The 61568-nt window shown below is 36.3% G+C and overlaps 5 protein-coding genes and 2 long non-coding RNA genes across 10 annotated transcripts in view; 4 read left to right on the plus strand and 3 right to left on the minus strand.

Moving 5' to 3' along the window:
- Window positions 1–344: 344 nt before the first annotated feature.
- LOC140774932 (phosphatidylinositol 4-phosphate 5-kinase 1-like) lies at window positions 345–5453 on the minus strand. Of its 3 annotated transcripts, none has more exons than XR_012106668.1 (9): window positions 4369–5453; window positions 4119–4286; window positions 3866–4031; window positions 3236–3346; window positions 2921–3114; window positions 2704–2834; window positions 2516–2609; window positions 1321–1850; window positions 345–1200 (listed from the first exon to the last, which is right to left on the minus strand). XR_012106668.1 is itself a non-coding variant. In XM_073118121.1 (8 exons), exons 1-8 carry the CDS (start codon window positions 5280–5282, stop codon window positions 1547–1549), a joined length of 2082 nt encoding a protein of 693 aa, XP_072974222.1. In that variant the 5' UTR covers window positions 5283–5453; the 3' UTR covers window positions 345–1546. The 3 variants fall into 3 exon arrangements, 1 of the variants encoding a protein (XP_072974222.1); XR_012106667.1 differs by having other exon boundaries at window positions 345–1204; XM_073118121.1 differs by having other exon boundaries at window positions 345–1850.
- Window positions 5454–17220: 11767 nt separating this feature from the next.
- Window positions 17221–19078, plus strand: LOC140773642 (uncharacterized). The gene has a single exon (XM_073116306.1). It carries the CDS (start codon window positions 17457–17459, stop codon window positions 18699–18701), a length of 1245 nt encoding a protein of 414 aa, XP_072972407.1. The 5' UTR covers window positions 17221–17456; the 3' UTR covers window positions 18702–19078.
- A 3938-nt stretch (window positions 19079–23016) lies between these two features.
- LOC140775110 (uncharacterized) lies at window positions 23017–23557 on the plus strand. The gene is made up of 4 exons (XR_012106685.1): window positions 23017–23151; window positions 23231–23296; window positions 23387–23451; window positions 23524–23557. It is a non-coding gene; the product is annotated as an uncharacterized lncRNA (long non-coding RNA).
- Window positions 23558–23705: 148 nt separating this feature from the next.
- LOC140774753 (uncharacterized) lies at window positions 23706–24963 on the plus strand. The gene is made up of 5 exons (XM_073117855.1): window positions 23706–23901; window positions 23978–24104; window positions 24206–24270; window positions 24447–24520; window positions 24625–24963. Exons 2-5 carry the CDS (start codon window positions 24002–24004, stop codon window positions 24737–24739), a joined length of 357 nt encoding a protein of 118 aa, XP_072973956.1. The 5' UTR covers window positions 23706–23901; window positions 23978–24001; the 3' UTR covers window positions 24740–24963.
- Window positions 24964–37460: 12497 nt separating this feature from the next.
- LOC140774435 (transcription factor TEOSINTE BRANCHED 1-like) lies at window positions 37461–39643 on the plus strand. The gene has a single exon (XM_073117438.1). It carries the CDS (start codon window positions 37622–37624, stop codon window positions 38675–38677), a length of 1056 nt encoding a protein of 351 aa, XP_072973539.1. The 5' UTR covers window positions 37461–37621; the 3' UTR covers window positions 38678–39643.
- Window positions 39644–39646: 3 nt separating this feature from the next.
- Window positions 39647–55804, minus strand: LOC140774436 (uncharacterized). Its single transcript, XR_012106595.1, has 5 exons — window positions 55200–55804; window positions 55033–55090; window positions 51966–52447; window positions 40196–40285; window positions 39647–40074 (listed from the first exon to the last, which is right to left on the minus strand). It is a non-coding gene; the product is annotated as an uncharacterized lncRNA (long non-coding RNA).
- A 4089-nt stretch (window positions 55805–59893) lies between these two features.
- Window positions 59894–61568, minus strand: part of LOC140773018 (uncharacterized) — an 18198-nt gene continuing 16523 nt past the window's right edge. The window contains exons 13-14 of one of the 2 annotated variants that reach the window (XM_073115328.1): window positions 60491–60570; window positions 59894–60333 (exon numbers count right to left, since the gene is read on the minus strand). In XM_073115328.1, the coding sequence (XP_072971429.1) occupies window positions 60255–60333; window positions 60491–60570 (159 nt within the window). In that variant the 3' untranslated portion in view covers window positions 59894–60254. The remainder of the gene's footprint in view (window positions 60334–60490; window positions 60571–61568) is intronic. The other variant, XR_012106377.1, reaches the window with a different exon arrangement.

A 61568-nucleotide genomic window follows, 5' to 3' on the forward strand; every position in this document is an offset into this window, starting at 1 on the left:
TTGGTTTTCTTATTAGTGATTAATTCTTGGCCGCATTTAATCCTTCAAATATCATCTTAAGCAATAATAAATCATTCTGATCCATGTCCAATATAAGGGAAGGTCGTTAATCCATAATGATATGATTTTTCTTGATCAAACGATGGTGGAAATGTAAAATGGCAGGTAATATTTTATGTTTAATATAAGGGGGAAAAAATGAAATGGGAAAAAAGAGAAGAAGAGAGAACATCTTACAAGAGAGAATAAAGGTGGACTAATATAATAAGCGAGAGAGAATCTTTCTCTGGATGCACTAGATATAGAAAGATACACTTGTACAGCAGTTATAGATATTGGTGGCTTCTTCTATGTTAAAAACCATCTCTCTCTCTCTCTCTCTCTCTCTCTCTCAACCTCGTTCTCTGAAAACAAAAGATTTTCCATCTCTTCTTCTTGTACTCGATTCTGATCGTAGAACAGATATAGAGAGACTTAGAGGGGCGATGTTTTAATTCAGTTAATATATTAAGAGGTAGAAGGAAAGTAGAAAGATAAACAAATAGTACGAAAAGCTTAAGAGCCTGACATGGAGTTTGACCTCATAAGAGGGGGTGAGAGAAAGAGAAAGAGAAAGAGAAAGAGTGGTGGGGATGTTGGGAGGCACGGCTTCCAATGAGCATCGCACACCACCACCCTCTAAACCTTCTCTCTTTACTTTTTCTTTTTAACCAAAAGAGAAGGGGGATAAGAAAAGAATTAGCAGCTAATTAATTGGGTCAAAGTGAGAGGGAGAAAAAAAGAAGAGTAAAGGAGGCAAAGGAGAAGACCGGAAGAGAGCAACGGATCGGATCAGCATCGGCATCTCGGCTGTTATGGCTTTTCCCTCCTTTTGATGCTCTTCCTTCCTTTACTTTTCCCCACTTCCAATACTCCAATGCACAAGCCAAGGGGGAGGGAGAGGAGGGGAGAGAGGAACCTGTAGGGTCTCACTGCAAAAGCTTAAGCTCAGGACAAGTAAATACTGGAAAAGGAGAAAGCAACAGCACAGGAGAAAGAGAGCAAAGTGATGGTCCACACCCAAGAGGGGTAATTTAAATATAATTCACCCATTCTCCCATGCCTTTTGAATCAAAGTCTATCTCTGTACATGCCTTATTACATAACACCAACAGCTTTGAATATCCCTTCTTTGCTGATAACAAAAACTCTATTCCCTTCCTATCTTAAGTTAAGAGAAAAAAAAAAACAAAAAAAAGAAAAAGGGAAATGGTAAGAAACAAAGGAAATAAAAGAAAACAGAACCTTAAAAAAAAAAAAAAAGAAACAATTCTCCCTCACCAAATCAACATGTACAAATATTTTCCATGGCTGAGCTCCAAAATTCAGCCTCATCCACCAATGGTAGCAACTTCTGATTTGCCTCCTGTTGATCATTCTACACCCCCACCAAAGAGGTCTTGCAGCTGAGCTCTTGCTGAGAAAGCTGAGTAGGATAAAGCTCAGCCAACTGTCACCGGGCAGTCGCAGCTATCTGTTTCTTGTGCACACTCTTCTCAATTCCAAATTAATCTGCTTCCACAAAGATTCTGCTAATGAAATCTTGGAACCTTCTGGAGTAGAGCTTCGGGTCCACTGCGGAGATTGAATTGGGGTCAGCCTGCAAAGACTTGTAGGCGTGCTCCAGCTTCTTACTGATATCGTAGTCCTGAAGGATGTCAATTATCCCAAAGTAGAGGATCACATCATAGACTCCTCCAGTTTGGTTAGGTGATGAGAACCCTCTTCCGTTTAATGGATCAAAATCGCTCCTCCTTGATGCATACTCTGCCCTAGCTGGCATGTTTGCCCCCAATCGAATCAATGGTTTCCTGATTAAAATGCAGAGTTAAATAATGTTAAGACATTTATCAGACACCTTTGTAGATTGATAATGTTAGTTTGTATTAAAATATAAACAGCAATAATTATAGTGATATAATTAAGATGTCATATTCTCCTTTGTTTACACACAGCAAACAGCTAGGACCCCAGTGATGGTCGCCCATATTATGTTAGCCAAGAAGAGGGCAATGTAGCTGCATCATGATAACTACGATTTTTAATACAAATTGAAATGTGGGACCAATTGAGAAGAGAAGGCTGCTTCAAATTAGAGATACCTTTGTGGATCAATGACTTTTTTATGAGAATTGTCGGAGTAACAGCAAATTAGCAGAGATTTCAGATCTTAAAGCTATCATGGACATAACAGATTGTCTAATCAAAGTGCAGTGTCTGAATGAATGGAGTAAGCATATGGAAAGTCTTTTTATTCTAGAGCAGAAATGAAGCCAAATTGTGAGATTCTAGTGAAAAACTGTCTAAGAACTGAAAATTTTGTCATCCACATATCAATGTCATCATGCAGGGTTAGAATCTAACCGTAACAAGTCAAGATTGAAAAAAAGCAATTTATTACTTTCTCATGTGTCATGCCACAAAAGATCAGATCCACAAGCAACCGTTCACTAGAATGACATAGAAACAGACATACCTGCCATTAATGATCGGATCAATATCATGATTTGAAAAGTAAAACTCAGAGAATCCACATCCACCTTGAAATGATCCCCTCATGCCAGAAATTTCTGATCAAGAAATGTTGCTATGATTAGATCAAAATGGATTATCTTGTTGACTTGGTATACAGATAAACCCAGACAATAACAGTTTTCGACTTACTTGGAGAAGCACTAAAAGGAGACAGAGTCATCTTAGATGCAGAAATATTGTCACAAAAATGGACGCCCACCAAGAGACTGTAATCCATAATCCTCTCTGTTTCCAAGAATTCGCAATCCCTCTTAATTTGTCTGAAAGCAAATGGATATTTATTAATTACAACACAGAACTAGTGCATTTTATTTGACTTGTTTCAGAACTTAGAAGGTAAACTTACTCAAGAAGCTCTCTGTACCAACATCTTTGCAGACGAAATACAAAGTTGAGGTCCAGATCCTTAAGAGTGGTGGTCTCATCAATCTCCCCTTCAACCTTGTCAGTTGTTCGACCATGGGAGGAGCCTTTCAGATCAAAACGCCGATGGATTCGGTACTCTGAGCAAAACATGTTGCCCATTACGATGAACCGGACCTGGTTTTAGCAATAGAAAGCATCAGAAGACCAAAGGACTATGTAAATATCTATCACCTAAGATAGTACCATCAAAAATAACTAAATAGCAAGTAAACAAGGTCTGCTAAAAATTACATACCTTCTGCCCACCAATTGGTTTCACACAGTGAACACCATAGAACTTTGTCACTAGGGAGTTTGCATATTGACAGATATGCTGGTAGTAACTAGGCAACATTCTAATGAGTACCTGCACACAAAATATAAAAAGCAAATGAAGACAAACAAACAAACATATTCATGTATTTTGCACAGACAAATGCAGTTCCATAGAACTATGAATGACCATATTTAAGTTTGATCTGTAAGGTCTGTTTGCTAGTGTAAAAGGCAGGAAATCCCCCTAGTGTCTTAAACAAAAGCAACTCAAGGAATCAAATAGAGCCAATTACTAGATTTGAAACACACAGCACCCTTTCATTGGCAGAACAGATGCAGAAGGAGGCACTACGAAATAACCAAATCAAACAAGGAAAAGCTCAATATAGGAGGGCAATACCATAAAATCAGTCCATCAAAATTCATAACCAAAATTAACTATCCATCAGCTTCATGAAATTTTAATTAGAGTCATCTTGGTCAAATAACAAAAGGTCTGAAGAACAGATAAAGTCATTTAGTCAATGAATGAAAGCCAGCAAGAACTACAAAGACAGCAGCATGTGGATGATGAGAGGATATAAGTACTAAAAGAAATCAGTCAATTTACCTTTACTTCAGATTTCTTTACTGTCTTAATCATGAAACGGTCATCCTGGGTGAGATAGAAGAAACTTCCACTCTTTCCAGGTGATGATAACTCCCTCAAAGCATCATTTCCACAGATAGCCAGCATGTAATCCGCCGGATCCACTGAAAACAACTTCCTAAGATGCCTGAAAGCGAAGCCTCAAATCTGATTACTTTCACATTCAAATCGAACACTCTTGATTCAGCACCAATCAGATCGATCAATTTAATACCTGAACACCATCGGGCAGTAGTCCTTCCACCGGAACTCCACCGACTGATGCGGCGGAGTTAGCTTCGATCCCTCCGGTGGAAACCTCGTCCAGAACTTCTCCCTTGGGTCGAAGTCCGCCGGCACGAGCTCTCTCATCGGCATCGGAACCGGCTTTCCCACAGAGTACCTGAAACCAATACCAAACTATAACAAATGCACAACTGGAATTTTTTTCCCCAAAACAAGAATGCCTTGTTTTATAAAATTACCGGATACCCAATTGAAGGTTGAGCATAAGATCGTAGTTCTTGTGGCCCTTAAATATCGTTTGCCCCGGTTTCTTTGCCTCTGATGGCGGCGCGAACCAGCAGGGACTCCGCGGCCGCTGGGCCGTGCTGCTACGCTGGTAAAGCATCGACGCCTCGAGGGTATCGATGATATCACAAGTGATGTCCCCGGCCTCGCCATCCGACTCCCAGATGCAAATCCTTGGTAGATTCTTCTCGGCAGCGCTCCCCCTCGCCGCGTCCACCGATGACCGCTTCCTCGAATTGATCCATGTGAACACGGCGCCGCCTTTGGGGATTCCGTTCTCCCAGAGCCCCTCGTAACGGTTTCCGTTCGCCCAAATTAGGGTTCCACGACCGGAGATGACGCCGCCGCGCCACTCGCCGATGTACTGGTTGCCGTTGCGCCAGACGTACCGGCCCCGTCCTTCCTGCACGTTCCGGCGCCACGTTCCCTCGTAGTAGTCGCCATTGGCGTAGCGCTTGGCGCCGAATCCGTGCTTCCGGTCGGCGACCCACGCACCGCGGTACATACCGCCGTCGGGGCCGGTGAACGTGCCGAAACCCTCCATCCGACCGGATCGGAACTCGCCCTCGTAAGTCGCGCCAGACGGCCACGAGAACTTGCCCTTGCCCGCCGCCTTCCCGCGCCGCCACTCACCCTCGTACATGCACCCATCCGACCACACGTACTTCCCCGTCCCATGCGGGGCGCCGCATAGGAACCCTCCGCGGTAGACGTCCCCGTTCGCGAGGGACTTCTCCACCTCGCCCTCTTCTTCACCGGAGACGGCGATCGCCGGAGCTACTCTCCGATGGCCCCTTGCAGGAGCCGGGGAGGCCTCCCCGTCTGCGGGCCTGTCTTCGGCATCGTTGGCGAAGGCCAGGCGGCGCATTGCGATGAGGAGAATGCCCTAATCTCTCCGGAATGGGAATGGAGACGTCATTTAACTTTTAGGTCACAGATCTGGAATACAAACAGAGATCAGAGGTATAGATCAAGAGAAGGGTGTGAGTTGCTTTGAGCTGAGAAGCTTGCAGAGGAATGAGAGAGAGAGAGAGAGAGAGAGAGAGAGAGAAAGAAAGGGAGATAAAATTTATGGAGTAAGCTTCAGCAATGCTTGGTTTGATTTGGAATGACTAGATTGCCCTTGTTATTAAAGTAAACTCCATAGTGTGTCCTTGTTTAGGGATTTTGCTACATACATATCATGCTCTTCTGAGTTTGATGATACTTTGCATAGTTGCATATCCAATTTTCACGTCACTAACTCTCCGTATATTTATTTTATTACTTAGTATGTTTTTTAACTTTCAGGATCAGTAATTTATATGAAAATTTTAAATATAAATTGGACTTAATCAACAATTTTAAACACTTCCTCAATTAATCTAATTTTATATTTAAGTTTTGAAATGCACTCATTTCTTTTCCATCATTACCTCCGAATTACTTTTTGCAACTATATTTTTAAATCTATTAAAACTATTCTCTACTTTTGAAACATTTCGGACGTTTAAAATATAAGACAAGTAAAATGAACCAAAAAAAAAGAGGCATTTTTGATATAATTTTTTCTCATATTAAAATTAATTTATAGAGGAAAGTTGCACGTAGATTACTAGTACAAGGGACAAAAATTTAGAAACGCACTCTAAATTTTAGCGTAATCACGGGTATTAATTATATTTTATCTTTATATAATAAATAAATAATTTCTGAAGGGGTAGAATGCAACAAAACCGTCCTTGTTTATTCCAACCGTTTCCACCGGTGGGATCACCAAAACGGGACGGAGGAAAAGGAGGGTACGATTCCGAAAATACCCTTGACGCGTGTGGGCCCCACACTAAGCCAGTGGTGCTTTTGGTAATTTGGGCGATCATTACGTGGAAAGAAGGAAGCTTTAATCGGCGGCTCCATAACGGTGTTATAATACAAAACGAAGATTAGATTAGAAGACAGTATTACCGTTAATAAGTTTTGTTGGATTTGGTGGGAGGATACTGACTAGTATTATGGGGCTGGTGCCGGGTATTTAGGTTGGCATGATGATTAGTGGGTGCTTCGTGCATTTAAATATATATTTATATATACTTTCTTTAGTTGCTATTGATTTAAAATTGTTTGCTTAATATTAACTAACAGATAATAATATGCCATAACTTCTATAGAGAGTAGCCACGTACCCATGCTCATGATCTTTGATATATATATATATATATATATATATATATGTAGGCATATTCTGAAGTATTTTTGAGTGTTCACATAACACTGAGTCTTTGCTTTACAATGGGGAGAAGTCCGGATATTTTAGGCAATATATTTTGCACTTTGATGTCATCACCTCTCATGACTTGAGCATAATCTTATTTGGTCTGCGGCTAAGCATCAAACTCAATTGATTAATCGTATTTTTTAGTTTTAATTTTTTTAAGTATATTTAATTATATATAAAAGTGATAAAAATATGTTTTGTTAATGAACTAATTTAGTGTTCCTTAAATGAGTTCAAAATCTTATTTATAGTTATTTTATTTTCTTCTTTTTTTGTATAGATCAAGAGTCCTTAGACTATCGTAACAAACAGACTCAAATTATATGCATATAGATATTTAGTAAAAAATTACTAAATACTAATTCTAATGTTCATTGATAAATTGAGTCGTGAACTCTATCAAAGGTAGGGTTGTCAATATAAACGAGCGGCTCAATCTCGACTCAGCTCTAACTAAGTCGAGCCGAGCCTGAGTCGGGTTAGAATGCTCGAAAATGATTTCAAGCGAAGCTTGAGTTGGAGCCGACTTGCTTAACTCGATTTGATAGGCTCGATATAAAATGGATTTTTAATTCTCAAATCAAAACCATAGTTCCCAACTTTTCATCTCAACTCAGCAACTCTCTCAAGTCGTTTAAACCCTCGAATCCCTATCTCCTTAAATGAGCTCTCCCTCAATTGCCTTGTCCTTTTCCATCATGGCCTGCCTCCTCCTTCGGCAAGCCAGCTCCTCCTCCTCCTCCTTATCCTCAAGCTATCGCCCCATACTCATCTTCCTTCTCAAGCTACTACCTTGTCCTCCTCAAGCCGCCACCTCATTGTTGTCCTCCTCCTTTATCAAGTTGCCGCTTTGTCATTCTCCTCCATCAGCTTGGGCTTGATAATAGGCTCAATTCAGGCTTGAGCTCGGCTCAAGTTGAGTTAAGTCGAGCTTGAGTAAAATTATAAAGTTCGAAAGTAATTTCAGGCCAAGCCTGAGCCGAAGCCTGCTTAGCTTGTTTATACTCCTAATCAAAGGTTACAGCCTTATAGCGGTGATGTTATCTATTATTATTTACTTTAAGCAATTATGAAGCTACTATTTAAAAACATAGTTGCTTTGTACATTATGTTCTCATTTTCTTTAGGAATAAAGCTAATTCTAAATAAATGCTTCTCTTTGTTATTTTCAAATGAGATATTTATTTCATAAGAATTATTCTTATGTCAATTATATTTTAAAATAAAAGTATAATAATTACTTTTAATGTGATATAAAGTGAAAGAAAATATGAACTAAATATATTTTATTTTTTTTATAAAATTATCATGAACACTCTTTGATTTGATATAAATAAATTGATGAGATAGCTATCAAGAGTAAATTAGTAATTATGTTAGTATATAGTATATGATATAATTTTAATGAATAATATTTATATTTTAGAATAGAGTTATTATAATATTTAGCTGTTATTTTAAAATAAGGAGTTGTAATCCAGAGTAAGAAAAAAAAGTTAATCTTGAAGTGATTCGGGCATAATGACTCTAAAAAATAATAAAAATAGGAATTTTTACATAATTGCTGGTGAAAACGTATAAAGTAGCATAATTATCACTGCATTATCTAAAATATCATAATTAATAAAAAATATTGTACTATTTCAAACAATCTATTAGTTAAATCGAATTAACTACAATTAAAATTAGTATTAAATTAAAAAAAGACCAGTTTACCTTAGTATAAATTGTTTAAAATAATTAAAAAAAACTACCTAATATTTGAATTCAATATTATCGTACAAAGAAAAATATCTTTTTTAATCCAAGATTAAAAATTATTGATAAATATTTTACACTCTAACTTTAAAAAAGAACAATACTATATTTATTTACATACATCTGTTAAATTTTAACAACAATCTGATAAGAATTTGTTCAAAATCCTGTCTGCAGGGTTTACACGATCATGATCTTCCTTAGTGGGCCTCCCTCTTTGGCTGGTCGGTTTACATGTTCTGCTAGGAAGTACGCTAACTACTGGCTACTTAACAATGCAATGACCTTACTTTCAGAATTGAGGGGTTGTTTTTCTGAATAAATTTCTCTCATTCAATAAACTGATATGACTTTTATGTTCGAAGATCTATGATTATGTTAGGGGGATTCGGATTGGGGTCCGAACTGGATAGTGAGTTGGATAGTTCGGATCCAATCACACCCCAGCCGCCAAATTATCCGCCGTCAAATCTGTGAGCCTCCGTCTTCTTTTCCCCAAATGTTTTGATGCCTTGTTACAACGCAAGAATTTGGTTTCATCTTCAGATTTATTCACACATTTTGGCTCTGCAGCATAATTAGTTGAGCTCGTGAGTATATAACATTCTTTGAGCCATCGAATAATTAGGAGATTTAGAACAACCCGTGAATGCATATTCTATAAGGCTATAGGCTGATACATGACAATGCTTGATTTCATGTTAATTTATTTCCAAATTTACTGGTCAATGGTTGAGGGTTCTATAATTCTATGTGTTCCTTTTTATATTCGATGTTCTTTTCCTCTCAAAGTAATTGTTTTCGTTTTTTTTTCTTTTTGGTTGCTGCTAGGGTTTATCAGAAGCTCCCTTCAGTTTGCCCTTGGGATTTCCTGCTTTATGTATTCTACTGTTTGACATATGCTAGCTCTGAATGCTTATTGGGGATGAATGCTGCAACGTTGCTTCTTCTTTAGCATACTACTTGCCTCTGTTTTTCCTATTGGTTGATGTTTAAGTGGTGCAGAAGAAGATATTGTCATGACTGTTTTGGTCTTTTGAAAGAAGTATGAAGAAGATAGATTGCAACTCATATGTCTTATATTTTGTTTCCAGGCAAATTCGCTCGATGCCAACATATGAAAAAGAGGGATTTTGTCAATTCTTTTGGAGTTTTCGCATCTTCAATTTGTTCTTTAACTGACCCCATTTTTTTCCTAGTAAAAGTTAGGAGATAATCATGATGATGCAAGAGGATAATTAGTCATGATGTCAAAATGGCTTGTTTGATAACAATGTAAGCATATCATTGTTCTATTAAGCACAACTATGAATCAATAACTCATGGAAAATAAGATCTTTTCTTCCTATTGTCCCAAATTGTTGGCCTTAGCAAAACCAAACAATAGAAGGACTTAACAGAAAAGCTTCATAGCTAGTTGACAAGTAGACATCGATTAGTAGTCCTAAAGCAGTATTTGCCACTTGTACATAAATGAAATTGCTTACGAATGTTTTGTGCAACATTTTGTAACGGTCTTTACTGCTGTCATGTTGTAAAACATTTTCAGTGGCTGTCCCTTGTAATTTTCTAGTATTTCCATGCTCTTTTACTGTACGATGATGTACAGCATATTAATTTAGTTTTAATTTTAATCATTTCATATTTTGATTCTATTGGTTCTATTGTCTTAGTCTTCGTCTGTGTGTGTGTGTGTGTGTCACTCACTTCTTCTGTTTGTTGGTAAAAGCTATTGCTAGATTTTATTCTCAGTTCATTAATCCTACTATGGCAAAGCCTTGCTAATGGAGAGGGAGATGCTTCTCCCATGTGTTTAAAGAACTTATTAAATCTCAGGTTTGGTTCAAGCGACACTTTAGAAATTAATGTAACACTAGGTATCATGTCCAAAAATTTCAATAATTTTGATGACTTCGAAAGTAGAGAGTTCATAAATTGATCATACTTATTTTCGCAAGTCATATTTCCTTTACCTCCAGAAGTTCTGATCTATGGTGAAAAGCATTTTATTTCCTGAACTTTATATGATGACAAACATATGATGTGAGCTGCTGATTCAGTCTCATCGGGTTAGATTGCGGAAATATGCAACCTTGTACTTCTGTGCATTCTTAACTTCCCTGTAAGATCCATATGGAGAAATGAAGGTATAAAATTCTTACTGCAGTCATGTTAGACCTTTTGTCTCGTTAAATAGTCATACAATTTGCTCTGTCAGCATTCTGCTAGATGGGTGAGAGAGAGTGAAAAGATAGTCATATAATGCTCTGTTGTCTCTATAATTATTAGAAGAATAGAGTTAGCCTCTGCAAAGCATGTAGGAGTTATACATCATTCTAATAGAGGTTCCATTCTGACATATTTTAGCTTCCATAGCTAGCATTATCTGTTTACCTTTATGCTTGTTATTATTGATTCTGAGGACCATTTGAATAATCTGCTACACACTGTTCTAATATGACCATAGTTCAAACAGTTTCTTAGGATAACAACAATAAGAAAGAAACAATAACTGTGAACAGTAGATTTTTGAAGTTGGATTTCTATTCCACTCTATATAGATTATTGAATTCTCCTAGCCTAGTCCCTGTTCTGAATCAATTCTCCTAGCCTAGTCCCTGTTCTGAATCATTCTTAGTTCCACATTTTGCTTATTCCTTTTTTTTTTTCCAGTTTACTAGCTTGTCTGTAGATTATACTGATGCATTCAGTATTATGTACAACGAATAGTGTTTGAAACAATGTAATATAATTTCACATGTTGTCCCTTATTATCTGTTTGTTTTGTAGCAAGATAGCGTACCAACCCAATGGGGATCAACCTATATTACCTTAATCCAGAAGAAGGTATGATTCTAAGTGCTAATGATCTCTGGCCTATTTCTTTGTGTAATTCTTGTTATAAAGTCATAGCTGAAATTCTTATAAACAGTGATTCTACCTACTATAAAGATTACTAGACTTTGCATGGAGAAGGCCAAATGATTCTACCAAACATAAGGATTATCACTCTTCCCTAACTTTGCCTTCCTTATGAATGGTTCGCCATAAGAAGGGTGTCAACTAGGCAGGGAGACCACCTTTCAGGCTTTCACCTTATTGGTATGATGCTCCAAGATGCTATCTGCTGTATTTAGTAGTAAGGTCGAAGTGATGGGCTTTCCCTCTTGGTTACAATTTAGGCCCTGGGAGCAGAGGTATTATCTCAGATAGCATGCTTGGGACATATTTCTAAGGTTCATATCCTGTTGATTCTGAGTTCCGACACTGTCTGATTACACTGGAAGGAAAGGAACAAAGATGCGCTTAGTGGTAACAAAACTATTGCTATCATCGTAACCAGGGAACTTGTTAGCTATGCATTATATTATACCAAAGAGGCTTTGTGTAGCAGTGTCTCAAAGTACCCTAATGCTGAAACCGTGCAGATCATAGCAGGAGGGGATAAGATCACTCTAACAGTTCCTTTTTCCTCACAAAGGGGGTCGCAGTGACCAGGCCCGGGCGACTGTTTACCAAAAACACAGGTCTCCGCAAAGTCGTAAGACCATGTATGGGGGCTGACGCCTGCCCAGTGCCGGAAGGTCAAGGAAGTTGGTGACTGATGACAGGGTAGCCGGCGACCGAAGCCCCGGTGAACGGCGGCCGTAACTATAACGGTCCTAAGGTAGCGAAATTCCTTCTGCCTTTTTACTCTCTCCTGCTCGTACATTAACTATATAGGTACAAATGGAATGGAAATGAATTGATAAAACATTCCTGGAAAAAAATTATGTCACTTATACTTAATTCTGTCACTTATACTTATGGAGTCTTGTATAGATATAGAATATCAAAATAGCATATAAAAATTGATTCAATTTCTACCTATTATTATGATATTACGATCAGATTGAGTAGGTAGCGGATGAGTCCATCAGTTCCATCCTTCTTCTCGTCAAGGTGCTGAGCTTAATAGGATGGTAATTACAGCCTAATTGGCACTTGTCTGTCTATTCTGAGGATTCAACAACAAATAAAACATTCAATTAGAATGTGGAAAATGGACTAACAGAGAGTTTCTTATTTTGGGAAAGTGGGTCAATAAGCTTGATGAAAATTTGGATGGAGAAAAGGGACCATACAAACATGTCTATTCCGAACTATATGTCATAGCTGTAGGATCCTTTTGTAGTTTTTTTTTCTAATCATCTCTATCTTGTGTAAGATTTGTGAATCAGGAAGCTAAGCTGCCCTAGAAGATTAGAAAGATGAGAATTATAAAACTATATATTGCATATCAGCAACATAACTGCAATGCCATCTTGTGTTAGATTTGTCTAAACAGTGTGACCTTTGTGTACCTGAACTGCCCTAGAAAAGAGTCTCAAGTCTATTATTCTGTTTAGACATGATTTACTCGATGAGCCACTTTCTAACAGCTTAATCCCATCTTTATATTCATGTGACATATTATCTAAAACCTTGAGCTTTCCAAGAGATGTCGAGTTCAAACCTCTTCTATATCCTCAAAGCCCATATTTCTATTCACGTGCCATGTGGAGCACCGGGACATGTTTATTTTAATGTGCTTTACAGGAGGCAGTTGAGAAGTGCGCAGGTATGATATCTACGAAGCACATTTTCTAATTCACAGTACCGACAATCAAAGATTCCTCTTTCACTTCTACCAAATTACACTTTAGGCTGATGAAAGCCAATTTCAGTTTCAATGTATATAGTTAAATCAAAGATCCTCTATTTTGTTCCAACGTCATTTCAGACGGAGTGCCCGACAACATGAAGCAACTTGACATTTACAACTTTTGTTAGTCCAAAAGAACTCGCATCTGGACAGCATTGAAGAAGAAAAAAAGTTAATGGTAGCATCAGGAGTATCTGCTCAAGGATCTCCTCAAAGACTTTGTACCTGGTGATAGAAGAAAATAGAAGAGAAAGTAATGAAAATTTTAGACCAGAATAGAGGAGAAAGTTATAGAAAGGGAGAGAAAAAATAGCCTCTAAGGGATAGTTTTTCTTTCTTTCTCTCACTTTTCTCCTGTATTCAAACAAGAGGAGAGAAAATTCTCTTTTTCTATCTTTTACCTTTTTCTCTCAGTCTCCTGGTGGAGGTGGGAGGTTGGTCATATTTAGAGCGACAACGAATGAGAGTTAGTTTGTGGGAGGCCATAAAGCAAGAGTAAAGACTTGTTGGTGAATCCCTATCAATTTTAGTGTTTGTTGGGTATCCATTTAGTTGTATAAATGTTGTAGTGCTGCAGGCTAATGAAGGTGGCTTGTAGAGTGGAGCCACTGGTGGTGACTTCATGAAGCCTCCCTACTTTAAATGTATTGGCACATTTTTTGCATTCTATGATGTTGAATGACATATTTATAACTCAATTTAATGGATAATGATGATGTGCGACTGTGGAGTTAACTCTTGAAATTGATGTAACTCACATACCTAAATAATTATGGTAGGTGGACCAGATTCTGGAGACAAGTGGTGTTTCAGTGAGAATAACATGTAGTCATCAGTATATCTAGTAGTTGTTAAGATTTCCAAGTTGGATTACTTTCTTTAGCGCATGTAATTGTTTTCTATTTTCGAGAGTTTTGATCATGTTTATACTTTATTTTGAACAGCGAATTTGTCCTCGCCAATTTTATCTTCTTTCTTGTATTTACTTTTAATTATTCGCGGTTGATTTTGATTCGATTACTTAGAACAAGGTGACAGATCTTGTTTGATTATCAAAAATATTATGTACATGGGAGACCTAGAGATCATTGCTACAATTGTTGAAGTAGTAATTTGCTTGGAATTAACATCAGAGAATTTGTTAGTAACCAACAAGAATGATCCAACTGGAAAGAGGATAGCAAAAAAAAAAAAAAAAAAAAAGGTAAAAGAGAGAATAATTGGGACTATTTCAAGTGACATCGCAAGTAGAGGAGCAAGGGAAACAATTACTGTTAGCTGTTAGGTCCTTCTTCCCGGGACCAGAGAGTCTTAAAAGTAGAACCGACCACACTTTAGATTTGAGATCACATTAGATCTAAGATTAGATACACTTGGTCATAGCCCGTACTGGTCCATCAACTAGCTAGATCTCCCTTTCCTTTTCCTTTCTTTCTTTCTTCCTTGTTGCTCTCATCAACCATGTGTGATATGTCGCCCTTTTCCTTCTCCTTCCAAGCTAAGGATGCACAAAATTTGTCGAAAAATTTCAGGTGATCTGACGCGCAATCTTGCGAAGATAGCCCTAATCCGCACCTTTAGCGTATTCGGGTCCTGTCCGATCCGTGTCGGTCGGCCGAATCTATTTAGTGTGTACTATCCAATTGGGAGGCAATACTAAGTCCTCCTGTAGCCTAAAGTTTGGGACCTCCTTCGTTTGAGTTCTGCAGCCTTTTTGGGACCGTAATTAACTTGATTGTTCCCATACTTGCTATGTAGCAGCTAATGGCATCTCTCTCTCTCTCTCTTTTTTTTTTACTAGCAGCTTGCTTCGTTGATTCAGTAGCTTTTACTCTTTTCTTTTACAAGGTATTCTCAAATCATAGAATATACGTATTAATTAGAGAGATCCTTGTGTACCTGTGATACTAGATCTAGTGATCATATACAATTGCCTGGTGAATTAAGATCCAGTTTTGAGGGTAAACTATATATGAGCTCATGATCTTCTTCTTATTTACAATTCATTCAGTATCCCGTTACGTAGCGTGTTTCTCCCTGTAATTAATCATCCATTAAAACCTTCATGAATGGATCGATCATCCTCTTTCCTTTCCATCTTTTATTTAGTTTTAATATTTTTTTTTTGGGTCTTCCTTTCTCTCTTGGTCCATGCACGGCTGAGAGAGACTCGCAGAGCATCTGGCCAAAAGGGGGAAATAGCGACCAATGTCCCTTTTAGAAAGGTTTGTGGGACTAATCCAAAGGACGACGACGACCACAGCAATAGAATGTGCCACCCCCTCCCTCTTCCTCTCCCTCTCCCTCTCCCACCTTGCCTTTGCTTACTTAGGCATCATCCCGAGCATTTATACCAACTTATCCATTTAAACCATCGAATCCTTCTCCAAGCTCGGGCGGTCGGGCGGGCGGGGAATCTCCCACTCCCGCCGTAGGATCGAGGATTCCCCCCTCTCCTCGATCTCTTCGTGGCGTCATGCGACGTGGCCATGTCATCCTCGGCCACGTAGCTGTTAACGTACCCGTCCATCCATCTACATGCATGCACAGTGGTGGGAGGAGGAGGAGGAGGGCATATCTGAATAGAAAGGAAGACAAGGAGTGGTAGCGTAGGATATATGTATATAAAATTGAAAGGAAAAGAGAGCAGAAAGACGGAAAGGAATGGAATCTGGGGCTTTGCCTTTCCTCCCTCTTCTCTCCTCCCTCCTCCCTCCTCCTTCCTCCTCGCCTTTAGAGGCTTGGAGACAGCTTACAACAGCGAGCCAATCGATTTGAGAGAGAGAGAGAGAGAGAGAGAGAGAGAGAGAGAGAGAGAGAGAGAAGGACAGAGAATAAAATAATTTAAAAATATGGAGGAGAGACAGAAGCTTAGTAGGTGTGCAAAAAGTAGCTAGAGACAGAGAGGGGACAGAGGATATTTGTGGTGGGATGGCGTCAGTGGGCATCGCAGCCAAGTAATTGGTGCAAGTTCCCAAGAATATGTTTTGGGATATTATTTGTGATATGAATCTGTTAATAACCACAAAAAGAGAAATTCTCATTTTTATTATGGCATAAGCATAAATTTATTCTAATACAGTAAAATATATTCTAGTACAATAATTAAATAATAATTTATCTTAATATTAGTTACATAATATTTATTTATCTCTATACTACTCTTTCATCTAACACTTCATAAAATATCACTTTAATAAACTTTTATTTTAATCATTTTCTCCTTTTTCTCCATTCTAAGTGTTTCTCTCCACTCTTTAAGCATTTTGATCATTTAACACTTATCATATTGTATTAAATATAATTATTATATTACTATACACTAATTACAATCATATATCATAATAATGTATACATTATTTTATGCTAGTTAAGAAATTAATATAGCTAAATTAGTTTAGAAGCTATTCCTCAATCAAACGCCATCTTAGAAGATTATCTATATTAAAGACACGATATATACCATTGATATGTTACTTAATAAAAGTTAATAGTTTTGAGTTAATCTGGTTAATCTAATATGATATTAGTGTTATTTTTTTCATCAAAATGTTGTGAATTGAAAACACAATAGCTTATGTTTATTTCTTAATTGTTATTTTTTGAATCAATTGATTATTTAACAAGTTATAGATAAGAGTATTCTAGTAGAGCACACTTATCAAATATAGGATAGGATCGGAGAATTACAGACCTGCACTTAAAAGATAAGAGAGAGCTCAAGACCTTTATTGTATGTAGGCGTTATTTTTTTGTTTTCTAGAGCTAATAATATAATTTCATGAATTACAATATAAGAGATCGAGTAATACATGCATCAATTAATGCTCTAAAAAAGTAAGCAGCTTTAGGGGAGGAGAATAATTAAGCAAAGAGGAGGGCATAAAGCTAAGTGGCTGACAGGAGGAGGGAAAAATAGACAATATTATTATAAAAGGTGGAAAGCAAAGATATGGTGGAGGCATCGGTGGTGGGAGGGCCCCTGGATGGCGATAAAGGGAATTCTCGCAAGTGAGTGTGGAGTTGGGGCTACAACTGATCAAATTTATTCAAAAATTAAAAGAAAAATAAAAATTCTCTCTCTCCTCTCTCCTCTCTCCTCTCCTACAAATAGCCACCCATTGGCCTTCCTCACTAGTCATCACTACCCAATTCACATCTCAATTGTTGTAGAAACCCAAATCCATTTACAAGGTGAGCAGGAGATAGGAGAGAACCAAAGTTGATACATCAGCTTACTTCTCTCTCTACCTCTCTGTCTCTACCCCTCCGAGCTCTCGAGCTCTCTCTCTCTCTCTCTCTCTCTCACACACACACACACAATTAGTATTTGTTTGGAAGGAAAGATGTCGGTGGCTGTGTGCAGGAGTTCAGCCGCGCCGTTCCAATTGCCCAACTGGCTGGCTCCACCTGAGGAACGCAAGCCGGCTGATACCCCGGCGATCCACGACGAGGACGATGACGAACGGCCTGGGCAATTTGACATATGGAGTTCGATCCAATCACAGAATGCGGCGAAGGCGCCGCCGGTGCCCGACGTCCCGCTGCAGCCTTACGTCCACCCACTCCTCCGGCGGTCTTCGAGCCTCCTGAGCCAGAAGAGTCTCGAGATCTGCACCGAGAGCCTCGGCTCCGAGACGGGGTCGGATGACTTCTCCGACGACATGAGCTACTGCTTGCCCGAGAAGGTGGCGGTCGAGACCGAGGTGGTGACGATCGGGGCGGTGCCTTGCTATCGGGAGGTCCGGCAGGATAGGAAGGAGCTGGTGGCGGTGAACTACCACTGCTCGGCGAGCAGGCGGTCGCCGCAGAGGTCGTTCCCCCCGCCGCTCCCGTCCATCTCCCGGCGCGACGGGCCGTGCTTCCAGATGAGGCCGCACCGTCGCGACGGCCGCCTCGTCGTCGAGGCGATCTCCGTCCCTTCGCATAATTACCTCCACGCCCGCCGCCAGGACGGCCGCCTCTGCCTCTCCTTTGTCGACGCCACCGCCCGCGAGCCAACAGCGGAATCGGACGCAAATGAATCTCCTGCGATTGTTGAGAAACAAGCAAGCCATGAGGATAGTCAAAAATTGCCACAAGAGGAAGAAGTAGAGGTAGAAGCAGAGGAAGAGGAAGTGGGGGAGGAGGAAGAGGAGGAGGAGGAGGAGGAGGAGGAGGAAATGGAGGAAGAGGAAGAAGAAGAAGTGGAAGTTGTAGACAGGGGAACTATAGTAGAAGTGAAGGTGAGCACCCAGCCCCAGCAGCAGAGCGGCGCCGCGGCGGCGGCGAAGGTGCACCGGTCGTCGCTCGTGATCAACAAGTTCGTTGGCGGCACTCCGCTCATCGGCCAAGCAGCGTGGGCCCCCAAACGCACGGCGTCCTCGACAACCACGGCGGCCGCTGCGGCGGTGGCGGCCTCAGCCCTCAGCGCGACCGGGTTAGTGTTCGACGGGCAGAGCACGGCTGCGGCGGCCGCGACGGAGAACAAACTGCTGTTCACGGCCAAACGGCGGGACAAGGAGGAGCTGCTCCACCACATGCAGCGGTGCAGCCAGCTGCGCCGACCACTATTCATATGGGAGCCCTGTTGCATTGCCACCTCATCCTGAGAGCTTAATCAGTAGTAACTATTTTTAGTAGTTATTATTTATAAGTCCTGGCCGACCCTATCAATCATTTGATGTCAAATCCATGCAGATACTATTAGCTACTAAATTATTGTGACTTATGTCACCCAATAAGTAATCCTCCTTCCGTCTTGTATCCCTTAAGCCTTTGCTGTAGCTGCTGCTGCTGGCCTTTTTGATAACACATCGCTGCATGTGTTGTTCTTTTGACCATCTAGTGTCACACTTCCAATCAGTGGCTGCTGCTTCTTCTTCTTCTTCTTCTTCTTCTTCTTCTTCTTCTTCTTCTTCTGTTTTTTTAATATTGATGTCCAATATTATTGTTATCTATGTGATTGTTGGATTATATATATATCAAATCCTCTCTCTCTTTTTTTCTAATATATGGCCAACTTCTAGCTTATTGCAATTTACATGCATCCATGACTGTGTTTGGGACCCAAACTACAAATGTATCACAAGTTTTGAAGAGATTATGTGCGGCACTCTAATCTGGTATGAGCTCATAATTTGGCCTGTAGTACATGAATAACAGCAGACTGGAATAAATATCGAACCATGAACAATCTGGCTCGATAAGGTTGTGCGTCAGTCAATCAATGCTCAAAGTAGCTACTCATGCAAGTAAAGGGTGTGGATCGATCCGTCCATCGATGTGTCATCCTTTGGATCAGAAGCAAACCACCCCCCACAAGTGGGTCAATCATTGGCCGTCCCTGCACCGCTACAACACGCATAAATTGCATCTGCCCCATTTCTAACATTTTCACCTCCCTATTTTTTATTCATTCCGCTAACAATACCTCAACGTTTCTTATTCTTCTTCTTCTTTATTCCGTTGTCAATTTATGTCAATTCTCTTGAGTTTATCCAATCGCATATAATTATAGGAATGGCTGCATGAATATGCAAGTTTCCTACGTGCATGATGGTGTCAATTAAAGCATTAACAAATTTTTTTTAAATTTATAATAAAATGAACTCGCTCGCAAAAGCAGCATCGGATTTGGAAAATCCATTTACAAAATAAGAAAGAAAAAGAAGTGGTTTCTTGTAAGTTAAATTCACTATACAAACACCACTTCTTTCGGAATGGCATATGTAATAGTTTATGCATACTTTAAATAGTGGGAATTATAGGTCAATGGGTATTGAATCCTTATGCAATCAGATAAAAGCCCTTGGACTTCTCAGTTAGTGCTTATTGATTTGGAGGTCCTATCTTTTTGGGTTGGGTGGAGTTTGTTTCCTTTTACTCTTACGTCAATGGTCGTCAATGAAGTACTTATAACATGGACCGATTCATTAATTGCATTACCAAAGGGGAAAAGAGAGAGCAATAAGCTGCATGCATCCTCCAAGTCAAGGGAATATGTAAATGAATGACAGAGATTGCATGGCAAATAAGGAAGTTTGCGTAGGAACTAAGGCATTGCTTTCCATTGGCATGCATGCTTAGCAAGACAGCAGCAGAACAATGATGCTGACCTACTTATAATACTAGATTCTTAGAAGCAAGAATGGGTAAGTGCGAATCTCTTGGCTTTCATTTAGTGCAGCTAGCCCACCCATTAGCATGCAATAGTAGTAGTAGTAATAATAATAATAATAATAATAATAATAATAATAATAATAATAATAATAATAATAGGGTTGAGACAAGGCCAAGACAAGCACAAAGGCAAAGAGCAAAAGTAAAGGTAATTAAAGACAAAGGCCAAGGAGGATCCATCAAGAGTGGAAAAAGTCCTCCCCTCTAAACTAGGAAAAAGAAAAGAAAAGAAGAAGCTAGACCTGACCACTTACCACAGTTATTGGGTCCCCTACGCAATATGTAATAAGAGAATATCCGCGAATATTGTTCTTTAAAAAAGTGGTGGCCAAGATCATGCATACGTGGATTTTTCTTTAAAACTTTTAGATTAAAAGGTTGTTTTTTCTAGAGGTCATGAATTTAAACCTTACCTATTTGTATCTAATTGATTGTTGCATGGCATATTTAAAAACAAAAAGAAAGGAAATAGAAGAATATTAAAACTTTCATATGTATATAAATATACTCAAATCTACTAAAGATTCTTTTAAATCTAACACGTCCAAGTTATAGTAAACTTCCTACAAATTGGATTGCATGTAATCCACCCAACTTAGCACTTACCAATATACAATACAATCACCACTACTAGGCTTTCATAATCTTTTCAAAAAAAAAAAACCTAGGCTTTCATAATGGTAGATAACAACTTTGCCCCCCCTCTCCTCTTCAAGCCCTTATTCCTCCACCTGTTTGATTAAATAAACAAGGCACATAGAGGAAAAGTTTGACCTATAAAGAGGTGAATTAATGGAAGTGGACCTAGCTGCCTAAGCTTGTGGGTGTGGTGAGGGGGAGGATCTCTTGGCTGTGGCTGGTCTGCACCATGCCATGGGGAGTACTGTGAAGCTAGCAAAATTAAGGCCACCATCATCCATTTATGTGGGGTTTGTGAAGCTTAGTAAGATGTAGATGGATCGAGGGGGATTGGGACATGTACCGCATTGTGTTTGATCTGGTCATCATCATCAATGGCTGCATGTACTTCTCAGCCACCAAAACACCACAATTATAAATACACCACTAGAGAGCCACCACCGTCCCAAATACTTTAAATCAGTTTAAATTTAGTATAATAATGTTAAAATAATAGGAAGGGTGATATATTTTAAAAATTAGCATCTATTACCGATATCAAACGTTTTATTAGGGGTCTAATCCTAATCAGTAAGCCAATTGGCAGCTTAATTAGTCTCCCTAAATATGTGTTTAGTTTTATAATTATAAAATTTGTGAGTTAGAATATTGACGGCACAAGATGCCTTTCTAACTCCTTTGACCATGTCGACCAATAATAGCTAATCCAACTTGATTCATACATCAATGATGCTTTTATTAGAGCTAAAGAGAAGAGCCTTCTTTATCACCACTGCTTTCGATATGAGAACAGAGTTATAATAACCACAGTGAACCTTTGCAAGATAAGGGATCCCATTTGCATGTCAACTACAAAGCCTACTCATCCAACTTCACCCCGGATCATGGAAATATCGTCTGTATTCACCTTAAAACACCCAGGTGGTTTGGTGATTTCCAAAGAATGAGTTGATTAGAGGAGCTGAGATTTGTATGGCTGATAAGGTTCATAAAATATTTATTTGTGAGGTTCAAAGAGCAGGTTGACACCTCTCTAAGTATTTCCTTTCACCCCTCAAGCAGAGGCTATTTCTAAACTTCCACAATAGGAACAATCTTATTCTATTATAGTAATTAATTAATAACTTCACTTCTTTTAGTATACTGATAAATCATTCTCTTATCTTATTCCATACTTTTTAGAAATAATTTAATAATAACTCACAATTATTATATTGTACGTAGATTATACATCATCTCAGCTATAGTCGAGAGTTCTTCTCTCTTCTCTTAAAGAGCAATCATGTCATATAAATATATTATGATATTAGTATTGTCACGCACTGCATAGTTACTAACTACCACGCATTGTATAACTTATGTTTACATTATCACACATTACATTACTATATGTCCGCGCTGCGACAGACTATATAACTATATGTCTACACTGTCATATATTTGTAAATTTGTATTTTACCTAATGTGAATATATAAAGCATTTTAACTCCACATTTATAATAAAAAATATTATAATTTTAGAAAATATATATTATTACTACTACCTTATATCCAATCAAGAATATTTTAATCATTTGATATATAGTTATTACACCTTATACCATACTAGTGAACTAAATATTATAATAACATATACTAGTATTGACTTTATTTTTAATATTAAAAATTAGAATACTTATGTTATAGGTTTTATTCCACAAATATAAAAGGCTTAAAAATTGAGACTCAGAGAAAGACACGACTCTCTTACAAAATCACACTAAGAGTAATAGCGTGAAATAATGAGTGGATCTACTTTACTGTTTTAACTCTGTTTAGTAAATGGGTCATTTTAGTGTTTATTATCTATTTTTTATTTTTAATATAACCGGCTAATCTGATTATGACCTGAATAATTTATTTATACTTGAATTCATTACTGGGCCAGATGGTCCGGTCCAATAAGTTTAAATTTGAATTCGAAACCGGGAACCAACCCAGTCCGCATCGATGTTTCGAAACACGATCCTGGTACGCGCCACCTCCTCCTCTTCTTCTTCCTCTTCTTCTTCTTCCTCCTCCTCCTCCTCCTCCTTCTCCTCCTCCTCCTCCTCCTCTCCCTTCTTCCTCCTTCCTCTCACCTTCTCCTCCCCTTCCTCATCTTCTCTCTCCATCGAGATCGAAACGCTCTGCTGGAAGCTCTCTCGCCAATGGCGTCTCTCCTGTCTCTTCCGATCCCCCGACATCCTCATCGTCTATCAGGTCCAATTCCCCTTCCATCAACACCATTACGATATCTCCAACCCGTTCGCTCTTAAAACCCCGTTCTCGTTCATCGCAGAAGCCTCAGTTTGACACCGTTGCTCGCGTTGTGGAGGAGTTCGCCAAGGCCCTGCCCTCCATTACTGTGAGTCGTTTCCGGTTCCAACGCCCTTTACTTGTTTGTGATTTTGCCAATGTAAGGGAGACGTAGGAAAAGCGGTTTTGATGTACGCAGGTTGGAGCGGAAGAAGAGGTGGAGTCGGCGTCGCTGATTGCCAAAGCGGTCGAGTGCGGGCTGAGGTCTGTTATGCTCGATTGCAACTGGAGATGCGTCGGAAAGAATATTTTTGTTGATTCGAATTTTTCTTGCAGCGAGGAGAGGACTCATGTTGGGGCGGTTAATGTGGTAAGCTCTTTTGTTTAGTTTTTAGATCAAGGAATGATGTAACGAATGCACCTTTCTGTGATGTCATAGTTCACACGGAGAGTTAAATTTATCAATCTCCTCGACTAAATTAAGTATTCATCTGTATACAAGCATATCAAGAGGAATATACAACAAGGAATTCATCCTTCCAAATTGCATAGTTCCATGTTCAGCAATTCCATCATTTTTGTTGTTAACAAAGTTACTTTGCTATTAACATTCCTTTTGCAATTTTGACATAATTGCAGCAAGTACAATCAGAAATTAATGATGCTTTTGTCTTTCTTGTATCCCCTGATGTACTCAGATTCAACAGGCATAAGGTATCAATTTCCCTGAATCCTTCTGACAAACGGATAGCAGATGGTTATTTTAAGCTGTCTTATTTTTTTATCCTAGATTGCAGATTTGGTTGGATCCAAAATGATGGGAAGACTTAACGATGACGAGGAAGTGATTCTGGAGGACTTCAACCTTCTGACATCATGCACAATTCTTCCTTCACTGCATGAAGGACATGTGACAGGTATATGGCCTCACTTCTCTCACTATGATATCTCTGCACGTTTAACTGGATAGTTAAACTTCACTACCTGGGTTTATGAAATTACTTTTCCATTTTGACAGGATTAAGTAAAGTACTTCCTTATTGTGAGAATATTAACAAGCTCGAAGAGCTTTGGTCATACAAGGTGATGATGAATAAAGCTATGATTCAGAGCTTTTCCAAATTCTCCATTAATCTTCCCCATATGGGCCTATTTATTGCACTCGTTTCATAGCCAATCAACTGAGTTTATAGTCGACCTTCTTGTATATTTTCTGTATTTCGGCCAATAGATCTTCTGTAAAATTCATTTACCTGCAGCATGGCCTAGAATTGCACAGCGATTACTTCGTTGCTGTCCAACTTGCTTATGGAGGCTGCACAAACAAAGAATGGTTGTTACTAATTTTTTTCAAGAATCATCCTTATGCATATAATAATAAAAGATTTATTTATATATGTCTTTAATTTAATTACTTCCTCATCTCTGCCTAGATAGGTTTCCATCTTCTTTTGTTCTTCAAGGTTCAGGGCTCTCTCCAGCTCTACAAACAACCAGAGTCTTAAAGGCTGTGCCAACTTTTGAGTCTTTTATGAAACTTCTGGGAGGTTAGTCATGCTCTGGTCATTCAACATATTTCTCTCTGCCTCTGGATGCACATATTTACTTACTTACTCACACATTAACATACAAAGAACTTTATGCAACATTTTCATGCTAATGATGCTCATTTATTTGCTTGCATGCTGTTATTTCAGTTTTGTATAGATTTAGACCATAAGATGTTTAACTTCTTTGATGGTTCCATAATTAATTTTCTCCTAAATGCAGATTGGGATTTCTTTAGTAGTGGCATCTTGACTATTAAGGTAAATATTGGATGTGCTATGCAGAAATAATTTCAAATGCTATAGTCGATTTTAATCTTTTTCCTTCCATGCTGATCTATCGACTTATAGGAAATACATCTAACATTTATGGACTTCCAGTCTGGTTCAAGTTATCTTCAGTCCAGAATTTTCTTTTCCAGTCCTCTTTGAAAGAGTTGCTTGGCTATCAATGTAATGATGTCTTTTATATGTGATTATATACATAAACTTGTTAGTAATTCTCTGATAATGAAAAGCAGTGTATTTGCATAAGCAAATTACTTATCTGACCAGTTCCTTGATTTGATAAGTTTATGCTTTTGATGTTGTGTAGAACTCTATGTGTTGCGGTTGTGTGGCCAATGACATTGTAGGATAACATACTATGTCATGCTGCAGGAAATATCATCACTTGCTAATGGTGCAGGACTGCCTAGTTGGCCAATGACATTGTAGGATAACATAGTACTTTGTCGTGCTGCAGGAAATATCATCACTTGCTAATGGTGCAGGACTGCCTAGTTGGCCAATGACATTGTAGGATAACATAGTACTTTGTCGTGCTGCAGGAAATATCATCACTTGCTAATGGTGCAGGACAGACTAATTGGAGGAAGGTCACAAGTACTTATTGCATCAGAAGAAATAGTAGCGCTCCTGATAGTCAAGATCTTACTCACACAAATTTTATTCACAATGACCTTCTATTAGCTCTGGGTAACTTTACATTAAAGAGTGCCTTATTCCTGGTCTATGCTCTTGGCATTTTCAATGGACCTTTTTGTCTATAACCTGGCTAGACTTTCGCACCCCAAAGCCAGCCTTGGGATATAGTTTTGGTGACAAAGCATCAGCGCTTCCTAAAATTCCAGAATCTGCTATGTCTCTAAGAGAGGTCAATGCAGAAAATACAAAAGAATTCATCAGTAGTATTTCTGAAATAGACTCAACTTTTGCATCCAAGCTGATCACAGTGAAGCTTGGACCAGTTACTGAAAGCATTATTTCAGGTAATATTTTTCCCTTTTTTTTTGTTTCCTTTGTACTAATGTTCAATAAAAATTATGTAAGCAGTTAAATCCAGTAGACGTTTTGATTCTGCAAATCCCTCTGAATAATGCTATCATAGTTGTTCTCTTCATGTCACATGCAACCTCTACGATGATAACTGAATGGCATTCTTTTTTCTTGTTTTATGGTTGGCTCTTTTATGGACATTCTTCGAGAAAGTCTTAAGTGACTTAAATGCAATAAAGATAATGCTTCTTCTTGCAGATGTAGGAGTAGAACAGACTACATTGCCTACATTTAACAAAAATGAGATAAAGGATATGCAAAAAAGTGTAAAATCTCCAAGTAAATATTATTTTATCACCTGTTATTAATATTAAATTCATAGGATGATAGGAATATTATGTCTTCCTTTATGTTTAGTCTATGCAAATTCAGGATCTGCAGATGGTGACATTTTCATTGGAGAGAAACACTTTACTGGAAATTCCACATATGTAAGTGCCAGTCCGAAATAATTGCTCCACAATTTCTTCCATTCATGAATAAAGTAACAATAAAATATAGTAGCCCTCTGAGGAGAGAGTTCAAGATTCATTGCTGACTACTACTTCTCGCAACTTTCCTGCATTTTCAATACTATAATAACATTCTTTACCAGATATTGAACTGTAAGCTACTATGATGTTAATTGATCTCGTACATGAGCTTAATAATGAACAATCTCCACCAAAAATCCAGATTGGCTAAGGAAGAAACTTTAACACAGGGACAAGGGGTCCATATGGAATCTGTAGGATGTTGATCCGTAACTGAATGATAATTTATTGGTTCATAAGCACAGGAACTAACACATTGCCCTTGTTAGGGTTCTGCAATCTCACGATGGGGGATGAAAACAGATGAGTGCACAGAAGGTACCATGTTGCTGAACCTACTATGCATCACGCTATAACTATATAGATGACTTAAATTCTGACATTTCACTTTGCCGCTTTATGCAGAGCCAGAATCAGGTGTTTCGAGGAAGAGAAACCTCAGCAGTAAAAAGAAGATATGTGTACCTCCCAACTTTTTTCTCCTATGCGCCATTAGCTTCATGGAATAAATTTGTTGATTAGATGGTTATAAAAAGAGAGGGCGTCTTGTGCATGAGGCTCCTGCCAATGTGGTGTTTAGGGAGAAGATTTACATAGGTTTTACACTAAAAGGTTATTTCTATTACTTGGACCCAAGACCTCTAGAATGTTATGGGTAAGCTTTACCATCACATAGAGTGGCACCCTCTTGTTGATTAGACTGTTATGGGAATTAATATACTTATAATAAAGAGAAAGTGCCATGTTAATCCAGTTTTAAGATGTGCAATGTAGTGAGTTGGATGCATAGCATGATACTTTAGCTTGGTATCAGGATGGATTACTCAGCAGAATTTAACTAAACGGGTGGCATGAGATGTGTTCTAGGCTTGGCATCTGAGTGGGTTAGTCTAAGATATTGTCCAGCATTTTATTTCCAATGCACAGGGTGCCGTCTAGCAGCTGAATATAAGGTTCAATTTACTACTACAGAAGTTGTTACTAAGAAGTTACCTAGGTCTATTCTGGAGAGAAGATGTGTGCACTGTGTAGGTCTTTTACTAAGCGGTTATTTCTGTTATTTGAACCCAAGATCTCTGATATGTATGGGCTCATTTGATTTGAGTTCAAGGAGGGTCCTTGAAATAGTTTAGAGACCCATAATTTGGTTTAGTAACTAAATATCTTTTTATTCTTTCTATACCTGATCAAGTTCAGTTTTTAATAAATTAAGAAAAAGAAATGAGGCTAATTAATAAAGTTCGAGACTTAGGAACAGATTTGATAAATACTGATGACTCTCGGATAGAGTATTAGAACGGAAAGATCCATTAGATAATGAACTATTGGTTCTAAGCCATCACTGGCGATGAATCAACATTTCAAAGTGCTTTTCTTGCGTATTCTTGATGAACCAACATTTACATAAGAAATGATCCAATTTTTTTCATCGGGTCCAGGTGAAGACCAAAGATCTTGAGCGACTAATCCGGCAGAACAACTCAAAAGATAAAGAAGTATAGTTAATTTCTTCATGCTCGTTCCAAGTTCGAAGTACCATTTGTACAAATAAGTATCCCCTTCCTTACATGATTTCTTCTTCATATAGATAGATATAGGATCTATGGGGCAATTACTTAGAAGTACATTTTGTGCAACAGCCCTTCCTATCTGATAGAAAAGGATCCCATGATCCTGAACCGATCTTACTTGGGATCGCAAATCCCAAGTTTGTCTAACCTCAAACCAAACAAGACTCCAATTTTTCATTCCACTACCTTGATGTAGGATAATTGAGATCAAATCTGTTGGTGCTGGTTTAAGTCACTTGGAGCTTGTTTGGTTTGAGGTTAAGCTCCGAACTTAATTAGTTAATTTTATTTTTTTGGAGAGTGCGCCTGGTTAGGTATAAAAAAATAAACAAATATTTGGTTATTGAATCATGTTAAGAGGTCTTTGAACTCAAACCAAGCAACTCTAAAGGAATAACTTTACCATGATATAAAGTTGTGACACCCTCTTGTTGATTAGATTGTTTTTAAAATTAACATACTTTTAACAAAGAGAAAGTTGTTAGGAGAAGTTGGTAGAAAACTTACGAGAAGAAGAATGTTCTTTTGATACTTAACACAAGATAAAGTAGATAAAAATTTTAAATATTTTTACTTCACTTGCATACCAATACATATGATAAGACCGCATATAAATAGTGGTTTACCTAACTCTTAGTTATACTACGCGACTCTTTGTTATACTTTGATTTCCATCATCTAGAGGACCCAAAAAGAATACTATTATTTAAAGATATAGAGAAGATTAAGAGTAACCTCAAAACCAAAGCACCAATATTCTTGATTACTATACTAGCCAATTAATGTGGGTTAGCTTAATATTCCAACATTCTCCTCTTAAGTTAGTCCATTTCTATACCGAGCTTCTTCTTCAATTTTGTGAAGGTATCTATCTTGGGAGCTTTGGTGAATATATCAGCTAATTAATCTTGAGTCTTGCAATACTTAACCTCGATCACACCACCTTTAACCAAATCCCAAATGAAATGATACCTAACTCGAATATGCTTGCTTCTACTATAGAAGACCATGATCTTTGTTAGTGCAATTGTTGATTTGTTATCACAAAATAAATGTGGATCTTTTCCTTGTGGATGCTTGAGTTATTCCAAAATTCACCTTAGCCATAATATTTGACAATTAGCAAATGACAAGGAAATCTACTCTGCTTCCGTGGTAGAGAGAGCAACAACATTTTCTTCTTTGAAGACTATGAGATTGCACTGGAGCCGACATTGAAAACTTAGCCAAAAATACTCTTGCTATTGTCGGCACTTCCACTCCAATCACTGTCATTATAGCCAACTAAACATAAATTATCAGTACTTATTTATGTTAGTATTTTTGTAAGTAATACCTTCATCCAAAATATCACTAATATATCTCAAAATTCTTTTCCCAACATTCTAATGACATCTCCTTGGTGTTTTCATGAATTTCTTCAAAAGACTAACAAAGTATAAAATATCTGATCTTGTATCTATTAAGTACATGAGACTACCAATGATGCTTCTATAAAAAATAGCATCAACAAGTTTATTATCACATTGCTTGCTTAATTTCAAGCCAACCTTTATAGATGTGCTTATAAGTGAAGACTCTGATGATGAAGATGTTGAAGACGACGTGCAAGAAGAAGACTGGGACGTAGGTGGAGTTCTTTCTTCTTCTCTATGATCACCACTTTGACTTTCTTCTTCGCCTGTAAGAATAGAAGATTTGCTTTTCTCTTTTCCATCCCGCTCTTAAGATTCTTCTTTATTAAATTTATATCTCCGCTCACAATAACCTTCTTAGTAAGGAAATTAAAGAGTTTATAGGCTTTGGACTCATCGGAGACATGCATATAAACAATGCTTCCAAAATCCTTCAAGTGCAACACAAAAGGTGAGTGCCGACTGTAAGCTTCTTGAGGTATCATGCCATGCACATTTTTATAAGTTGCAATTCAAAAGATAGATGACACATGCAATGACTTTGACCTAAAATATATTAAGCATCTCTTTAGCCTTTAGCATATTTCTAGTAAACTCCATAATTGTTTGGTTTTACCTTTTCGTCACCCCATTTTGTTTTGGTATGTAGTGGATAGTAACTTAATAGTTTATGCCATGCTCTTTGAAAAAGAAAGATAAAATTTTGTGAATTATGTTCAACTCTTTGGTTGGAACGCAAAGTTTTTAAAATATGTCAACTTTGCTTTTTGACCAAAATTTTGAATTCTTTAAACTTGTTCAACACATCTCTTTTTTTTTTTAAGAAAATAAATTTACATCCTTATGCTATAATCGTCAATAAAGGTAAAAAAAATAACAATTACCTCCAATGGATGTTGTGTGCATATGGCCACATTGATCGGTATGAATAAGCTCTAGAGATTTGGATGCCCTCTAAGCTTTTTCATTGGGAAAAGAGTCCCGATGATACTTTCCAAGTGCACAGTTTTATATACTTGATCACATTGATGAACATATGGCATGCTTTGTACCATATATTTCTTGCACATGTGAGAAAGAGAGCTAAAACTCAAATAGGCATATTGGAGATGTCAAAGCCATGATTTATCATTTATGATAGTGTTGAAGCATAGAAGAACTTCACTTTGCACAAGGGAAACATCTTGTTTAATTTAATCTTTACGTTGGCTATAAAAGTATTATTCTTGTTCTTAATCTAGCATGTGTCTTCCTTGAAGAGAACATCATGGTCCTTAGAAAAAAGTTGCTCAACACTTAAAATATTTTACTTAAGGCTTAGAATATAGAAAACATTAGTAATGCGCTTGGTACCTTTCTTTATTTTGACAAGAATGTTACCACTTCTTTTGACCTGTAGCTTGTTGTCATCACTGATGTAAACCTCATTTTGAATAGATTCATCCAAAGTGACAAAAACACTTTTGCTTTTTATCATGTGGTTACTACAATCACTATCAAAATATCAAATACCGTTAATAACATCTTCTTATACATTATAAACAAGAAAGAACCATCCTCCTTTTGATCACTTTCTTGAGCATCGTTTGCATTTTTATTTTTTGCATCGGCAATCCTTTTTTTGCACATTTTTTTATGTAACTATATTTACCACAATGATGACATTGGACGTCTGTATACCATCCTCATCCTCTACCTCTACTTCTAGTTGAAGTAGATGAGAATGTATTGTTATTTTTATTTTTTTAGCCTCTTCCGCCATTACTTCTATCTCTCCCACGGTTAAAATGTCGTCTTTCTCTCCTTTTAGAACCTTCTCTTAGTAAAACTTGAGATTGAAAGGCTTGCTCTAAGGGAGGAGAATCAAGTTGATTCATGCGATGTTTATAAAATTGAAGTGATTCCAATAAACTTTCAATGGAGAGAGTAGATAAATCTTTAGATTTTTCAATATCAACAACAATATGCTCATACTTTTTAGTTAAACTTTCAAGAATTTTTTTAATTATTCTTTGGTCTGAAATTTTCTCACCATTGGTCCTTAATTGGTTGACAATAGAGATTATCCGATTGAAATTGTCTTCAACTTCTTCGGAGTCCTTCATGTGAAGAGTGTCATTCACTTACAAGAGTTTGAAGCCACACCATCTTCACATTCTCCTCTCCTTTGTAGGCTACTTTGAGTGTATCCCATGTTTCTTTTGTCATTAACATGATAGAGATTCGTTCAAAAATTACGTCGTCCATCGCTTGATAAATAAAGAACAATGCATTCTTGTCCTTTTAGTAAGTCTTCTTAACTCATTGAGCTATTATGAGATGAGTGTCGTTATGTTCTCCGGCTCAACATAGCGATTTTCTACGATATCTTATAGATCTTGGGATCTATAGAGAATCTTCATTCAGATACTCTATTTGTTATAATTCTTCCCGATGAAGTAAGAAAATTAGGGTTGCAACAAGTTATTGGAAGCCATTGTATTTAAGGAAAGCTAGCTCAGATATCATTTTATTAGGATAATGTGCTAGAAAACTTAAGAGAAAAAGATTGTTCTCTTGATACTTAACATAAGATGAAGTAGATAAAAGCTTTATACTTTCTTATTTCACTTGCATACTAATATGTAAGATAAGATTACATATATGTAGTGATTTACATCACTCGTAGTTATACTACATAATTTTTAGTTATTATTACATAACTCTTTGATTTTCATCATCAAGAGAACCTAAAAGAATACTATTATTTAAAGACATAGAGAAGACTTAAAGTCACCTTAAAGCCAAAGCACAAATATTCTTAATTTCTATACTAGCCAATTAATTTAATTGACTAGTCAAATGGGCTAACCTAATATTCCAACAAAAGTACCATATTGATCCAGTTATAAGGCGCACAATTTTGTGAGTTGGATTCCACGACATGATTGTTGAGTAGGAAGTGCAGTCGGGAGAAATTAACTAAACCGGTGGCATAAAATGTGATCCAAGCTTGGCATCTATGTGGATTAGTTTAACATATTACCTAGCATGTTATTTCCAATGCACAAGGTGCCATGTAGAGCTAAATATAAGTTTCAATTTATTCTGGTGGAATGTAATTATTGCACTGGGCTACCTAGTTGTGCATTTTTATACATCCTCGATGTTTTTCTTGAGTTGATATTAGATAATCTATGAGAAATTTGACTTATCAGGAACAGTGAGTTGATTGATGCAGCTTCTCAATAATAAGTTGCACTAACGGTCTGTTTAGTAGTGTGACTTTCGTTACCTTAGGAGTCAAGTTTGGTGAGGAAATTGCCAATACTCACCATGTACATACGAAAAATACAAGTGTGAATCTCTACGTAATTTGTAAAGTTGTATCTATTTATTTATTAGGACTGGGTATTTTTGAAGGGTCTTCAATAATGGTTTGCTTGTTGCGCAAGTAGGGCTGGGGGCATGAGCTAGGGTGACATTTTGTTATCCTAGTAAAATTCTTGTTTGTCAATAAAGCATTGTTTAGTTTAAGACTAAGCCCTGAACTCAATTAGTTAGTTTTATTTCTTAGTCTTAATGTTTCAAAAAGTAAACTTGATTAGATATAAAAAATATTATATTTAATTACTAAACCAGTTTAGGGATTTCTAAATGAGTTTAGAAGGGGGCCCCAAACTCAAAGCAAACATGGCCTAATTGCTTTGCATAGATACACATATTATGATTATAGAGATTGCTTAGTTCTAGTAACGATAGTGTTTCAAACTGTCAATGAGCAAACCATATAAAGGGGCATGTTATGTTGGATCCGCATAGCCAGTAGATAGATGCTAGACAATTTAAATCTCCTAAAAGCTAATATGAAATGTTCTGAAGATATCTGTTCATTGCATTAAAAAAGAGATACTAAATATATGATTTCTCAACAATAGAAGAAAAGATCTCTCCTGAGTTCTGAATTAAATTTTTATGTATAATGACAGCTCATCCATAGTTACCATGTCAGTGTAAGGCTTTGAATTTGTAAAAGGCGGCAGTAAATATATAGTTGTTGATAAATGTCGACACGTTTACTACTTACATCATTACATATTTGAAAGAAATGTGAGGTGTCTAGACTCTAAAGGAGCATAAATTATTATATACTTGTGTATCATTAGCTTTTCTGACTTTAGAAGAGGATAAACTCATAAATGGACATGATCAGATTCTGAATTTTCTATGAACTCATGTACCTTGTTTTTTGGTAATCACTCTGTGTGTTAGGGTGCTTCAGGTGTAGTAATGTAAGATGATGCATTTTTACTACCAAGTATACTAGAATCTTGCGATCCATTTTCTTGTAACTTCACAGTATAGAAGAAATGCCTGAGGGCTCAATGAAGATAAGCAAGAAACAACACGTAGAGGAAGAGTTAGCTGCAAAGGTAAAATCTCCAGATTTCTTGTGAAGATTGTCTGCTAATTTGAACTCGTGAAAAATGTTTCTTTTGGCTTCTTTCAGGTTATAGCTCATCATAAAGAAGGCAAGCTACAAACCCTTACAGTTGCAGATCTAAAATGTTTTCTCACCAGCAAGAAGGCAAAAGTGAGAGGAAAGAAGGAGGATCTTCTCAGCCGAGTAAGTGCCTTGCTTGCTTGATACTCTTTGATCTACTCCATCGGTGTTTGGCTCTGTTAAGCTGTAACTAGAATGGATGTTCCTTGTATACCCAAGATTATGTATCAAATTTGTTGCTATGAATGAACGCTATGGTTCCTTTCACAGTAAATTAGTGCTGCTTTACTGTTAATCCTCTATATCACTATCTTACACTGTTTTCACTTAATTTATCAATGTTGTTATTACCCGTGATTCACACCAACAGATGATGATCTACGACACTTGGACAAGTAAGTTGACTCAAACTTCTTTTCCTACATGAACTCGGGGCATGACATAGTTCAGCACAGCAATGCCCATTGTTTTGCCTTTTTGTCCCCCCCCCCCCCCCCCCCCCCCCCCTCAACCTACCAAATTATATTGCAATAGCTGGCTGCTGATGGGAAGTGCCTTTGTTCTGGATGCATGAAAGCAACCACTCCATGCATGGGAAGTGGCTTAGTATTTTGCGGCAAATTAAATATTTGAATTTCATATCATTGTCAGACAGTTCTCTTAGAGTGAGTTATTCTCGTGTTGCTCCAGTTCCCTTCATAGATTTCTTAAGTGGAATAAGATTGCATTCATCTCTGAGATAATAATTTATATGGAGTGGGCGTTTATATACTGCGCCGCATTTGGGCGATATCCTCTCTTCCTCAATATTCCAAATGTCAATATGGAGGTGGCAATACTTTATCTATTAAGTCTTGCTATATAATTAATGGCAAATGATGATGACATCTGCCTCTTCCCTTCAGGAAATTGGGAAGTTGCTGCACTTGCCAAATTTTAAAATATTCAATTGCCTGCTACTGCTGCTGCTTGCTTATACGCAGGAGCGTTTACCAAGAAAATATAAAAGAATCTGCAGACGAAGGATGGAAAAGGAATCTAAATAGCATTATATGCTTTTCTAACGGTGAATCACTTAACTACTTCTTGCATTGTTAGTTTTCTAGATTTATTTGCAAATCCCACATGACAAGAGCGTAGGCATAGATTGCAGGAGGAAATTAGAAGACTAATCCAGTCAAAATTTGATCATTTTGCTCAACCAAGAAATACTAACCAGAACCCCCACAAATAGGACCACCAAATTTTGTAGACCGAAGAATACTAGATTATAATCAAAGGTTTTTATTTTTTTTATCTTTAAATTTTAAAAATCAACAAATGAATGAGATTATTACGTGCATGTCGACATAGAGTTTAGAAGGATAATTAATGTACCAAAGAGATGTACAATGGTCTTAAGCGTAATGCAGTTAATTCCAATTCATTAAAGCACGACATGTACCTACACCTTAAGCGAGAAACGTACATAAAATCATAGGGTCTAAGTATGTTTAGTTAGTTAATTGAAAAGCATACGGAGTAAAAGAGAAGGCGAGGGATGGTAGGAAAAGGACAGTCCTCCCTCTCTTAAAGACATGGCAATATGGCATCCATTAACATTTACATCTACCCACAACTCCTGCCAGTCGAGTCAGGCCTCCAACATTGGCCCCTTTACCAAATGGAATCTAATCCACGAGTACAGACCTCCTCATATATATATATATATATATATATATATATATACATAGACATCTAAGTGTAATTAACAAAGTTGGTGGTCTCAGATTAAAAGATCAATGAATCACACCCTGCCCTAGAAGTACATCCACAGTTATGAAATGAAAGCACTTAAAACCTCTCAAGGTGTCTAACATGTCAAACACTCTATTTGCAATGGAACACCTCCTTTCCTGTCAGTATGTCAGTTATCCATTATGGCCCACCATGCACATGCAATGAACTTGTTTTAATGTTATGCTAAACTAGTACATGCATGACAACATGGCAGGTGCTCCTTTTTTTCCATTGCTACATATCCTCCTTTTTCTTGTTCTCTTCCTCAGCATGAGCAATTATATGAGTACATTCCAATGGAACTGGACATAAAGAGCAACACATCCATCCCTTCCATTTCTTCCCCATCCAATGATATTTTTTTCTTTTTTTCAAGTGTGGGACTAAGCCTGCGGAAGAGCATGTGCATGAGTAGAGACAGGGGCTGCAGTGGGTCGGTTGAGAGCAAAGCCAAGTGGGAAAGAGGCCAATGGACGCAAAAGCAAAGGGGGGAGAGAGAGAGAGAGAGAGAGAGAGAGAGAGAGAGAAAGAGATAACGGCACTCATATATAGAAAGAGGAGGTTCATAGGAGAGGCTTTTGAGCGCGGAGGGGACTACGGCCATTTGCAAAGAAGTGGATAACCTTCTCGTGCCAACTGCTGATTGGCTTCCTAATAAAATAATCTACTCCTTATATCAAAATAGTTTTTAGTTATACGTATGAAAAGAAAGGAGAGGGGAACACAAGAGGTTCGGGGTATATATAGGTAACAGAGGATTGAGCACAATCCAGCACATAAATACTGACAATATTTATAGTAGGTGAGAGAGAGAGAGAGAGAGAGAGAGAGAGAGAGAGAGAGAGAGAGAGAGAGAGAGAGAGAGAGAGATTTAGTGGTTTTAGACAGAGAGATGGTCAAAGTTAGGGGATAGATGATGGTGGTAACGGATGGAGGAAGGGGGCAGGCTAGGGATGGATAGAGGTAAATGTAGCACAAAATAATTGTCCCTGGAGCCAGAAGGATAAGGACACGCGTAGAGAGGAGCCAGAGACTGGTGCAGTCGTACGTCAAAACTGAAATAGATACTGTTCATTTATAGAGACTAGATAGAGAGCGATAGTACACGTCTTTTCCCCCCTCCCCCTTCCCTACCAGTAAAGAAGACCTCAACTACTATTATCGGTTGCAACTAAGCTGAGTTATAAACTGAGTTCACCACATGGGTGTCATCAGAGATGGTCATGCAACATGTCAAAAACATTATGGATTAAATGCTCCCCTCTATGATGCTCACCTACTAAATGACCATATATATGACCATATATATATATATATATATATATATATATATATACATATAGTATAATATAATATAAATACCACTCAAGGTTTTAGCCTCCACACTACTACTTTCCCTTGGGCATTCTTCCTCTCCTCTTCTTCTACAGTAGTATCCCTCTCTAGCTTATAATTGCAGTGCTTCATCCCTTCCCTCTCGTCTCTAAAGCCTAATTTTAATTCTTCGATGATCTTTACTATGAATGACATACTTTCTACAAGAAGGAAGAACTTCCCAAGTTGTGGAGCTCCTTCAGAGAGAAGGTGAAGAAGGTACCTCGCTCTCTCTCTCTCTCTCTCTCTCTCTCTCTCTCTCTGGTGCATGCTGATTTGTCTGCCACGTTCTATATATCGATCTCCACCCCCTTCTCAATCCCTAGCTAGCTAATCCTCCTACTGTAAGTCTTTATCTTAAAGGCCTTGCACCACCCCCTCAGTATCAACAAAGATGTTACCTTTCCCCGACCACCAAAACCCCTTTGAGAAGTGGTTTTATGCGCCATACGAGCTCAGCCCGGCTTCTCCAAAACTAGACCACGCTGGCTTCTTATTCCTCCCTGAGGGCCTCCACCAAAACTCCTCCATAGCAGCAGCAGCAGCTGCCACCACTGACATCATGCCGCAGCTGTCGAGACCTTTAGATCCACTAATGCAGTTCAACAATTCGATGACGTCATTACCTATGAGAATGAGCATCAGCGGGAGCCGGGGATTCGTGGGACGGAGACCGAGACCGGTGAGAAAAGATCGGCACAGCAAGATACACACTGCGGCGGGGCTCAGGGACCGGCGGATGCGGCTGTCCATGGAGGTGGCCCGCGAGTTCTTCGATCTCCAAGACGTGCTCGGCTTCGACAAGGCCAGCAAGACCTTGCACTGGCTCCTCACTATGGCGAAGCCCGCTATCGACCATCTCAGTGCCAAATCTGGATCCAAGAGTGAGTCATACACTTCGGAATGCGAGGATATATCAACCGTTTCTGATGAAAAGGTTAAGTGCTCAGAATTAATCCAGGCTATGAATAGTGATGAAGGGAAGCAGAAGAAGCCAAAGGTTAAGAAGGTGGCTGCCTCCAGGATGGCAGCGTTGCAGCATCCTATCCTCGCCACCACCAAAGAGTCGCGGGACAAGGCGAGGGCACGGGCGAGGGAGAGGACTAAAGAGAAGAATAGAATGCTCTGGGAGGCCTCCGCCTCTTCCATGGCCATTGAAGAGAATGGTGGTGAAGGATCAACCTCACACGATTTGATGAAGAATTCATCAGTGGACTTGCATTTGCAGGCTGAAACAGAAGAAAAATGCTCTTCGTCGCTGAACCAGTCTGTCGATGAAAGTACCCATGAGTTCCCAATGGAAGGTGAGCCTGCTGGGGCGATGCCGGTCTTCGATTACGGTCAGTACATCGCTAGCATCCACGACGACCAAGTTGGCATGTTCCAAGATCAATGGGACATGGACGGAGTCCTGTTGGTCGATGCACAATTCCACTCAAGACTATGGTAGGCATCTTCCAATCTCATATATATTCGAACTCTTTGTATTGTTTTGCTTCCATGCTTAGCTTTTCTAATGTTCCAGTGTTTTTCAGTACATAGTGTGATTTTTGGTCTTTCTGTAATAAAAGAGACCAAATCTCTTTCACTTCTTTTATCACCAATCCATCACTTTGGCGATTGAAATGAGCTGACATGAGATTGCTAGGGCATACATATGCCAGCCAAATAGGTTCCAAAATACTTAGGGTAATTTGCCAATCCTTTTGGCAATGGAGATGTTCATATTCTCTAGAAGACACATATATGGTTTAATTTCTATTCTAAAATTCGACTATTATCAATTCGTTTATCAACTTAAATAAAAAAAAAAATTTTAAAAACTTTTCAGATTGATTCTTCGTTACAAGCTTTCAAGTCTTCATTTCAGATATGAGTCAATTGACAAATAATAAGCAGTAGTAGGCATGAGCTACCTAGAAATCTCAGTATCAGCTTCAACTGTTGAGACTTTCGTTTTCATGTTTATATGTAGTTACTTTCAGACATGCATGCCCTTCATTTCATAGGAAGGCATTACTTATTTTCTGCAATTACATATTTCACAAATAATAAATCAACATTGTAAGATATTATCACTAAATAATATGATGTCCTCATGTAATACTCATCTGATGACCATAAAAGTAATGGGATGATGACGATAGTTTTTGTTTAGGAGGACTGATCATTATAAACAATGTCATGCAAGTTCTTCTGAACAATTGTTAAGATAGTATACCATTTATAGTTAACATCTTTGCAACAGACTACTTTTTCAATGAAAATCTCTTCAGAGATTTAACCAATCATAGCCATCAACTTTCATTATTAATCAAATCCTTTTCCACAATGTGCAACTGGCCAGTTCCTTTTCTATGCTATGCTATATGCAGAATTTATTAATTCAGAGATTACATATTTATTTTAGCATCTGAAACAAATAAGCAAACAAACCATAGAGATATAGAAAACCTATGAATATCTGACTTACACTACATTGACAGTATGCTAAAATGAACAATTCAGTGAATTTTGTCAAAAGAAAAAATTAGGTTCAATGATACTTGACTGTAGCATAACAATAAGTAATTCTCAGTATCTTTTTCTTTTAGTAGGATTTGTTCAAATTATGGCTCGACAAAAGCAAAGGGTGCATGGTTTATTACCTTTAAGAAAAAAACATAGTATTCTAATTACAGTTTAGATATTGGCAACTATTAGAATATGCACCGAGTTAAAATTCAATCAGTAACAGAATAATGCACAATTCATAAGTACGAGAACTTCATATAATTCTTCTCTCACCTTCTTCTGCAGACTAACAATGGTTTTCTTGGGATTTGTATAGCTTGTAGAATAAGATACCTACACATATAAAGATACTAGTTCTGCACTGTGAACCCTTAACAAAGGACTAATCAGACTAAGTAACAGTTCCACCATAAACATAATTTTGTTTGAAAACTCAAAGTGTATGAAGTTTTACCTGTGTATGGTCCTCGGCTAGAACCTGCTTTGGATGATCAATCTCGTCGTTACAGTTACATTTGATCTTGTAACTCCCTCATTTAGTCAACTGTTTCAAGGAAAAGAATTGTGATGATCATACAAACAGGATATATTCATTTGATCATAAACAAACAACTAATGAGCTGAAGTTTAGAAGATAAATCACAGAAATATTATTATATTAATATGATAGCAAAATATTGAGAAAGTACATTAAAAATACTTAATTACTGTCTAAAAGATGTTTCTCCTATTAGAATGTCAAGCAAAAACTAAAATAAAAAAATATAAGAGTACACGCAAGCACAATAATTTTAAGGTGAAAAAATATCACTTATCAAACAAGAGTGAATAATCAACAAATCTTTTTTTCAGAATCAAACCAAATATTATAAAAATCAATGGTTACAAAAAACTTACAGTTTGTTCATTGTAATTCACAACTATCTCTAAATTGATTTGTCTGACTCACCTTTAATGTACCACTTTTCGTGCTTAGTACCAAACGAGCTTGACTCTCAAGATTGAAAACTTGCCTCTATAACCCTTGAGATAGTAGCAAATGCAATTTTGAATTTAGTGGTACTCCACCCTTTTACCATTCTAACTCCTCCCAAAGCACAAAAGATTTTAGCAAGGTACCTTTCAAAATTTGAAATAAATAACTTCTATACCACATGCAAGCAAGTGAGAAAAGTTTAAATAAAAGATAAATAACTCAATATAGTATATATATATATATTACTTAATAACTAAATATGCTAGTTAAATATCATCTTAATGAACCCAAACATATGCCTCCCTTTTAGTAACAAAATTAACAAACAAATCTCCATCCTTGTATTACAAATAGACAATTACAACAAAAAAAAAAAAAGATTAATATACCATGACCACAAAATCATGTGAGAGAAAAAAAATATTCATGTCTATTTAAATGCCATGAGAATGCATTTGAATTTATGGGACAAAATCAGTTCAATATACTTAGAAAAACATGTGAAAAAATCATACAAAGATTTTGAAGAACAAGTTTACATGATCTTACATGCGAAATAAGACCAATCAAAGTAAATCCATTTCGAAGCACACAAAGAGTCAAACAATAAATATTTTTGTACTTTTCAAATCAAACATATTGACGATATCACATAAATCTCTAAAACCTCCCACTAGATAAAATCTCTTGCATAAATAGATTTACTAACACATGTACAAGTATATTAAAGGGCAGACAAGAGATTTATATTTATCAATATAACTAAAATATAAGTTAACTCCTATTCAAAATCAAAACACCAATATTTGTTTGCAAGATGATCCAAAAGCATACAAGTAACAATGTAAAGACAACCTAAATATCCAACTCGATAGTCAAACCACCCTAATTCACATACATACATTTTTCATATTTTTTTGTAATATCTCATACTTTGTGTATGCAATTACGACTTTCATATTGCATGGTAGGTAGCTCTTTTTTTGTATTTTTAAATCTAAAGTGGCTTTCACACTCGACTCGAGATAGTGCTTTTGTTATTTTTTAACCATAAATTAATGAGTATTATTAGGTTTAATGATCAAACTGAGTGAAAATTAAAAAATTGTCAAAGCAAACCTCAAGCTCTATATCCGAATCAATGCTTATATACAAGAATTAGTATAAGACCATCCAATTAGATAACGCAAAATAACATATAAACACCTTGCCTGTACGGTAATATATCTAATGCTTGTAAAACTAAACTAATAACTAAGAAGACAACAAATATGATGCCATAAGAGATATAAATTGGCCTCAATTAATATTAAGTTGACTTTTGTGATTTTCTTTTTGTTAATTTTTAACACAGACAAAATAAAAATTAAATTTTTTGTACATATATATTGAAATACACTACAATGGCACAAAAATAAACAAATCATCTCCCCTTAGGTTAACTATCTCACTAAGTGACTACTCAATAGCACAACTCTAAAAAATATCAAAAGATCACTCTTTTCTAAAAATTTGTCAAAGCATACCACAAGCTCTATATCCATATCAATGCTTATATACAAGTATCAGTTTATGACCATCCAATCAAAGAACACAAATATAATATATAAATATGAATATGTATATATGAACACCTTGTCTGTACAGTAATATATCCAATGTCTGTAAAACTGAACTGATAACTAAGAAGACAACAAATATGATGCCGCGAGAGATATAAATTGGCCTCGACTAATATTAAGTTGACTTTTGCAATTTTCTTTTTGTTAATTTTTAACATAGACAAAATAAAAAAAATGTTTCAAAACTTTTTGTACATATAAATTGAAATACACTGCTATGGCACAAAAATAAACAAATCATCTCCCCTTACTTTAACTATCTCGCTAATGGACTACTCAATAACACAACTCTAAAAAATGTCAAAAGATCACTCTTTTTTAATCCACACAATCTTTAATTTTACCTTCACATTATTTTTATAAGATCTATTCAAAATACTAGATGTCAAATAATCAAGATAGTCACAAATTTCATTCAAAACACTAAACCTATTGTGAATATGCAAGTTATTATATCTAAATGAGTAATAGTTTGTGTGATTTAAGGGCTTGCCATGCTATAAGTGATATTGAAATTCGATGTAACTCTTGATACCACATCAATAATAATAAGAACAAAAGATTTAGCTTTATAATCATTCCTGGATATATTATGTTTAACACAACTATACTTAGCAATTTTGACATCATTCTTATAAAGGACATATGTATCACAAGTAGATTTTATAGAGTAAGAAAATAGAAATACGTCACAAGGTTTTATTATAGATGATAAAGTTGAAGCTTTACCTTTGTATCTTAGCCCTCGTTTTTCATCCCTTCCTTTTGAGCTCCAACTCGTTGGCTTAAGTTTTTTAAATCTTCATCAAATTTATCAAATGTTCTTATAGATTTTTGTAATTTAGACTCAAGAAATTTAAAAGTTTCAATTAAATTTTCTTGCAAGGTAACGTGCTCATGTAGATTCATTTCTAAAACCTAATTTTATCAAATAGTAAAAATAAATTTAGAAGTTAAAATTCGAAAAAAAGTTATTCAGGTTCTCTTGAAATTTATTTTTCTTCCTCATCTAAGTCATTCTTCATATCTTTTAATTGCTTCACGATCTTGGTTTGTTCATTTGTCCTCTAACAGTAGATAGTCCCTCTAGAAAGTTTCATCTTTTAGAGGATTTCTTTCTAAGGTGAGAGTTCTACTCTAATACTAAGTAAAAATATTTAATTACCGTCTAGTAGATTTTTTCCCAATTAGAATGTCAACCAAAACTAAAATAGGAAATGCAAGAGTACGCAAGCACAATAATTTTAATGTAAAAAACTCTTATCAAAGAAAAATAAAAAACCACGGATCCCTTCTTCGATATCAAAACCAAATACTATAATAATTAGTGATAATAAACACTTACACAAATTGTTTGTTATTATCCATAATCATCTCTACAGTGATTTGTTTTACTCTCTCTCTCTCTCAGTATGTGTCAACCTAGGTGACTCTCAAAGTTTAAGACTTGCTTCTATGACTCGTGAAATAGTAACAAATGCAATCTTCAATTTAGTAGATAGTACTCCATCAAGTTGTGGTATAAAAACTTCACCCTTTTAACTCTCCTTTTTCTTTGCTCCCAAATGTTTTCAATAGCCTAGCTTTTATAGTCTCAAAAGATAAGCATCCAAAAAGTTTTAATTTGAAGATGGGCTAAAATGAGGATCTTCTGCGATCCATTTGAACGGATTAAACTTGTTCGAACGCCCATGTATTGCAAGCGTATTCTTCAAACAGACTTCCAATATTACAAAAGTTTTGACTCAGAGAAAAAAAAAACTGTTCAAATGGATTTTTAAAATATGTTCGAACAAAATCAAATCTTGTTCAGACAGATTTCGAGAACAAATTCAGCAACATTATTGTATGGTGAACCAATAATAAAACAACTAAAGTACCACCTGCTAGATATTTTTGAGAAAGAGGAATTTGCTAAAGTGACTTTGATAACTAGATAATCATTCTCATTCCAAATGTGCTGCAAAAACATGCTGAAAGTACCTTATCACTTTATTCCATAGGAATTGGATTTATTTGCTTGCTAGTGAAGATCTCCAATGCAAGTCTCATAGGAGAACTTTTTAAACAGTGAGAACCAACTCTGATATGTAAGAAATGGAAGATGCATTCCGTCTCTTTACCCTTAATGATTTGTTGCTAACTCGCTGTACAGGAAGCGAAGCGTTAGTGACACATGTCCTTAAGCACAGAGTTTGTATAGTGAACCTACTGTTCTAAAAGTTAAAATCTTCTTCTGCTTAGTGATCATAATAAGATCTCAATAAGGACAAATTTACATAAAAGAGGATGGACCACAGGATCAGTGATGTGCAGTGTGTTTTTTGTAATATAATATCTTAATTATTTGTTCTTAAGCTATCCTTTTGTAAGAAACCTGCAGAAGAATTATAGATCTATATGTTTTGAAGGTAAAGGGGTACCCAAGCTTCATGTCATCTATTTGGACCAATTTAGGAAATAATGGTGCTCAGACGGAAATTTTGGTAGGAAAGAATAAGGGTATCCTTCAGATACCGGTATATCTCTAACAAATTTTCTTAAACTTAATTGAGAGTACGGTTGCCGAACATGCGATTCAGATAAATTTAAAGAATGTAGACTGTAATAGCTTACTTAAGTCCTCTAGTCCTAACATCTCTCAGTATCAGACTTCGGATTAACCAGCATGTTCGCGACAGGATCAATCTCTTTGTGCTGAAATATTTGTTGACTTATCCTCTCGACTTCCTTCTCGAAACATGTATGTAATGATTGATGGACAGCTTGTCTTATTGGATTAGCTGTCCTTCAGGTATCTTGTACCTTATTTCTGTCAACCTCATGCAGTTCTGTGAAGACAGATCTCTCTCTCTCTTAGTGAACACAGATCTCCATTCAAGCAAATAAGTTTCTTGTGCTTTAGAAATATTACTTTCTTATCTAGACAATGGTGAAAGTTGAAAAGATAAACTTGACCATAGAATTGACAACAAATGACAGAAGTAAAAGACAAATTTACTCAATCGAAAAGGGTACAACTAAAGGACCTTCTGAACTCTCTCAAATATCTTGCATATCCTTTTAATTTACTCTACACAATAGATAAGCACCACTAATATATTCTGGAACAGTATAACTCAAACTTAGGTTTCCACTCGAGCACCAATTTTACACAGAAGGTTACCACAATACATTGCCATTTCACTAATACCCTTCTCCATGGTTTACAGGTCCTCTGAATCTATCGTATGATTTTTCATGTTATCTGGCAAAAGAGTAGGTGCACAATAGCTACAGAAGTAACACCTAAAACTTTCTCCAGGATTTTAAATGCTTTTGTGTCAAAGATGTCAAACATATTTCCATCCTTTTATGTAGTCATCTTGTATTTCTGCATTAATATCAGTTCTTGAGCTTCGTTCTACCGACATTTTAGCAATACATCCTGATGAATTTCTCGAATTGCACATATTCTGCTAGAAATTAGTACACTCTAGTTCTCATACCAAGAGAAACTTCTCTAACTTATTTATTAAGTGCATGAAAAACATAAGTATGTAAGAGCAACGTGATAGTTTCTTTATAAAAGAGAAACACATAAGTAATTGTCAAGCCAAATAAAGCCAAATCATCAAAAGAACAATTTTATTAAAGGTTTCTCTCAAGTCTCTTGTTCATTTGTTGTCTATTCTTTCAACCGATCATGTATATCCAAGTCTTCAGATCCAGATATCAACAAAGTGATATCAGAGCTGATATCCGAAAGTAGGCATTTTTTATTTTCTAAGAAAATAAAAGAAATATGGATGCCTATGTAGGCAGTAACTAAGTTGTTACGCAATCTACTCTTCCAATATATTTTAGAGAAATTTATAATATTTGAAAGATCAAGACGAGAACCTTGCTACTCTTGCAAGGTCTATGGAGTAATATTTTGATAGCCAAATGTGGTTTGTTTGCAAGCAATCACCCAATCGCAAAGCACCTAGGTAGTGTGCGGGGGCCTAAGGCAGGTGCAAAGGCAGTTTAATATTTAGTATCTAAAAATAAAAAATAATTATATATGATATATAATATATACTATTAAAAATTAATAATAATTTCTCTAACAGAACAACCAATTCACAGACAGTGATTATAAATAATATTCAGCAGAATAGCAGACATACATACTGTCAAACAATAATCACAGATGTTAATCCACAAATACTAATCACATACTTGCAGAAATATATAGTTATTCACAAATAGTGATCTCTCTCAGGTTCTCATCAGAATAGCAATTAGCAGACATACATGCAAATAAAAAATAAAAATTAAAAATTAAAAAATAAAACCTAAACTACCAAAGGCAGCCTGCCCACTTTTGGGGGGGCTCCTATGTTTGTGGGGCGGCCGGTGTGCCGCCCCATCTTGGAGACTGCCTGACCGCCTTTCAAAACAGTGCTATGGAGTATAGTGGAAACAGGCACTTACCCAGAGCTTGAAGATGAAAGCCAACTCACAAATACGAAAGATAGACTTAACGCAAGTATGTCAAAGGATGCAAAGGCATTGTACCTCATTCAGCAAGGAGTGGTAGAGACAAATATTTCCGAGGATTATTAGAGCCTCGAAAGCAAATGAAGCATGTGATATCCTAATAGAGGAATTCCAAGGTACTAGCAAGGTAATAAGTATTAAACTCCAAAATTTGAGAAGAGAATTGGAAAATTTTGAAAATGAAAGATACATACTTCATGAAAGATTATTTTTCTAAAGTCACAGGAATCATCAATCAGATGAAGTCTTATGGAGGAAAAAAAAATATTGATCAAATGATAATGGAGAAAATTCTTATTAGCCTGGCAGAGAAATGTGATTATTCAGTTGCTGCTATGGAGGAGGCTAAAATATTTCTACTTTATCAGTTTAAGAATTAATGGGGTTCTCAACTTTCTCATGAACAAAGAAAATTGAGTCATACTGACCGGTCTATTGAGAGTGCATTCCAGTCAAAAGTGTCTTTAAGATCTCAAAGTTTCTCCGAGAAAATGGAGAAAATTATTAGAACAATGAAGGCACGATAAAAGGAGTAGATCAAGATCAAGGCCCAAAAGAAGATAGAAGTAAAAGTATAACTTTTGAAATTTTTTTATTTTATGCATGATAGTCTGCCTCATAAGAAAGAGAATGTATTTGGTAAACAGTTCACTAGTAAGCAAAATGGAAAGGGGATGATAGCCTTAGAAATAAAGAAACGAGTAAAATATATAAGAGATGAACTACTCTTGTCAAATCTAGCACTAAATTTATCAAGTATTGGGTAATTAGTTCAATACGGCTATGATGTCCAATTTGAGGATAATGCTTGTAAAATATTTGATCAGCAGATCAGAAGGCAAATCATTGCCAAAATCAAAATGGGGAAGAATAGGAACTTTCCTATTAAATTCAACTATGCTTCACATATTGCATTGAAAACTGACAGCATAGATGAAAAGGCATAAAAGATGATGTTGTCATCTTTAACTCCAAAGGGCTAAAGCGATTTAAAAAAAGGTGTGAATCAATTGCCCAAAATTGAGAACAAGCCAGGGACATGCGAAGCATTTATATTGGAAAAGCACCAACACTCATCTTTATTAACAGATGAAACGTAAAGAGAAAAGGCACATTTAAAGCTTGTTCACATTGATATATACGAAAAATATAGATTCACATTGATATATACGAAAAATATAGATTCTGTCATTTAGATATAATTGGTACTTTATCATTTTTGTAGATAATTATACAAGAAAGACAAATTTATTTGCTTTAAAGATAAAACTGAAGTGACAGAGGTGGCAAACATAGTCAAATAACTTCACAAATTTTGTTAAAATAAAGGTATCCATCTACAGCTAGGTGCAGCATAGCCTGCAACAAAATAGTGTTGCCAAAAAAAAAAAAAAACAATTATGGAAATGACAAGAACTATGCTCAAGAAGAAAGGATGCCTAATGACTTTTGGGTAGAGGCTGTATAGTCATATATGTTATGAACATATGCCTTATAGCAGCAGCGGCAGATATGGCTCAAATAGAAGCCTAATCTAAAATAAAACACTCGATACATCATTTTAAATTTGTTTTGGATGTTTATGCTATGTTCATATTCCTATAGCAAAGAGAGTTTTTGATAATAAAAAGTGAAAAGTGCATATTTTTGGGATATAGCACTAGTACTAAGGGATACAAGCTCTATAATATTGAAATTGGAGTCAAGAAAAAGTGCTAAAAGTGTAAATTGTATATTTAAGGCCTCACTTTAGAAATAAGATCAATTCTAGAATATGTATTTCTCGTTATTCTAAAATTGAAGTCTTTATTTCATGAATAACTATTTTTATATTCATTTGTATTTTAAAATAAAAGCAATAATTAACTTTGATGTGACATAAACTAAAAGAAAAGATAAAAAAATTGTCTTTTATAAAGTTACCATGAATACCTTTTTATTTGACATAAAGTACTAATGAGATAGATATTAAAGGTAAATTAGTAATTGAGTTAGTACGTGATATAATGTAAATTTTTTTAGATATATTTGTATTCTTGAATTGGGTTATTATAATGTTCAATTATTATTCTAAAGTAAAAAGGTATATTTTGAAATAAGAAAAAAATACTCCTAAGTGAATGGGGCTTAAAGGAAGTTGAACATTCCAATGTTCAAGAAGAGGAAGAGGAAAAATCGAGGACTCCTCCACTATCATCCTCTATCTCAACCTCAAGTTTAAGCTCTAAAAGGAGTTCACCTGCTACAAAATCAAGAGTAGGAAAAGAAACTTGAAAGATATTTATAAATCATGTAACTTTTGTTTTGTAGAGCCTAAAGTTTTAAAGAGGCAAAAAAACAAGACAAATAAAAGCAATGGAGGACAAAATTTATATAACAGAAAAGAATAACACATGGGCGTTAAGTTAATCATCCAAAAGGCAAAGAAATAGTTAGAGTCAAATATATTTATAAAAATAAGCTTCATCGTAATTGAAGTGTCAAAAAGAACAAGGTAATGCTTGTCGCTAAAAGGTTCACGCAAAAGCCTTGACATTTTAGAAACTTTTGCTCCAGTTGTGAGGTGAAAACTTTTAGAATATTGATTTCTCTTGCTACACAAAAGAAAATGGGATATTTTCAACTAGATGTGAAATCAGCTTTTTGAATGGAATTCTAGAAGAAGATATTTAGAGCCACCCTCAAGATGTTTTAATTGAAGGGGCAGAGGATAAAGTCTACAAATTGAAGAAGGTATTACAGGAGTGGAAACAAGCACTAAGAGCCTAGTATAGCGTGATAGATAAATATTTTTCTATTAGGGGATATGAGATAAGCATAGGTGAACCAATTCTATACACTGAGATCGAATGCAATAATATTCTTATTATCTCTTTATATGTTGATGATCTTATTTTCACTGACAATAACGAGAAAATGCTATAAGAATTCAAGAAGGATATTGACCAGACATATGAGATGACTGATCTAAAGCTATTACACTAATATTTTGAGAACTGAAGTGTCTCAAAGTGAAGAAGAAACATTCATTTGTCAAAATAAATAAATGGAGAATATTATGAAGAAATTCAGAATTTAAGGTTGTAAGACTGTGGCTACACTTATGCTGAATGAGAAATCTAAAAGAGATGATCGAGTTGCTAATGCATTGCAGATTAATTGGTAGCTTGCTATATTTGGCAGCTATAAGACCAGATATTATGTATGCTGCTAATCGACATCACAAGCTATATGGTTAAAAATGATATTCGAAGACATTGGTGAAAATCAAGGGAGGAATGATATTTATACGGTCACAATAAGTCGGCTATTGCTTTGTGGATGAATTCAGTCAATCATGATTGAACCAAGCATATAGCTATAAATATCATTTTATCATAGAAGCGATTGAAACTACAATAGTGGAGAACAAATGGTTGATATCTTAACTAAAACACTAGTCTAAGGAAGATTCTTCTACGTATGAGAACTCATTTGGGTTTTAAAGAAATAACGCTTCTTGTATTTGTAAATAAAGCCAAATCATCTAAGACAAGTTTTATTAAAGGCTTTTCTTAAGTCTCCTTTCTACCGATCCACGATTATCTAAATCTTCCAATCCAAATATCAACATACTCTTCAATCAAAAAATGATTAGGAAATGAAGGTATTTTCCCACTATGCACTAAATCACCGTGATAAGTTGATCAATTTATGTGGTTCTCTGATCATTTGAAGATCAGTTATCGATATAGCCCCTCATAAATTTGTGAATTGTCTATGTACTATGACAACCACATTAAGATACAGGTGTACGCCCACCCACCTATTTTAAAGACAGACTCGTGCTGAAGTTCTATATGAAGAGCCAACCAGAAGATTTTGATCCTCAAAGAACAACAACATGCCCAATAGCAAGGGCAAGAAGACTAGAGGTCTGAAAATATGCTTCCACCTTCCAATATCGGAAGTGATAAACGCAACAAAATCTTGATTTTTGTTAAGAATAGAGTAAATTGTTGCAGCCACATGCCTATAAGACTATTGTAGACTAAGAGGGGTCCCAGAACCCCTATTTGATGAAACGATGTTTTATTTTTATTTTTTATTTTTTGATTAAAATAGGCTGAGCAAAATTAATTTAACAGAGCCAAACATACTGAAATAAAATGGAACTAAATTTCGGAGTTTATCTCATCCTACTTTGTCTAATCCATTTGGATTCCAACATCAATTAGATTATCGACTCCTAATCCTCCTCAACGAGAGCACCATCATCAATGTGGACACCACCATCACGGTAAACCCACTTGAGACGAGCTTATTTTTGCATGCTAGGAAATTCCATTAAATCCCAAATATTATTTTTGGAATTCAATTATTCCCTTGATTTTCTTGTGAGACCCTACTTAAAAGAGATTGGTTTTGCATCAGCAAATACTGCAAAATGGGTTATCCCGCTACTTTGATGCTTCACAGATCTCTATACCACTTTTACCACTTCATCTCAAACATTTTCTTTATTTTCCTTTCATTTTATTTTAATATTTTTTGTAAAAATCAATAAAATTACTGTTTAAAATCTTTCTTTATCAAAAGTATGAGGAAATATGCCTAAGCCTTTATGACCCATTTGGTTTGAGTTTAGGAAGTCCTAACATGGTTCAATAATTAAAATTTTTCTTAATTTTTTTTATACCCAACTAAGTTTACTATTAAAAAAACTAAAAACTAAAACCTAAGACTAACTAATCAAGTATGAAGATTAGCCTCAAACTAAACATGCTCTTAATGAACAAAGTGCACACCTATTCATGCCCATTCCTAGCTTCTCATAGAGCTATCATTCACTTTTGTTTACCATTGGAAAGATATACTAAGAGTTCAACGAGTCGTTATATACGAATTGAACACAAGACGACCTTTTTTTAGCTCACATATATCAGTTGAACACAACATGAACATGTCGCTACTGTTTTCACTACATTACCGTAATAAGTAGATGAATTTATATGGGACCTCTGACCATTTGCAGATCAGTTATAGACAGAGCACCTCATAAATTTGTGAATTGCATATATACTATAATAATCACATAAACATAAAGGTTTATGGGCACCCACCTATTTGTGAAGATTCTCTTGCTGAAGTTCCATTATGAAGAGCCAACTTGGAACATCATTTGTGTACCTTATAATGGAATTTGACGTCTGAAATATACTCCGCGGCTCCACCTTCCAATCTCGCAAGTTATAAAAGCGAGAAAATCGTGAATTTTATTGAGAATAGACTAAAATGTTGCACCCTTATTCGATACAAAAGAAATGAATTTTACATAAATAGAAAGGTTCAACAGGAATCAACTAAATATAATATACCTTCACCCAAATATTTTGAAATAATTCACAGAAAGATGAGTTAAATAAAACTTTCCTAACTAGAGACAGAAATGATAGAATTTGACCCCAAAAAAGCAAGTCCTGCCTTTAGGATGGCCTAATAGTCCTTTTCACGTTTCTATCTCATTCTGCACGATCTAATCTACTGACCAATTCAATTATTGACTCTTAATCCTCCTCCAACGTCGACGGCAACTTCACCATCACTGTAATATAATATGTTAACACGATAATAAACATAATTAACACAATCAAAAAATTTATATGACACAAAAATGGTACAATTCAACTATAAATTCAATTCAACAGCAAAATGATTATGCACCAATTCAACCATACATTTAATAAAAATATGACTTGAAAAATATTAAGTGATATAATATAGTTTTAAGTTACAGTCAAGCTGATTTTTGCATACTAGGAAACTTTACTAAATCCCAAATATTATTTTAACAAATCTAATCATTCTCTAGATTTACTACCGCATCCATTCTCGTGAGACACTTTTTAAAAGAGATTGGAACAGCATCGGCAAATAATGCAGATTTGGTAGTCTCATCCAGAACATATTTTGATGCTTCAGAGATCCCTCTGATGCTTTTACTGTTCTTCCAACTCGGCCTTATTCTTTCTTTTCCTTTTCATTTTACTTTAAAGATCTTGATATATAAATCAATAAATTTATTATGTAAAATCTTTCTTTATCAAAAGTACGAAGAAATACGCATAAGCTTTTAATGGACATATGCCCGTTCCAAGCTTCTCATGGAGTCATCATGCACACTTTTGGTACCGTTTGAAACATATACTACGAGTGCAACAAGTTGACTGTACACGATTGAACATGACATGAACATGTCACTAGCATGACCTTTTTCTAGCTTACATATATCGGTTCAGTTTATATATATTGTGACATATCTATAAATAAAGAGCCTGAAGTACATCATCGGAAAGCCACAAGGAATATTTTATTGTTCTTTATCTTTATTCAGAAGGAGATCTTGTCAACCTTCTTTATAAGGTTACTGTCTTAAGGAATAACACAAGTAAATTGTACCACTCCAAGAGTATCAACCTTTCTAATTAAATATATTCTACCATAAGTTTAAAGATTGCGGAAGTTCTATGGTCGGTCGTTTCTGTTTTTTTTTTTTTTTTTTTTAAATTTTTTTAACTGGATCCTCTAAGTGATCAGAACAAGAAAAAGCTCTGGCCGGTGAAGCAATTTCTTCTGATCAATTATTCTCAGTCCATATCCCCTCATATTTATTTTGGGAACTTTTTTTGAGAAATATATCCCTTCATTTTTTTTTATAATGTTAAAGTTTCTAATAATTTTTCAACTAAACTTTAATTTGAACTATTTTCACCGCCAGTTCTTGGTTAGTTGAAAATAGAATAATACTTGTGCTGGACATAGGTACAGTTTTGATGATGATGCTTGCTGGATATGTGTGTTTGATACTAAATTATATGATATGTCAAGTGTCAAGTGGTAGCTTTTAGTTACATAATCAATCGCAATTTGTCAGTCAGTTCATGCTTAGATGGTAAAGATGGGTATATAATTTATGACTGTATTTGGCTTCAAATCCTAATGGTATAAATTTAACCGGGATACCATTAAATTTTCTCTTCCCTCGAAAAAATAAAAAAAGGATCATATTTGCCCAAAAGTGTGTGAAGTAAATAGTGTGAGCATCCTCTGTTAGTTGCCCTTTCGTATCTTCATAAGTTAGACAGCTACAGCACAAGCTATTTTCCAACGTCTTCGTCCTCATAAATGTCGATTTTAACTAGCAGCAGTGCTTTTCTAAAAGAATAATAATAATAAAATGAATAGCAGCAATGTACCTTTATTGTCTCTCCTATCGTCCTGTTAGTCTACAGTTTGAAAACAAGACTAGATTAAGTACCAGCTCACCAAAAAGGAAAAAAAGTACGTGCGCACAGTAATTCTTCGTTCCATCTCTGACTGTTGGAGTACTGTACCCTCATTTCCTAGTGGCTTTTCTTTCACAGTATTTTTAAGAGATTGACCATATTATCCACTTCTAATGTAATACAATCTTAATCTAGTTTAACTGCCGAAAATAAGCTTAGAGTCTCAACGAAATAGCCATTAACCTTTTCAAGCACCAACCACAAAGTGATCTTGGAATCAGCCCCAAATCCTATATAGATGTTCAGACATACTAGAATTCAACAAGACCAATTTTGAGCTAAGGCAAGCAGAAGAAGTAGAAGAAGAAGCAGATTCAGATAGCTTGTCTACCTTGAAACAATTCCAAAGTCAAGCTCTAGATCAATCAATCTTGACATTAGTTCAAACTTTGTCTATTCTCTGATATGCAACTTAAACCACAAACTAAGACTGAAATTATTTGTTAATCAGCCGAAATTTAAAGCAGAAAAGAGAGCTAAAATAATAAAAAAAGAAATTCCAAAACTCCTGATCCCGTCTAAGCATTAGATCTCCTCAGTTGAAAACCAAGTATAGGAAGAAAAAGAAAAACCCTAGATTTGATGCATACACCCATCTTTTCTTGATCAGCACATGGCTATCTCGATCATTGTTATGAAAAGTTTGTTAAATCATACGGCAGCTACAACAAATAGACAAGCAAAACAATGGAGTGCACGTAAGAGAGAAATCAAGAAGACATCTGCTCGACTAGATATGCCACAAACAAGAAACCTTCTGTTCTAGGTCACGAATTAATCAAGCAAAAACACTATCACAGATCTATAGGAACAATATTGTAGCTAGAAATCAACCGCAACATACCAGTTCGTGCCTCCAAATAGCGACAGATACGCATGCTCCCACGATCCAACAAGAATCTCTACATCAACAACAAGGTACATATCGATCATCAGCTGAACTTTTACATCTAGCGAAAAAGGAGGTGGGAGATGGATGGATGGATGGATGGGCTGTAATTAGTTACTTACCAATGTCCAACCAATACATACATGGCAGTAATAAGATGGGAATCCAGAGTCAAAACGATTCCTTTTCAAGGAAGTTGAAGTTCTTGGTAGCAAGGACAGCCGTATAGAGGAAGGTGGTAGGGCCAGATATTAAAGAATAGAGCAATAGAGAATAGAGAATAGAGAATAGAGAATAGAGGAGAGGGGCGAGGGCGGGGGCGGGGGCGGGGACAAGGGTAAGAATGCGACGAGATATGGTTCGGTGACGTTACAACAGGAGAGAAAGAGGAGAGAGAGAGAGAGGGAGAAGTGGAGTTGGGTAGAGAGCACAAATCCAGGCGTCGTCAGCGCCGCCAAAAGAGGCGCGGGCGATGCCACGTTAAGCCAAGTTTCGCAAACTCCGCACGAAAAGGGATCCTCCTCGGTCGTCGTGCCGTGTCGCCTCGCCTTGCGTCGCGTGCGGAGGAGGGGTGGGGGGCCATTCAAAGGATGTACCGATGGAGCGCCAGCGCCAGCTCCAGCGCCAGCGCCAGCGCCAGACTTGATGACCAGTTGTCCAATCGCATTACTCTCGCAAGATGAAAATGATTGGGGATTAGTCCCGTTAAAGTTTGGGGTTCTTTTCCATACTCCTCGTCTCGTCCACTTAAACTACCATTTCTTATCTAACCACGTTATAATAATAATAATAATAATAATAAAGGAAACCCTTCTCTTAGTTCTCTAGAGCACAAGCAAGATTATCAACCTATAATGCCTTTTTGTGTCATTTACTTTATTGCATGTCAAGGACACTTTAATCAGCATAGAAATGTTGAAAAAATAAAAATAAAATAAATGATATATATACAAAATAAAACTAAAATACAATGGTAATAGCTAAATATCACTTCATATATCCTAATATTAAATTATACCTAAATTCTTGACATGTTCTTTATATAAATCAAAACCACAGCGAGCATCATTGGAGTGCTATATGACAAACTAACATGTAATTATTTATCATCTCCTTAATGATATAATACTTGACTTTGATATGGTTTTGGCCTTTGAATATCTTCTTGTCGTTAGCGAAGAGGACAGTTATCAAACTATTATAATAATCTTCAATGGTCTAGAAAAGGAGTCAACTACTTGAATCTCCATGTTAAAGTTTTTCAGTGACAACACATTAGATGTGGCCTCATAGCAAATAATACAGTGTGTTTTATGGATAAGACAATCAATTTTTTTCACACTAAAAATTAAAATTTGCTCCCTTAGCTCCCTTAGGGAACATAAATATACATTCTGATATTGATTTACAGTTATTTGAGCATCCAATAAAATCTAAATCTAGGTACCCAATGATATTAAGATTGTTTGATCTTCAATATGTTAATGTATAGTCTATAATCCCTCGTAAAGATATCTCACAATCTTTTCTTCGTTGTCTTCCAATATTAGTGATTGTATGGCTCACCTCGCTCATACACAGTCTTGCCAGGCTCAGGCTTGGACTTGGTTTGAGCTTGGCCTGGCCAAACCAGAATTGCCAATGGGCATCATGGGCCAGCGATTTGTCTGCCCAACTCGGTCTGGTAGCCCGCTTGTCAGCTAGACCCAAAAACCCAGCCCGAAGCCCGACAAGAAAGCATGACCTAGCTAGAAAGCTATAGCTAATAACCCACAAATTTACAATTATAATCCACAAGTCCCTAGCTGTGATTTATCAATAAAAACAAACTTAGGGCAAATTGATAGAGGGCTAAAAGGAAAAAAATATAAAAAATAGAAGATAAGAATCCTCTTCTTCTTTCTATGGTTGATCATTAATGGCTCGTCTCTTTAATGTCACCCTCGACCTCAGTTAGATAAGAGGGAAGTTGTGTCTTCATCTTCTCCACCACGAACTCCTCCAACATCACAAGCACCAACAAGGATGTGATGAAGGCAGCAAGGTGGAAGGATCCAACAGAGGATGGGGAGATAGTTTATGTTGAAGAGACAAAGTTGCATTCACCGATAATGGTGGAGAAGAGCCCACATGTGGAATTGAGGGTGATGGTGGTGGTGGGGAGGAGGCCAATGGTTTTACTGGAGGAGGTGGAGGTGAGGCAATGAGGGCAATAGGGTTACTGGTGGTGGCAAAGAAGAGGCTAAAGGTGGAGGTGAGGGCCATGGGGTTACTGATGGTGGAGGTGAAGAGATCGACGAATATGGCGAACTAGGTTGTAGCATCGATGATAAAGGATATGTCATCGATGACCTCTATGATCACCTCAAGTCGGTGATGATGATATTGTCATCGTTGGAGACAGCATGAGGGAAGAAAGGAGTGGTGCCACGATAGGGATTGGGATTTGGTAAGAGAGGTGGATGGGTGGCAAGTCATTATTTTTTGCTTGACAAATTTCTATGTGCCACATTTCACTTATTGGGGTGAGGTGGCATATGCAAATATAAATACCATGTATTTAAGCCCGCCGAGCCTACCTAATCTGAGCCCGCTCTCTCACTAGTCGATAGACGATAACAGGCTATACTAGTCTACCCGAACTCGACCCACTTACGAGTGGTTGGCAAAAATACCGATTGACCCAATAGGTCCAACCCGCTCAACGATTACCTCTATCTTCTAATATACTATGCTTAAATTACTTTGGAATCTATCAAGTACTTTCGTCGTATAAGTGATATCTAGATTATTATTTTACCTTCAATTTTACATTAATAACCATGATTAATCGACATCTCTAATATGTCATTTGGCTTGATCAGTTTAAAGGCCATATTTTTAGTCTTTGCACTTTCATCATGAAGGTTAATGTGCCATGATTAAATATGAAAAACCAGGACTTCACTATTTGTACAGCACGATATGAACATATGAACATAAATTAACTTAATATGTATGCTGCAGCCATTTGTCAAAAGGAAACAAATAGGACAAAACATTGACAATCCCGATAGAATTTGATAAGATCAAGTTTAAAACCGAATAAGCATTAAAGCTACGTCAAATAGCTTTATCAAATTCAGATATGATCAAACGTATCACGTATGTGATAATTAAAAGATAAAGTTCACGTAAACCCAAGATTAAGAAAAATAATCCGCACAGAATCAATATAAACAGGAATCCTTCTTTGTAACAATTCTACACAAACGAGGGAAATCCCAAAATAACGTACGAAAAAGAAATCTGAATTATTATACTAGGTAGAAAATAAGAAACTCAGACATCTTTACAAGATAGATTAAGAACCCAAGATTCTATATAAAATAATTGGAAGCTCAAAGATTTATACTAATTATTAGAAAAATTGGATCTCCACACACTAGGAATTATTATATTTCCTCCCTCTCGTCTGCCCTCACCAAATATAATGTCACACTTATTGTTATGTTATGGGCTCTTTATTTATACATAAGAGAGATGTCAGATTTCTTCATCACTAACTCTTATTTCATATTTTATTCATCATGGATAATTGACCAGGTTCAATAAACAATAAACATTTCATAGTGGAATCTCATATTTCAGATGACTCCCTCAAAGCTGACCTACAGAGCTCGTGGGTGTCTCTATTAAAAAGGCTCAATGGTGTATTCTACTCACTAGACCATCACAAGTGTTGATGAATGAACATCTTTTGTAGAAGGAACCCTCTGTCATGATGAGATGTATTAGTTCTAATGTATTTAATGTAACTAAACAAATAAAAGGTATATGGTAATAATGTCAAAATTATTATCACAAAATACACATTACACAATCAAAATTTCTTTTGCACTAAAAAAATCACTTAATTTTATTTTTATGTTTTTCCTTTATTTTTTATTTTTTCAGTTTACTCTTCTGTCATTCAGTGCTCATTAGATATTAATGGGACAATATAAGAGAAATAACGCATACCTTCTTTTTCTTCTTATACAGTTGGTTCTTCTCTTCTTCTTCTTCATCTTTTTTACTTTTTATTTTTATTATTTCTTTTTCTTCTTTTATTACCGTTATTTTTCTTTTATCTCTTAATTTTTTTTATATAAACCCCTCTAATTGCTCTTTAACTAATATAGTAAAAAACTAATTAAAAATATTTAAATAAATAAAAACTCTTTAATTTATATTGCAAATAAATTATGGGGTTAATTCTCTGTGTCCTGCAAAGAAAACAAAACACAAGTTTGACTCACAAAAACGAAAACCAAGAATTGTACAAATAACACATAAATAAATAATTACATTTAGCATTATTGTGCTTAAAAATATTAAAAAAGTGTGGCGGCGGAAGTAATTGGGGGTGGACTAATAGAGAGGTCAGAATATTTTAATAATTTAATTAATATGAGTTAGTTAAAATAATACTATAACTTTAAATAAAAATTATTAAAAAAAATAAAAATGAATCACAAAATAGGTAAAATATAGATTGTGATTTATAAAGTTGCCACAAAATACAAAGCATATATAAAACAAACCCATTTCAGAAATAAGTTTTCTTATGCACCAACAAAACACTACCTAATATAAATAAATATAAAGAAAATTAGATTCCACCACATCCTTTTAATTAATAATGAAGGTAAGTTCTCTAATCATATAACAATCATGGAACTTCAACATTGAAAATGACAAAAAAATAGTTTGAAGAAAAGATATAATCCCGTAATAATGGCGTGATAATTAACATGAGTGCTTAATAAATGGCAGATTTATTCAGAGGATCAAACAAGGGGCAAAAATTCTTTTAAAATGACACAGAATTAGATGGCATTGAGCTTTACAAACAAAGGATCTGAAACACATTCAACGAAAAATATGCCTGAATGAAGATTCCGTCACAAAAATGAGAAGAGAAGTTACATTTGCAGGAAGGAAACTAAGATAAAATTTCTATTTCCCAGCAGACTTTACAACTTCACCGGATGGAGATTGCGTTCCTGCAATATGTTACTTCTGGATTGGCACAAATGGGGGCCAACTTTTACCATCTAACTAAGTTTATCTACATGGTATTACACAACACAGACACAATTGGGATGTTAGACCTATATACAGTAATCAACTTTATCATGAGATGTTAGTCAAGTTTAGACATCATATACAGGAATTCGCTCCTCGATGGAGACACGGCATATGGGGCACCTCTTGCACTTCTCAGAGCAGGGCCTATAGAGAAATTTGGAAAGAAAAACCAAAAACAATAAAATGAACTTCTGAACGAGGAAACAAAGAACACAGATTATCCCTGTGTCAGAACATACAAGTGTAGCAAAAGAATTGAACGGTAAACAAATGAAGATAGCAGAATCAAACAGTAGCATACTTGCAAAGAGTGCGGTGCCGGCATGGAAGGAGGACCACACAAATCTCTCCCTCATAGCAAATCCTACAGAGGATCTTCTCCTGATGAGGAGATAATATACATAAGAACTCAGTCAGACTATCAGATCTGGTAATAGGCAGACATCCAAAATATACAATATGAAGGTGATAAAAATATTATTTCATACAGTTATCATGGAGCCTCCTGACATAAGTGATTTAGAATTTTAGATGTTTTTTTTTGGGAGCAATTAACACAAATGATCTAAATGTTGTAGATTCAGACCAAAACTAACAAAGTTTACTCAGGTAAAGCGCAACCTGAAACAAACATTAAGCACATCAAACTCCGACTTGGTGTAGAATTTTGATCAAGAAAATGGTTCAGCTGAGCAAAGGCAAAGATACACACATAAAAAGTTGCATCTCATTTTGAATTGTAGTTCTTGTGGTCTGGCCTCATTAGGTTAGGGAGCTGGGCGATAATAGCTCCTCCACATCCCAATCATGCTGCCCGCCTAGGCACACAACACTTAAGTAATCCAAGCTAAACCATATTACTGACTAACGGTGGATAATCATCTTTCTTAGAGGTACTAAATACAACTCCATGAATGAGCAAAATGAATGTTGCGTTAATGATAAAGATCTTTGGAGAAATCGCTAAAAAAACGATTGACTCCATCGAGCTACATCCTCAGGATTCTGTCTGATCTCCCGAGTCTTACCTTGGGCCCATGCCACTTCACAATAGCCTTGAATCTAATGAGGTTAGCCTAATGGGTCCATTAAGTACTGTTTTTCGACATCTAAAGTTGCGGAACTAAGCCATCCATAACGAATCTGCTTTCATTTTCCTGTCTTCAAAATCACATAGTTGCTTACGGAAAGTCAAATTTTTCTCAACGTTGGCCAGGCCTAACATCAAATTAGAAGAAACCCACCTCACCTATCTGGTTCCCCTGCCAATCGCTTTTTTCCCATTTCTCTATTTCCATGGTCAATGTGCTTTCACATTTTGACCCAAATTCGATCATTGGCCCTGTTCCCAAGTCATCCTTTGCATAACTCCAACTATT

This window comes from Typha angustifolia, chromosome 13 (assembly GCF_048772165.1).
Source record: "Typha angustifolia cultivar Huaian chromosome 13, ASM4877216v1, whole genome shotgun sequence".
NCBI classification, from domain to species: Eukaryota; Viridiplantae; Streptophyta; class Magnoliopsida; order Poales; family Typhaceae; genus Typha; species Typha angustifolia.

Bases quoted from the DNA above. Each gene is read 5' to 3' on its own strand.
- LOC140773642 (XM_073116306.1), top strand. From the start codon at position 17,457: ATGTCGGTGGCTGTGTGCAGGAGTTCAGCCGCGCCGTTCCAATTGCCC.
- LOC140774932 (XM_073118121.1), bottom strand. From the start codon at position 5,282: ATGCGCCGCCTGGCCTTCGCCAACGATGCCGAAGACAGGCCCGCAGAC. The intron at 4,032-4,118 runs GTATTAAATTGA...CTTCGCTTTCAG, and splicing joins TACTGCCCGATGGTGTTCAG to GCATCTTAGGAAGTTGTTTT. The intron at 2,610-2,703 runs GTAAGTCGAAAA...TTTCTTGATCAG, and splicing joins TCCTTTTAGTGCTTCTCCAA to AAATTTCTGGCATGAGGGGA.
- LOC140774753 (XM_073117855.1), top strand. From the start codon at position 24,002: ATGATGGGAAGACTTAACGATGACGAGGAAGTGATTCTGGAGGACTTC. The intron at 24,105-24,205 runs GTATATGGCCTC...CCATTTTGACAG, and splicing joins GCATGAAGGACATGTGACAG to GATTAAGTAAAGTACTTCCT. The intron at 24,521-24,624 runs GTTGTTACTAAT...CTGCCTAGATAG, and splicing joins GGCTGCACAAACAAAGAATG to GTTTCCATCTTCTTTTGTTC.
- LOC140774435 (XM_073117438.1), top strand. From the start codon at position 37,622: ATGTTACCTTTCCCCGACCACCAAAACCCCTTTGAGAAGTGGTTTTAT.